The sequence below is a fragment of the Populus alba genome, chromosome 11, assembly GCF_005239225.2.
Source record: "Populus alba chromosome 11, ASM523922v2, whole genome shotgun sequence".
Lineage (NCBI taxonomy): Eukaryota > Viridiplantae > Streptophyta > Magnoliopsida > Malpighiales > Salicaceae > Populus > Populus alba.
Window position 1 is genome coordinate 4,932,071 of NC_133294.1, and position 51,028 is coordinate 4,983,098.

Genomic DNA, 51,028 nt, shown 5'->3' on the forward strand with positions numbered 1-51,028 from the left:
TACAATTTATATATTTGGATGTGTGTGTTATGTTCATCTTCTTACACACGAATGCATAAAAATTATAGATCAGTCTATCCAATATGCTATTCTAAGATATTCTAAACACCAAAAAGAAAAATTCTTCACCATGATCCAAATCCAGGTTGTATTCACATTTCTAGAAATGTATTTTTTTTTTCTAGAAAATCAATATTTCTTTCAAACTCATCATGATTCTATCTCCCTTATATTTTATGTTCTGCCATTATTTTTCTAATCATTTTGTAGATCCAATAACTCTTAAGCCTTCCTAGTATACTAGAGACGATCCCACTCCCCATCAACTTGGATTCCAACATCTCTTGATTCCCCTCCAGATTATCCCCTAACTGTTAATTCTATTCCAACAACTACACTTTCTCTTCTTAGACATGATACTTAGGTTCGTAAACCCCTAGATAGGTTTAGTTTCAAAACTCCTTTACCTTTAATATCCACTTTGTCTTCTATTCCTATTCCATTGAGTTATAAACAAGCAATGGTGCATAAGTGTTAGTAGAAAGCTATTGAAACTGAACTTTGAGCACTATAAGAAAACCACACTTAAATGTTATTATATGTCCTTCATCTATAAAACATATTGTGAGTAAATTTGTGTTTTCTATCAAGCTTCATTCTAATGGATCCATAGATCGTTACAAGGCTCGATTAGTGGTAGCAAATAAGAGTATAGCCTAGACTATGATGAGACATTTGCACTAGTCACCAAGATGACCATTATGTGTACAATCATAGCCCTTTCCACCTCTCTCTCCTAGCCTTTACATAAGATGGATGTTAAGAACGCATTTCTACATAGTGGTCTCAATGATGAAGTTTACTTGAAATCTTCCTCTAGTATGCCTACTTTCTTACCTTTTGATGTTTGCAAACTAAATTGTTTTTTGTATGGTTGAAATACGCACCAAGAGCATGGTTTGAAAAATTTTGCATCTTTCCTTAGGTTTTCATTCACTTAGAGTTTGTATAACTCTTTTTTTTTTTCTACAGAGAACATCTAATGGCATACTCATCCTTTTTGTTAATGTAAATGACATTATTTTCATTAGTTTTTATATGACAACTATCTTTGAGGTTAAAAAATTATTGAATTCTAGTTTTCATAGGAAAAACTTTTTAGGTAACTCACCTATTTCTTGGGGTTAAAGGTGCATTGTTGGCATAAAGGTATCTTTTTAAATTAGAACAAATATATTTAAAATCTAATTCATTTAACGTGTCTCACGAACTCTACTTTTGTTGACACATCCATGAAAATTAATGTGAAATATCAACGTCAAAGGGAAACTTCTTGAAGACCCCTCTCTATAAAGAAAGCTAACTGGTAGTCTCATCTAGTTCACCATCACTCAACTTGATATCTCTTATATTGTTCAACACCGTCAACAAGTCCATGCAAGCCCCCTAACATCTCAACCTTGTTGATGTTCGTCGCATCATTCAATACATCCTTGGTACACCTAGTTGTGGCTTATTCTTCTGCTGTTGATTGGGTTGACTATCTAAACACTAGAAAATCTATTACAAGATGGTGTTTATTTCTTGGTGATGCTATTATTTTTTGGAAATGCAAGAAGCAAGATTGCATCTCCAAGTTCTCCATTGAGGTAAAGTACTGCACCATGTCTATTACCTAATTCGAAATCATTTGACTACGTGGTCTCCTCAAAGAGCTTGGTTTCTTCCAAGTTCACCCTACTCCATTACATACTGACAATACTAACATCATTCAAATTGCTGATAACCCCATTTACCATAAATGTATGAAGCACATATAGGTTGACTTCCACTTAATTTGGGAGGCCTTTAACTACAAAATTATTACGCTTCCATATATTTTCACTACTCTACAAATCATGGATATCTTCACCAAAGCTATCACCAATGATATTATTTTCTTGTAATCAAATTGATATTAGATTTATCAGCTTGGGGATGTAAAAAAAAAAAGTTAGGTAGCCATTTATTAAATGTAAATTCCATACCTTGTATAGCTTTGACAACTAATTTCTTTGTTTGTAAATCTTCTCTTTATTAGTACCTTACTAGCATATACTAGTATTAAGCTAATTGTATATGATAGTTTTAATGTTCTAAAGGCTATAAATTTACTTGTATAGATTTTATGCTTTTATACTCTTTCGAGAGAGGAGTTTTTTTCTAAAACGCTCTCTAAGTTTAACAGCAATTCCATTGTATTCTTCATTTCCTGTTTAGATTTTCACTCCTCTGCTGTTTTTAATAAGTTAAATATGCAGCTGATCATTTTTTTTTGGGTCTGTAATATAATCAGTAAGAACATACCTTAGCCTAAAAAATAAAATGTTTGCTGTTGTTTTGCTACACAAGCGTCAGCTAGCATTTCTGGTTCCATTCTCTACAGTCGGACCAAAAGTTCAATTGAACCAGAAAATATACCATCAGTTCTGTGATAAATGACGAGGAATCATCGAGTTCCAGAAAATCAAACTCGCTGTATATTTGATTGAGCATGAGAAACGCACGAAGGAGAAAAATCCTATATCAACCAGAAGCATCTATTCTTAACATAAATGCGAAAAACTTGTCTCCAAAATCCAGCAGCAGCAGTATCATTTACAAAGTTAATCTCTGAAGACATGTCAGGTAAATAACCAAGTCCACCCATATTTCCCACTACTTTGAAGGGCAGGCCACTGTAACCAAACGTTACTATTCATCAGCCTATGTTTTCTGGGTATCTCATCGACCTTGGTGAAGCTCCTCTGCAGGTGGAGCAAAACGCACATTTGCTGGCCGTGCTACCACAACAGCGTCATCTGCAAATAGAGATTTAATAAATCCTGGGGTTCGTAGGGGCCGACGACCTGTCATTCGTGGATACACATCTTCAAGAAAATAGTAAGCATGACCCGCTATCATCCCCTGTATCAGAAAAGTTACAATTAAAATAAGGAAACCAAGAGTCACATGACAAAAAGGCAGTCAGATTAACAGGAAATTTGACATCAAAGTCAGGAGGATCTTTATATAACACAAATTAAACCTAGAGGAGCCACACATTCTAATGGCTCCAGCTTGATCGGAGTTCAAAGATACTTCTTGACTTCGTAAGTATAATGTGACTGGATAACGGTGGAAGTCCTTGATCTCTCACTACATCAAGCAATACATCAAAAACTGGAAGATGGCTCAGTTTATAGTAAAGCAACATGTCTTGTCTCAGCTTACAGCACAACATTTACAATCAGTATTAGTGTTTCTTTTTTCTTTTCATTTTTTTGGATAATGATAAGGACAAGTCATGGGAGGTACTCATCTATATTTAAGTTTCTTCAAAACTTGAATGCCAATGACAGAACATCCAGGGTTTGATTAAACAAGAACTACATTGAAGTTCATATCCAATCAGGCAAATATTTCCAAGTGAGCATGGTTAAGAATTTGCTAATGTATGTAACATAAAAGCACAAACATGGAATTAACGATGGCACATAAAACACACCAGCAGATCCACCCAAGCACTGGCACCAACAAGAACAGAGAATCCCAAGAGAACCTGGTGAAAAACAAGGGAGAAAACAGTGTTACTACTTGCCTCTACATTGACTTTCAAGATAATTCAACTTGAAACACATCACAGTTCGAACCCTAATTAGGACAGCTCATGTATCAGTTTGATTCTAAGTGAATGTTAGAGCAGCTACAAACAGATGGCAGGCAGAAGTACATGTTATCATTATGAGACAAACTTACATGATTAAGCTGAAAAACAGATCAAATGCTCATTAAAAGCTCACTCACCCATGGTAGGTAAGCTGCTGTGAAAGTGAAGAGGCCCAAGAAACTCATGTGGATAAAGGGGTTTTGCTTGCTCCAGACATAAACCTGTATAGATGAAAGAATTTAAAAAAAAAATTGTAGGAGTTTACTCAAAAAAGAGTTATCAAAATGATATTAGAATGTAAGAAAGTAACTAACCATCATGAAGGTCAATGAATTGCTCAGGAATATGATTTTTGAAAACGATTCTGACAGATAGGGTATGTTTCCTCCAATTATGACAATGCTAGTCAAAACACTAGCACCAAACAAGAGCATGTAAAAGAAATCTGCAGTCCTTCCCCTGAAAGAGTTCTCTTCGAGAAGTTTGCAATATCGAGCAAGAAAGAACATGTGGAACATAAAGTCCAAGTCTGGCATCATGAAGAAGAACATTAAGAAAGACAGTTGGTGATTAAAAAAAAAATTAACTGCAAGAACACAAGTATATCATAAGCAGTCAGAACACATAACCCTATCTTTATTGTGAATAAGGAATTTGACATAACAAAAAGATATAAGAAAACCAAACTTTCCAGTAAAAAGCACCCCTGGATGTAAGATGCTTTCATGGAAGGAAAAAAAAAAGCCATAAAGTGCAAGTTTAATCAGCTATCCGAACAGACTCCATCATCTGCAACATTTTGGTATGGTATATTAGAAGTGCCCGATTCAGTTTTAGGAATTAATTGTTGATTCCCAACACAGAACGCAGGTTCCCTCTGTAGAATGATAACATTCACAATTTGATAATCACTTTCCTTGGAACTGAAGTCTTAAGATTTAGACTTGAAAAAAAAAAAATTGCATTTCATTGAAGAATTTGCACTTGAATATTAATTTTTGCTTGAAGAAGATAGGCAGTTAAAAACTTGGATATCGCATGCTGTAATATATGCAAATGTCATAAAATTGACCAGGCAAAACACTGCAACGCTCACAATGAACTTGTTCAACCAAAGTTTACAATAACTCTTCTATTCATAGTATATCTACATCTTTGTTTATGGATATGCAGATATTAAAATCCAATTCAGGACCCTCTTATAATAGAGATGCAAAACGAATGTGAAATTCTCATTTCACTACACCTAGGAGCCTGTTCACAGGTCACCGAAGGAGCTAGACAAAGCTTGGAACCTTCTGATATTAAGATGCTAGAGGCTGTGCAGACGAAAGAATTGATACATATACCATAAAGTTGAAAGCTTTCGTACATTTCTGATATCGGTAATCACCACTAACACCCAGATGAAAACTTACCCATCTTACGGAAATAAAGGAAATTAGTGACTAGGCGCCAGAACTCATAATTCGTCATCACAAGTTTAGGGTTTAAGTACAGCTTAGAAGGAGATATTATCTGCCCAAAACAAACAAAACCAGAGCTAAATTAAATATAAAAGAAGTTCCTTCACCTTTATAAACCCATCAAAATCACAAATGCCAAGATAAATAAAAACCCAGAATGAATCAAATTTAACTCCTTAAGTCTAATACCAAAAGCAATAGCTAACTCAAGCTCCAAATATCCAAATTAATTATTTCAACATTCTTCAAAAAAATCAAGAAATAAAAACAAACACAAATTTCAAAGAAAATCAAAAGGGAAACTACAACTTACAGAACTGAACGAAACCCAGTTGAAATTATTCAATAACAGAATAACTCAAAACGTTGTCTTTTTTTCTCTTCAAAAACAACAAAACCCACAACGAAAATCAAAGAAAAAAACCTATCATTCACAAAATTAAATCAAACCCATTTGAATCATCAAAAAAACAACAAAGCCCATTTCATTAAAACCAAATTTACCATTCATTATCCCATCAAAACAAACAAAACCCACATATTAAAACACAGAAAAAAAAGAAGAAAACACAAATACAAAGTTTAAAAAGAGAAGAAAAAGTGAGAAAAGGCAAGCAGGCAGGCATACATCAAGAGAGCAACCAATGGTGGTAACAACTGCAGCTGTGACATAAGAGCGAGTAATTATTGGCATCTGCTTATACCAATCCTCCACTGCTTGAGCCATTAATTAAGAATTAATAATTGTACAAGTAACCTCTAAAAATATCTGATTTTTTATGTTTCAGCTGAAAACTCTTTAGACCCAGAATAGAAATAACGATTTTCTAATGAAGATGGTTTTCAGTAGAGAATTTTGGTGCTTTTTTAAGGAATCAAAGAAAGAGGTGAATGAAAAGTACGATCTTGGAAGGCTATAAGGTATGGTATCCAGCTAAAGTTCCTTGCTTGATCCTTGTGACTATGCTGGCCCAATCAGAAAGAGAGTGAGTTCCACGAACCAATTGAATTGTTATTAGTTTTTGGGTTTATGGAAATGTGGTACTTGTTTTCTTGTTTTTTTTTTTAAAAAATAAAATTAAAGGGTTATTACGAGGTTACTGTCCCGCGCTCCGCTCATACTAAAATTTAACAAAGGATAAAAATCTAAGTTGAGAAAAAAACCTAACCGCGTGGATTCATTATATAAAACTTTAAAATGATATTTTTTAATACAAATTATTAATTGTTTATTTGTTTACGATGGCTGGAAATTTGGATGAGATAATTTTTTGATTTAAAAATTTATTTTCAATTATTTTTACTTAAAAATAACTAAAACATATTATTAAAGCCTTTCTAAACCACATAATAACATTTAAACCTAAAAATGGGTTAAAAAATGAAATTCAACCCAAATTAAAAAAAAAAAAAACTTTGGTTTCTTTTCTTTTAAATTGATTTGTCCTTCAAATATTTTGACAAATTCACCAATAGTTTAGCCATTAGAGTCAGTTTGAAAAAAGAATTGAGGGCCAAAAAAAAAGAAGAAAATTGGTTGGTGAAGCTACATTAAAATCTCTCCTATTTGTTTTTTCATTTTGAAAATATTTTTTTAAAAAAATATTTTTTTATTTTAAATTAATTTTTTAATGTTTTTAGATCGTTTTGATACACTGATATCAAAAATAAATTTAAAAAAAAATATTATTTTAATATATTTCCAACTAAAAAACACTTTAAAAAACAATAACTAGAATATATTATCCTTATCCATATTTGGTTTTTTGAAATGAATATTAAGTAATCATTTTAAGTATCTTCTAATCTTCAATTCAATCATATGAGAATCCAAAATTAAGCATTATGGATATTTTACAAAAGAGAAAGGAAGCATATAAAATTTTAACTTTTGGCAAAATAATACAATTATAAAAAATATTAGTGAAATAATATAGTTTATGTTTGTCATTGTTCTAAACTGCAAAATACAAAGAAGTTGCAATTGAAAAATGGATATTAAATAAACATTGTGTTTAAAAAACATGACTCCTTTATATGTTGTGTTCTGGAGTTGAGACAACCACCAAAAGAGTTACACCCTACAATGAATTACTTTATTGAAGGGAATTGCTTACCATGTTTGTCTATTTTCAACTATTAATGAAGCATAGAAATTGAAGGTTCTAAACATTTGGATGGAGATCTGATATACCTATAGGTGGATTTGACCTAATAAGACTATGTAGATGATCTAATGAATGTTTTTATAGATTAGTTGAATAGATCTAGATCTTGGAAAAGATCTAGTTGCGCCATAATAGGTTGGCACCTCTAAACTGAGATAATATGATTAAATTTCTCGCTCGTTGCCATTCACAAACATGACATTTAAGGAAGTTGTGGTTCAGAACCATGAAAACTTATGATGTCGCAATTCTGAATCGCGATATATATAAACTATGCTATTTCAAAAAAATTCTTTCAAATTGTGCTATTTCCTCTATTTTTTTAATTTACAGTGCTAAATTTATATAAAAAAAACAAAGAAAAATTAGAATATAAAAAGCATTTAACAAGAAAATCTATTTTTTTCTTTGTTCTCTATAATCATATTATGAAACGTTCAAATCTTATTTTCTATAAAATATTTAAAAATGATTAAAAAAATGTATTTTTTTTTTAACTAGAAAGGGATATGTTATAAAATAAAAAAAATATTTTATTAACATTATAAACTATTTAAATTTAAATTTTAGAGGGAGTTGCACCCTTAGTTCTGCCTCTATTTCCCATGTCACTTATCTTATCTTCTGCATATAAGATTGATTGATTGATTCTTGAAAGGATGCTGTAAAATCCTTTTATGTCTATCACTTGGCTTTAACTAGATATCATTGGTTGTATATGAAGTTGATCATATAAACCTTATCCTTTTATGGAGAGAAGGAGTTGGAGTGTCATCTTACCTTGATAACATTTAAAGATGGATAAATATCCCCCATACATCATTAATGAGAGATAAATATCATTTATATGTCATTAATGAGAGATAAAGTAACAAATTATTTTGAAGACTTTTATACACTTAGGGATATAAAAAGATGAGTATCTTTGACCTTAACTATTTATGTTAAGGGTCATGACAAAAATGAATGGAGTCTCGTGACCCAATAGAAAACCTATAAAGATTATCAATTTTACATCCATCTAGGCTTAGTGAGATGCTAAGTTTAAGGATGTTAGGTTTGACAGCCTACTAGTCCTACATATACCTAGGCTTTGTGCATAGATGAGTCTAGGGATGCTGGGTCTGGCAAGCTGTCAGACCCACATATAAATGAGCTTAATGCGTAGCTAAGCTCAATGATTTTGGGTCATCACCTTGTCTTTGGTTCTTTTGTTGAATATGGATTCTATGAAAAAAATAACATAAAATATGATTTTCATCAGTAGCTCCCCAAGTCTTTGCATTTTATTATGCAAAGATTTTGAAAGGTTACTAGCTTTAAAAAAGTCATTTTACTTGAGAATTTTATATCCCATTAACGAGGGACTTTTTAACTTCCTCATGAGATTTGTCTTTATAAAATTTTTGGGATTCTTTATGGCAATGTGTCTCATTTTTATTTGAAAGGGATGATCAAGTGACCTATCTTTTTAAAAAAGAGGTATCCCTTAGGAAATAAAACGTTAATGTGCATTCAATACGATAACTGAATGGACTTTTGAAGATTTGAGATGACATGAAAGATTATTTATCTAACAGTGGGGGTGGAAAGATGTTTTCTTTATAACTGTAGTCATTGTTGCTTCTATCTTTTCTTTTACTTTCACTTTTTGTAATTTTTGAAAAACTACTCCATTTGAAAAAACCTCAAACCAATTTTGCTATAATCCAAGAAGAATCCCTCATTCTAGGTATTTCATGCCAAAAGCATTTTTTTTTTCATTCTCTACTTTAAACAGAAAATTAGACCAAAAAAAAGTAAGATGTATCTCTAGAAAAAAGAATGTTGTTGCCTCTGATGAGGAGTTTTGGTTTTGACCTAGGACTAGGGGAAACAACATGGGATATGGATCCATTAGATTAGGCCCCAAAACTAAAAGAGGTGGAGCCCTAACATCCATTTCTGGTAGGGGAAAGTAGTTCTCCTTAGAGGAGAAGTACTTCTTCCGTTGTTATTAATGAACCTTTGGGGAGAGGAAGGCTGCCTTAGGTCTTTGAGGATGATTCCCTTAGCATTTTAGGTGTGGATAATATTGAGTTCATTAATGTTTAACAAATAAAAGAGTACACAACTTAAATTTTTGCCAAGGCTGAGCATATCAACCAATTGACCTCAAGCTTTGTTTAAGGTCATTTGGAAATTACAACTCATTTTTACATGTATGCATTAAGGTACACCTTCCATCTCCAAGGATTTGTGAAGGAGTTTTTTAGATATTATCAATTGGATCTAAGTCAGTTGCACCACAACAAGTGGATAATCTTGTCCGCCTTTGATAAGTTTCTTAGGCTCATCATCATTGAGCCTATAATTAGTGTTTTTAAGACATGTTATCATTTGGTTGCTAGCACTAATGGTGACAATAACATGCATTGGTTCTTTAACTTTACCAATAGACCCATAAAAGCCATGAAAGGAACCCTACAGGGAAAACCTGTTTATGTAAAAAAATAAAGGAGGAGGTGGCTAATAGTGAGGTATAATAGGCTAGCCAGCCCTAGAGATGAGATGTAATATATTTAGGGTTGCTCCCACTATTAGAGGATACCTTCCCTTAAAGTCAACAATAAACCCTATCTGAGCTTGGATTAGGGGAAGACATATGCTATATTGACATCGGTCTTAACCGAGTATGAAGTCAATAGAATGGCCAGAGGGCACTACTAAGTTATGTTGTAAAGTATGCAGCTTTCTTACCCTTTTTATTTTTGTTACATCTATGTTCACTGTTGACTTTGTTTTTTTTGGAGGACTTGTCACACCCGGACATTGCGACGACCAATTAAAAAATTTTCATGAAAAAAAAAAGTTATTTGACATATTGTTATTTAAGGGAAAATGTCTAGTTTAAGGAGTCGCTACCTAGTATTATGATCATTAGGAATCCTAACTGGTCAACAAAGATTCTATGGTACAAGATTGATTACGCAAAATAGAAGATACTATTACCCCTTTAGAGTCCTACTTGAGGCAGTCTACATTGCTAGTTTGTCTTAAATTGCTAAGAGTTTTTTGTATTATACTTTTCATAGTTTGCCTAAGATATTTCTGACTCTAGCATTAGTGAATACTCGATTACAAATATTTTCAACCCTGATATAAATATTACGTAACCCAAAAAGTATAGTATTTTTAACTCTAGCGCTAATGAATAAACCCATAAAATTTGGATTAAAAGAAAAAGGAAACTATTTTTTTTTACTATAATTTATTTTTATTTTTTTAGAAGGGCTGGATCCAGCCTAGTTGTATGGACCGACTTAGTCATTAGCCCAAACCAGTGACCAAACCGTGTAGCAGCGAGCATTTGTGAATTAATTCACACTTGCTTTGCATAGTAGATGGTTAATTAAAAATGGCAAGACGAGGGAAATGAGAAGAACTTACTTGGGGATAAAGCAAGGCTAGGATTTGCTCTTTTTCTCCTGGCTTCTCCTCTCCTTTAATGTTTAGTCTTCTCTTCTTTTAGTTTTCTTCTCCTGCTATCTCCTGCATGTTCTCTCTGCATTTCTTTTCTCTGCCTTTTTCTCTATTTGTTCATCTTTTTTTTTTTTTTTCCTATCTCGTTTGTTCTCCTGTTCTCTTCTTGTCTTTCTTTATGTCCTTTACTCCCTCTTTATTGTGGGCTTTTTTTTTTTTTTTCTTCCTTGTTATGGCTGTTTACTTTTGACCTAAATCAGTTGTAAATTTTAATATTTTTTTAATTAAGCCTTTGATTTCATTAATTAAACTAATTCAAAGCTCAATTAAGTCCCCAAACTTATTAATTCTTTCAATTTCTAACAAAATTGAACCTTAAATTTATAGTTCCTCCCTAGTTGATCCTCAAAAACTTCCTGTTTGGTGTTGTCTTGACCCAAATCTTAATTTTTCTTTATTCATTCAAATTTTTCCATTTCTTTTTTATTTTATTTTATAAAAATAAAAATAGAAATAAAAAATAAAAAAATTAGGTTATGACATGACTAATAGCTGAAGGAGAAGGAGAAACTTCAATAAGATTTGCAAAGGAGATTTCACTGAAAGGGTCTTCGTCTCTTATCTTGAGTAAAGATAAGACTAAAGAAGAGATGAATGGTAACTCCATCATCATCATCGATGAAATCCCTATCCATGAGGATGCAATGGTAGGAGCCTAACCTCTCTCAGAAATAAAAGCTACAGGTAGTCACACTCTCTTGCCTGGGGGTCAAACAAATCTGACCCCTTTTAAAGTGATTGCATGCCTAAGGCACATTTTAAGAGAAGAAAGGTCTCCATTTTTATAGAAATTGGTGTTTTAGCCTTAAACATAAAGGTTCACATGGTGATATTTCCTTTACCTCAACTTCTAACTTTTTTTTGTAGAGGTTACAACAGTTAGGCTTTTTATTTAGGTTGTTCTTAAGGAAGTTGAATTTGAGGATACTTTTCCTAATCTCAGTATTTATTGAGCTTTCTTTAGTTTCCCCACCTTGACAGATGAGGAGAGGTGACTCATAAAGGTTATTGTAGGTAAGAGTTTAAGCCTTAAGGAGACTGGCCTAGAAATGATAAGACTATTAGAGAGGATCCTTACCATTACATCAAACTTCTCAATGATGTCTAATGAGAGCTATTATATCTATTTAGCCTTAACTGGACAAATAACCTTCAATGTGTTGAACTTTATCATTTCTCTTTGTCGTTTGGTTTTACAACCATTTTTCCCAACACTTATTTTTGGTAGACTTTTATAGTGTGCCTTTATTCCAAGAGGCATTAGATGGCAAAAAAAAATCACGGAAGAGAGGTCATTACCAAAAATAAGGCAAACTAGGTCGCCTTCAAGTGACTAAAGAAGGAGAAGACTATTGTGGAGGCCAAATTAAGGAGCATTAAGGTGGACTATTCATCACTAAAGGAATAGATACAAGACATTGTTCTTTAGTTAGGCTTCAATGATAAACTGCTTCAAGTTATTCATAATCAAATGGATATCCTAAAACGGGAGATTTTTTAGGCGTAGACCACTTAAGATGGTTTGAGAGTTGAGCTTCTTACTTTCTAAAAAGAAGTCTAGAGTTCTTGAGCTTTGTTAGAGGCTTTGAAGAATTCCTATAGGGAGTTCCAAGAATGTTTTTGGGGATTTACAGCTTTGTTCGGGATGATTAGTGATAAGATCTTTCTTACCATATCCAACTTGTATTTCTTCAATCAATTTAAAAGAATGCAAGTGGACTTCAGTGCTTTCTTCCATCCAATTCTAGTGCTTGATTTTGCAGATGTGTTTCCTGTTAGGGCTGCAATTGCCTATCATGGAGAATACCTAGCTGAAGATACTAGTATAAACATCTAAGCTTCCCCCCTATCCTTATGTACATAACCTCTTTATTGTAGGGTTTCTCCATGTAACATATATTTGGTTTCATTTTATAAATTTGATTCTTTTCATCCCAGATTTAACATCCATAGCAAAATTTCCACGTGGGGTTCAAGGCCCTAAAGAAAAGTTTTGAAATTTTATATGGGTCTAACACCCATACTTAGAAAAATACTAAGGGAATTCCCTAGGTAGTCTATATTGGTCCAACACTCATAATAAAAATTTCATATAAGGTCTAAAAACCTTGAGGAAATTATTGAAAATCTGTATGGGTCAATGCCCATACTTAGAAAAACATTTATCAAATTTTGGCAGGAATCAACCTTTTGAATTTTGTCTAATCTTAGTAGGATATGCCCCTTTCTTGGAACTAAAAATAAATTTAGGTTGTGATTATATCTTTATATTTCCAACATATCATTGAGATGATGCTAAGATCACGTGGAGATTGGTGTTATTGTATTATGGGGGACAAAGTCAAAACATTTGTTAGAGTTATGGGGTTGTTGCCTTAGAGAGATTGCTTTTATACCCATTGTTGAGGCAACATTCATCTCATCATTGGAGAATTGTGCAATTGCATTAGGGAGATCATGTCGATCCATTCCAAGGTAAATTGTGCAATCGCAATAAGGAGATTGGGTTCATCCTATCTCTAGAAGGTTATGAGGCCTATCTCATCCTTGGAGAGTTGCATTAGGATGACTAAATTAATCTCTTCCAAGGTAAATTGTGCAATCTCAATAGCAAGACTGTGATGATCTCTTCCAAAGTAAATAGTGCAATCACATTAAAAAGAGTAGGTCCATCCAATTTTTAGAAGGTTATGAGGCTTATCCCATCCTTAGATAGTTGTGAAATTGCACTAGGGTGACCAGGCCAATCACTTCTAAGATAAAATTATGCAATCATACTAGGGAGACTGGGTCTATCCCATCCTTTGAAGGTTGTAGGGCTATTTTTCAAGTCAAATCCTTCATTAACTAGTTGATAAGAGGTTCTCAAGCATCGCCCGAAGAAAATGAAAACATATTTTGAATCAGTCATTCATATACAAAATACTTACATTGTTATTGTCATTGGCTATTGATGAATTTTCATTTGATTATAGTGTCAAAGATGCTTAATTGTTTGAACCAACTTTCAATTTGTACTTGTTGAAAGCTTTTCAAAATCTCGAGGTTCTAACTATATTTGTGAAGTTGGAAAATGCATAGCCCAAGTTTCATTGTCTTACTAAGTCCATGGGCAAGTAGAAATCATACTTTGATTTAGAGTGAACAAATTACTGGATAGCCTTTCTTATTTATTGAAGAGTTGTTGAAGTTTTAATGGAGTAGATGTGCCAATAACTATAGGGAGGTTCGGGACACTTCTCATTCCATAAGTGTCTTGATCATATGCCTTTGATGATGATTGGGGATATAAAAAGCCAGTTACGGAAGAATAATTGATGGCTTTTTAATCTGTTTCCCACAGATGACACCAATTAATGAAGTCCCAAAATCCAAGTAGCTTAAAATCAAGGCTTATATATTGGATAATTGATTAATCTTTTGATTTAAGTAATCTATTATTTTCTTTTTATTAAGGTGGCTGATAGCGGATAACCCAAAGTGATTATAACGGGTACTTGTAAAATATCCTCTTTGATTCTTTTCTCGCTAATCCAACAATTATGATTATTTTCTTTTTATTAAGGTGGCTGATAGCGGATAACCCAAAGTGATTAGAACATGTATTTGTAAAATATCCTCTTTGATTCTTTTCTCGCTAATCCAACAATTATGAACATAAGTATTCTAACATAAGTGAAAGGTAATTATCGTAGCAGACAGCACTTCATTTCCACCCCTGTAGCAACCAGTTTCCTTCGAGCTTTCAAGAGCTTCACACATTTCCTACATTGCAACTACCTCTAGGTTTCTTAATACAGGACAACAGTATCACGAGACGTCATTCTTTACCATATCTTTTGTTACCATATCTTTTGCTTCAACCAAACCCTAAACCTTATGCTTTAAACCACATTCAGGTGCATGACTAATCAAATAGAAAAATTATGATCCATACCTTACATTTGAGGAGAGGTTCGACCTTCACTGGATGGGTCCCATCAAGATGGAATAAATCATACCAACTTTTTTTTTTGATAGTAAACGAGATAATTATATATTAAATAAGCAGCCCCATCAAGTAAGTGGGGCTGAACGAAAGATAGAATACAATGGGAATATGAAGAAAGAAAAGACCAAAGTGATGAGGGACTTAATTAGTTAGTCCAGTTCATAATACATTCAGGATTTCTAAAAAGATCTGAGCCTGTATAGCTGAAATTTGTAACTGAGGACTTCAACCAGAAAGCCAAACGGTGAAAAGTGAGATCAAAAATCATATCCCAATCAGGAGCCTTGGATTCGAAGATTAGGCGGTTGCGCGCTATCCAAATTGACCAATACAGACCTTTACAGAGGAGTGTAATAGCACGACGCTGAAATTTTCCATTAATCAATCCGGACCATTCCTGCAGATTTTGATACCAACTAGTCCACTGGAAGAAGACATTCGAAATATCAAGCAAATTTTTAGGCGGAGGAATAGACAACCTACAGATAAAAGCAAAAAACAATACAAATGGGGACAAATGCCAAGTCGGCCAGCAGACCTTCCAGCCCAAGCTACTAGCTCTATGATAAACTGCTCCACCGAAGAGGGCAACATCTTGCAATACAACCAGTCCGACAAGTCAGGCTTCACAAGGCAACATTATAACATAGTTTACCATTTATTGACCGCATATATTCATATATACTAACAACGCACTTGCATATGAATTCTAAGTGCTGCAAAATATGCTCAAAATCACGACAACATTACGGTGTAGAAGATCCTTATGTGCCATTTCCAATGCAACTGATCCGATAAGAACCTATATAAAATGAAAAGGTAAGTTGCACAAAATTATCCTCTAGCAGATTATAACAAACTCCAGCTACAAGTTATAAAAAATCAACACTAAAGCTTTGAAGAAGATGAAGCATTCACTCTTACCTTATCAGCAAGTGGATCAAGATAGGAACCCTCTACAGAATCAATTTTCATTTTCCTAGCGACATACACAATATTTCAAAATTAAATTGATTTGACAATATATTTCAAAATTGATTTGATATGAGTTGGTCATATAAATTCATCTTTTGCATTTTGGGTGAAGCCAATCATAAATATTGTTTAAATATATCCTTTTATTTGAAAATTTGAACATATATTGGGTTTGGTTTTGAATTTAATATAATCAAATATTTAAAAACAAATATGAATAATTAATGTCAAAATCAAACTAAAAAATAGTAAATATTTGAAAAAAATATTGTGAGTAAATAACTTAATTTTTAGGTAATTATCTCATAGCTAGGGTCTAAACAACAAGCAATTTTTTTTTTATTTATCTTTAAACAAACAGTAATCCTATTCCTTCTGCTTTCTGCATTATACATAGGGGTAACCAAGTATATCACAAGTCAACAGCTCAGGAAAGAAACTCTTGCACTAATGCTAGCAGTTTTGTTGAGATAGGAAAAGGTTTCCTAGATAGAAAGGATTTGTATTTAGAATCCTTATTTAACTAATTAATTCTAGCTGAAGGCATGAAAATCATAGTTCAATTCAATTACCCAAGGACTTATCCTCAGGTGGTTGCGTGATTAATAGCTGTAGTCAGTTTCTATTTAATATATAATCCCAGTGAGTAACGGTATGACGCCAAAAGCAGAGGCAGTGCGCTTAGAAACCTCTTCCAATTCGGATAGTTTAAGAATCCTATTCCTTGAATGACACGATTTTAAGAATGTGTGAATATATATAGAGAGAGAGCAAAACGGCGAAAGCCAAACTTAAAAGAAACAAATGGATGGAGAAATAAATACATCAGAATCCATAGCGGCAGAAGCAGTAGAAGCAGCAGCAAGAGGAGAAAACGATTTCTCTCTCGTCAATCTGAATGCCGATCTGTTGATCAACATTCTTGTTCGACTTCCACCAGCAAAATCAGTCTTTTGTTCCAAGTTGGTCTCCAAAGGTTGGTGTTCTATACTAGAGAATCCCTATTTTGTTTCCAGGTTTATATCGCACCATATCAATGACAAGCTGAGAAACCATTATTCTTCTTATGCCGCTACATACCACAAATACCCCCCTCTCTTCTTTATTAGTAGATACAACGATCGAAGGCTTTGTTTTTTCGCAACTGGTGCTGATCAGGAGGAATCCCCCAAGGAATTCACGTTAGAATTTCTTCCACGGGAAAACGACATTAATCGTATTGTTTCTGTAAAGGCTTCCTGCAACGATCTACTCTTCTGCTTAGCAAAAAACAGTGATTATGTTATCACTCATTACTATATCTGCAATCCCTTCACCAGGCAATGGAGTGTCCTCCCTCCTCCTCTCATAAGAACTACAACAAAAAGAATATATTTTGGGTTGGTTTGCCAGCCAAATTATCAGAGATGGATTCAAGGACAACAATATGAATCTCGTTTTCGGCTTGTACGCTTTATCGAGGTAGCAAAGCACCATGTCGCGGTGGACTTATATTGTTCTGAGACTGGACAATGGAATGAGTCTTTTCTGGTAGGTGCCCAGTATGACTTCATCTTTACCAATGTTTTAGCACATGATGGGAAGTTACATTGGTACAATGGTAGAGATGTTGTTGCTTACGATCCCTTTAAAGATGGTCAAACCATTTTCATCGATGGATCCCAATTTAAAGGACGAACCCCATTGCCCGACGTCATTCTTAACAATCCTGACCGCCTCATTTTACGGGTGGTTAACTTCCGCCTCGGGGAATGCCGAGGATTGTTGCGGTTCATGCAGATCATCACTAATTCCTACCGTTCAGATTCTAATGATCATCTGAGTGTTTGGGAGCTCAAGGACAATGAGACTAGAGGATTCAGTATGGTACACGTGATTTCCTTCGACAATATGTTCTCCAAAGAAGCCTGGGTTAGAGATTTTGTAAAGAGCGAGAATAGGGTCACTGCACGGGCACTAGCTTTCCACCCAGAGAATAAGGATGTGGTATACTTGGGCTTCCTTTACCACATCATCTCGTGCAACATCCGAACCGGAGAGTTGGAAGTCATTGGTGGGATTCCGTATGAACATAAATTCTGTGCTTTGGAAAATGTCTTCGGAATCAAGCAACCATGGTGGCCAACACCAGTTTCGAATTAAGTCCTCGCACCCACTGAATGCCCTTCTCCACTAGTGATTCAATTGTTAGTTTGTTTGTCTTTTATCCTTTTCCCCTTGAACTATAATATATATCATCCCGGAAAGTCTCTCGCCATCCTTTTTTTACTCTCAAGTTTATAAATTTTCCTATGGAGCGTGGTAGAAATTGAATATGAGAAGGTCTCTCTTAATTATCTTTCATTATACTCATCAAATGTCGAAATAATTGAGTATCTCCGATGTTTTGAATAAATTTCTCGGATTAAAATAATAAATTATTTGTTATTAGATTAAAATTTAATTATAAATTGTTAAATTAGTCATCCAAAATTTTGTAATTGTTTTCTACAAAGTACTTAACAGATAACACTAATATGTTATAATATTTTCATTTATATATATGGAATTTATCTCAAAATCATAGAAAAAACCTCAATTTCTATATTCCAGGAAATTACTAACAATCCTAAAAGAAAACCCCATTCCACAAACTTGACATAGTTTCGTTGATTGGGGTTTTTAAGGTATTTAAAGATAAGTTAATAATATTAAGTGAAGGACAATGCACAATTGCCCGATGTCGTGTAGACTATACTAGCTTTGGTACCCGTGCAATGCCGCAGGTCATTTTTTTTGTATAAAAATATTAAAAAAAAACAAAAATTTAAAAATCTTGGGTTTTTTTGCAAGGCCATACCCAAGAATCTTGGGTTTGGCTATAACGCTTGACTTAAAAGTAATATTTATAATATTAATAATAAAATTAAACTTGCATGACCCAAGTTTAAGTGAGCCTGATTGCAACACCGGATTCAAGAATATTGGATGTGGCTCTAGCTATAAGGTCATGTCATAAAAATATGATAATTAAATAGACTAATTAAAAAAAAAACAAAGAAAAAAAATCAATAGAAAGGAAAAAACTAATGAAGAAAAAAAAATGAATTAATTGGGTTAACCCTTTAAATCAGGTTATCCCGTAAAACCTGGGATTCGTGTAATGAAAGTTTGATAATTAAATAGAAAAAAAATGACGGGTTTACTCAGAATTAACTAGGTTAACCCATCAAACCAAGTTAACCTGTCAAGCCCAGGATACGTATCATGAAAGTATGAAAGTCTGATAATTCAATAGAAAGAAAATTAACTTTAACAAACTAAACTAAATAAAAAAAATAACTCATCAAACCCGAGATCCGTATCATGAAAATCTGATAACTAAATAAAAAAATTTAACATTAACAAACTAAATCAAACAAAAAAAATTCATTAAAAAAATTAAAAAGAAAAAAAAAAGCTAATATTGTAGTAATCCATGGTGTTTTTTTTTTTTTTTGAAAAAAGCTACAAAGCTAAGTTTTCAACCAGATCAATATAAAAAAAAACGACAAACACTATATATATTTTTTTTAAAGTCAATTTTGGGTAAAATAAATGAAAAAAAAACATGTAAAAAAAAAGGAAACAAAAGCGGAAAAAAAAACACGTGGGGAAAGCTACAGTGTTTTAAAGAAATAAACAAAAAAACTAAATTTTCAACCAGTTCAATAGTAAAAAAATAAAATCAACAAAAATAATTCTGAAAAAAAAATGTAAAAATTGACAATTTTTTTAAAAAAGAAAAACAAATAAAAAAAATAAAAAAAAAAACATGTGGGGAAAGCTAAAGCTAGATTATCATTCAGCTCAATATTAAAAAAATAAATTCGATAAATATAATTTTTTTAAAAAATATATGGGGAAACACTATAGCAAAACAAAAACTATGTAGGGGAAATACTGTAGTTATCCATATTATTTTAAAAAAAAACTACAAAGCTAAATTCTCAACCAACTTAATATAAAGAAAAATAAAATCTACAATGATCATTTTGGAAAAAAAGAATAAATAAATCATAAAAAAAAAAAAAAACAATGTATGAGAATATTATAGCAATCCACAATGTTTTAAAGAAAAAAACTACATAGTTAAATTTTTAACCAGTTTAATATTTAAAAAAAATTAGTAAAGATAATTTTGAAAAAAAAATGAAAAAAAAAAGAAAGAAGTCAATTTTGGGTAAAAAAAAAATGAAAAAAAACATGTAACAAAAAAAAAGAAACAAAAGTAAAAAAAAAAAAAAAGCTACAGTGAAAAAAACTGCAACAGGAAAAAAAAAAGAAAAAAAAGAAAAAAAAACATGTAACAAAAATAAAAAGAAAAAAAAAACTGTTACGGTGAAAAAAAAAAAAACCAAAGGTGCTACAGTAAATTCCCCACGCGTTTTAGAGTTCTTAATATATCTATAATAAAAGCACTAAGCACACAAACTTGACATGCCCAAACACACCTCAAACTTGTCATCGCCCCAACTTCTTTGATTCAAATCATTTTTTTTTTCTTTTTTTATGTATTTACTTAGGGTAAAATTAATTTAGTTGTTTTCTAGTAAAAAATGCAACGTTATTTTAAAGTCAAAACGTACATAAAGATTTAATTTTTATTATAAAAAGAAACTCATGATAAAAGTAAAAACATAAGTTAACCATAAAAATTTATAAAATATTAAGAAATTGGATTAACAAAGTAATTTATTTCCATGATTGTTTCTTCTAAAGTCATACAGTGAAGGCCTTAAGATTGAGCAATCCATTAATAATTTATAAAATATTATGAAACATAAGTTATTTAATAAACTCATGCAATTATATGTACTTATATATTTAGATTCATTAATCATTGGCAATCCATTGCACAACAATTTCAATATGTGATTGTTATTTCCTAAAATGATAAATTGCATAACATAATAAATGAAGAAATTTTGTTCATAATATTAATTTTTTTTTAAAGGTAAGAAATCAAATTGATTTGACAATATATTTCAAAATTTATTTGATATAATTTGGTCATATAAATTCATCTATGACATAACTTTTTCATTTGGGGTGAAGCCAATGAAAAAGATGTCATAAATTTCCTTTGAACATGCAGTTGGGTTTGGGCCATGCCACTTCGGGGGACCAACTTTGATGGTAAATTGCCATGGTGAATCAGTACTAATCTCAAGTCCTTGATTAGTTGCATGTTTTCTAGAATTATCCCTTCATTGCTTGCAAATCTCCATTTCGTGGACTGATAGTTTGCAGAAGTTGCTAAGCATTCACACCTTTACACCTTTACTTGTCTGGTAAGCTTTCACATCATTTCAAAGGGATTTATGGAATTCCTAAGCTTTCACACCTTTACTTGTCTGGTATGCAGCCTGGTAGAATTCTATATTCTTCTCTATTTAGTCTTCCAATATCCTTGCAGCATTTATCTCTCCGCTTGAACCAGTTCAGCAGGGAATTAACTAGATGAGTTCCCGATTTATTGATTCTTCTTCCTCTTTATGAACACTGGACTCGGGATTTTGAAGGGATTAATAAGGCCAAGGTCAATCTTTGAACTCCCCTTCAGGTTTGTTCATTCTCTAAATCCGTTATGATTAATATTATTTATAGAATTAACGTATAAGTTACATAAACATCCAAATATATCCTTTATCGGTAAATATATCCAAATATATATCAGTAATTAAAAAAGAAAAAAAAATATCCAAAAACAGTTAGAAGTACCATTATTTTCTTATGATTATAACTTGAAATTGTATTCCATAAATTAAAGAAATAAGTGCATAGAATTCCATCTTTTTTTAGTGATTAAATGAATAATAAAAAAAAAACTTAACAATCCCCATCTATTTTTTCTAGCATGGTTACACATTTATTTTATTTTTGAAGTCACAATTACCCCTCAAGCAAGGCTGATCTTCAAACGAAACATTTTAATTAATTTTCTGTGAATTAAAACTATGTAGAATCAGAACTACATAAAACAATTTTGTTTCAAGAAATAAAATTACAAAGAATAAAAATATCCAAAACTCCACGCAAATATTAAAATTTGATAAAAAAATAATTATTCATATTTTCAGCTTAAATTTATCTTCACAAATATATTTTATTGATTCATGGCTACTTAAAAGATATTCCCCAATAGATTCTATATTATCTAGAAAATATTTTCAATTTATATACGAACACACTTTTGAATGGAATAATAATAATAATAATAATAATAGTTTTGAGGATCTAAAAACTTTCTAGTCAACTTAGAAAAGAAACAATTAGGCAATAGGTCTTCTACTGCAGCAGGAGACCCGTTGCTTGTTATTAAAAAAAAAAAAAAAATTGTCTGCAGGCAACGGACTAGTAATCAGCGCTAAGTCAAATAGACCATGATCATGGTCGTAGTGATGGCCTGGTCAGAATTTTTCTTAGACGTGGATATTACTAATTATAGGAACTAGGAGGTAATTGTTTAAAAGACAGTTAATTAAGCAGCTGTTTTTACTAAACAAAGATGGAAGCAAAAGGAAAGAAAACTAGATTTCAGGAGACCAACAATTTTCAGGGTCCAAATAAGCTTTTTGTGATGGAATTCAAGTAAATCCTGTCTTCAACAAGGGAATTTAGCACACACAAAAAAAACTTGAATTGTAGAGTTTATGCAGAAGGGTTTTGCAAATTAGTATGAGGAGAGGGAAGAAAATGAATCTTTTCTCGTGCTGTGGATCGCACATCAGGCAGCAACAAGACATCTGACAAACAAAGAAGAACGATTTCCTTCTGGAAGAACATATAATGGAAAATAGGTTTGACATTAATGCAATAAAAAATTTTCAAATTTGTGATTTTGGTAACACACACTTAAACGCTTATCATTATAGTGCTGTGATCAATCAATGTTGTTGCAGGCAGCAGTAAAAGGAAGAATAATCTTAGAGTTTTCACATATCAGGAACTAGCTGTTACGACTGACAACTTCAATCCTTCTTGTTCGGTTGGAGAAGGTGGATTTGGAAAGGTTTTAAAAGGATGATACATTGAGAGCATCGATCAGGTGAGTCTTGTGCTATGTGTGCATGCCCACAGCGTCATATTCGTCATCCCAGATCATCTTGTAATGCAATTGGTTTGCTTCATTCTCTCTTTTTCAGCATGTTGGTGTTAAGCAACTTGACAGTAATGGAAGGCAAGGAAACAAAGAATTCTTTTCAGAGATCATTACATTAAGTATTGTTCAACATCCAAATCTTGTCAAATTGATTGGCTACTGTGTAGAAGATGATATCAAAGACTCTTAGTTTATGAATTCATGCCCAACGAAGCTTGGAAACTCACCTTCTTGGTATGCCCACATAATTCTTGTTTTTGTACCCTAGGCAACAAGTTTACGAATTTTGTTTGTTTACTTGTCATGCCTTGATTTAGCTTTAGGTCCGAAGGTTTACCACTACATCGTCTCTTTACAGATTTTTTGTTCAGTGTGCTAACATTTTCTGATTTCCAGCGTTATCTCCAGAAAGAAAACCTTTGGACTGGACTACTAGGATGAAAATAGCATCAGGAGCAGCAAAAGGATTGGAATATTTGCACGATACTGCCGATCCTCAAATCATCTATCGAGATTTCAAAGCTTCAAACATATTATTAGATGAATGTTTCCATCCGAAGCTCTCTGATTTCGGGCTTGCTATGTTAGGTCCAACTGAAGGAAAGGATCATGTATCTACAAGGGTGATGGGTACGTATGGCTACTGTGCTCCCTGAATATCAACGAACAGGTCAGCTGACAACAAAGTCTGATGTCTACAGTTTCGGTGTTGTTAATTTTCCTGGAGATAATTTCAGGAAGGAGAGTTGTTGACCCGTCAAGACCAAAAGAGGAGCAGAACCTACTTCATTGGGTATGCCGATGTTTTTTCTCCTTCAATGAAGTTGTTAGGATTATATCCTTAATTCCAGAGTAATTAGAAGTGTATACCTTAATATCGATTCTGATTTCTATATTGCAGGCAGGGCCACTGTTTAAGGATAGAATTCAATTTACAAAGATGGCAGATCCAGTGCTTGAAGGAAACTACCCACAAAAGTGTATATACCAAGCTCTTGCAATTGCAGCAATGTGTCTCCAAGAATAAGCTGATACCAGACCTTTTATGGCTGATGTTGTAACTGCACTTGAGTTTCTTGCCACTCCACTTGAGGAGAAAAAACCTACAGTAATATCAACAGAAAACATCCATTATGTCGACTCTGTGACAGGAGGAAATGTGAAGGAAGTGTGAGAGGCTAAATTATACTCCAATTATGCAGAAAAAAGAAGAGAGAATATGGAGTTTTTTTCAAATGTGGAATTTTTTTATTTGGAACACGTGTTTTCTAGTTTTCCAAATTAAGCTGTTCTTTAGTTTGGAAAACATTAGAAAAGATGTTCTCCACATTTTCTCCTTCAAACACTGTAAGAGCCATATTCTTGACCCAATTTAAACTCTAGATTCGGTCCAAAACCAAATTAACTAACCTAGGTATTTAGAAAAACTTGTTAAGAGCATTATTTTCTCTCTTTCCTCAATTTCTCCCCCTTACCGTGACTTTCCACTCATATTTATAAGGGATTTTAGTTTTGAATTTAAGTTTTTGGTTCAAGAATTAAACAAGTAGATAATTTTTTTCTTTTTTGTTATTTTCGATTAAGGATTGATTATGACAGATTTTAAGATGTTCTTACGGTTTTTATATTGTTTTAATGATAGAATCATTTAAAGGATTGAATTGATGTTTTAAGGTGTTAGTTGACTTTAAACAAACTAATTTGATGTATGAGATTATGGGTTGTTGAAGAACAGATTATATTATTGTGAAATTTACAAATTTGAAGATTTACAGATCACGATTTTGGAAATCCTGATCAACCGGTTGGTTGAACCAATCGCCCAGTTGGCTAGTTGTTGTCGGCCAACTTTTCTCTATGGATGCGTCAATTTAAGCTTTTGCTACATGCCATCTGCATTTTCGTCTCTGACTTTATTGCTCCTCTCATTGCATCTGCTTCAACTTCAAAAGATGCGTGGGACAAGCTTACTCGTCTCTATGTTGGCTGATCTCACGCATCATGAGTCTTAAGGAACATCTTGTTCATCCTCATGACTCCTCCTCTCTCAGTGGATATCTTTGTTCTATTAAAACCATTGTTGATGAATTAGCATTCATCAACACTTGTGTTTTTGACAATGATATCACTATTGTCATTCTTAATAGTGTTGGTCACGACTTTAAGGAACTTACTGCAGGCATCCTTGCTTGGGACCTCCCAAGCTCTTATGAAGAACTTCATGATAAGCTGATTAAATACAAGACATATCAGAAATGAGAGGATTCTCGCACAACTCCATTAGTCCTCTATACCAACACTACTCAGTGCCACTCCTATAATTCTAATCGTGGACATCAATCCACTTGGTCGTCTACTCGCAAGGTTGTTTCTCAACATCAATATTTTCCCCAATCCCCATGGTCATCTTCTTGTCAGCCCTTTTCTCCCCATCAAAATTCCCATTGGTCCTTACTTCGTGGAAACTCTCAACGGTGTGGTTATAGAGGTTTTTGTTAGTTCTGTGTCCAGCAAGGCCATAGTGCCAAACAATGCCCACATGCCAAAGGTCTCCATGATCCATCACCCACTGCTTACTACACCACCACTGTTACTGCCCTTGGGCAGCCTTGGCTTATGGATTCAGCTGCCACAAATCATGTCACCTCCAATCTTTACAACCTTTCACTTCACTCCTCCTATGATGGACCTGATTCTATACTCATTGGTGATGATACATGTTTGTGTATTTCTCATTTTCGTTCCACTACCCTCTCTCCTTTCACTCTATCCAATGTCCTCTATGTTCCTTCAATTAAAAAAAATCTTATATTTATCTCTTAGTTTTGCAAACAACATCTAACCTCCATTGAATTTTTCCCCTCTTATTTTTTTGTAAAGGACTTATACATGAGGCATACATTTCTTTGCGGCTTGAATATAAATGACATTTATGAATGGCCACATACTATTCATGTTTAACTCTTTGCTATGGTTGGTGTTAAAGATTCAGTACATAAATGGAATAAATGTCTCGGTCATCCTTCTTCTTGCACTCTTTAGTCACTTCTCAAGACTTTTTCTTTACCTATCTCGTCTACACCTGTGTGTTCAATGTTGTGCTCATCTTCTCAATGCAATAAAATTTATAAGCTTCCATTTATAGTGTCATCCTTTAAGAGTCATAGTCCTCTTGAACTCATTACACTGATGCTTGAGGCCCTGCTCCTGTTGACTTCATTGATCAAAATAAATACTTTGTTATTTTTATGGATCATTTCACTAAATATATTTGGCTCTATCCTATTAAATACAAATATGATGTGTTCACTATTTTTCCCACCTTCAAGATTCTTGTGGAAAACTAATTCAAAACAACAATCATTTCCATTTATTCGGATGGTGGGGGCGAGTTTCAAAAACTCAAACCTTTTTTTGCCACCTTTGGCATCTTTCATCTAATGATGCCACCTCATACCCCTATAATGGCACTGTCGAATGTCGTTATCGCCATATAGTTGAAATCAGTCTCACACTTCTTCATTAATTCGGTCTCCCTCTTAAGTTTTGGTCCCATGCTTTTTCAAACTGCCACCTACCTCATCAATCATCTTCCCACACCTATTCTCAGCCATCGTTTCCCCTTTCAAGCCCTTTATGGTGATGTTCTAAACTCTATTTTTTTTGTTGTCTTTGCTTCCCTTGGTTACGTTTGTACAATCATCACAAGTTTGAACCTTGCACTCGCCCCTGTATCTTTCTTGGCTACTTTCTAAACCAAAGTGCCTACAAGTGTGTTTTGATCCCTCCACAAAGCTTCTTTTTATATCCCGTCGTGTGGTCTTCCATGAATCAGTCTTTCCATTTCTCTCAACTGAACAAAAATCCACTTTCATCCTCATACCTTCCTTTTCATTTGATGACCTATCTTCCATCACCATTGTAATATTTTGGTTGGAAAATACAATAAAGCCCTTGGAGGCTTAAAGAGTGAGTAAATTTGAATAAGGGGTATTATGGTAATTGGATAAATAGTTGATAAATATAAATAGAAAAAGAAAGAGGGATCTGAAAATTTGAAGAACAAAACGTAAGAGAGAAGGGAGGAAGAAGAAGAAGAAGAGAAAAGAAGGGAAAATAAGGGGAAAAGGAAGAGAAGTAGAGGAAATAAGTTTAAAAGGTAAGATTTATGGTTTGAAGTGTTTATATGTTTAATTTCGGTTTTGATTAATTTTTAGAGTTTTGAAGTTTGTATTTTGAGTTAATTGATGAATTAATTTGAAGTTAGGAGTTGATTATTATGGGTATTTGATTAATTAGTTGATTTTGAGAGATTGAATTGAAGGATAATGATTTTGAGTTATGATTTTGTTTAAATGGTGAAATTGTGTTAGAAATCAGGGATAACAGTAGGTGATCTGTTGAAATTCTGAGTTTGAGGTTGAAGATGACGAAAATTCAGTTTGGTCCCTCAATTTGTGGAAATTGCAGTTTAGTCCCCGAACTTTGGAACTTTTACAGATTGGTCCCTGGGGCATAAATTGAGGTTCTGAACAGAACTGAGGATGATTTAAGGACAAAATTCCAGTATAATTAATATTTTTCAGTTTGGTCCTCCAATTTGACAAATTACGATTTGACCCCTAATATTTTGATAAAATCACATTTTGACCTTGGGGCATAATTCAAGATTCTGGACAAAGATAAGGACGAATTATGGATAATTTCAGTATGGATATATATATTTACAATTCGGTCCTCAAATTTGGTAAAATTACGTTTTGGTCCCTGTTTTGGAAAATTGTCGTTTTAGTCCCTAAACTCGAGAGATTAAGCCCAGTTTATTTTATGCATTTGTATCTTTTGTTTGATTTGTTTTTGAGTACATTTCATATATTTATTGTAGGTTCTCTTAACGATCCTTAATCGGATTTTCGGGTCTTTTGCCTGACATTCCTTTAGTTCAGTATTTTCCGGGTGAGTGGAATAATCTTTAATATGCATATAATATAAATAAATATGTATGTTGATTATACAATGAGTACGACTAGTAAGTTTCTTGAATATTTATATATGTTGCTTTATTTTCCGAGTACTCATTTATTCTTGAATTTGCATTCGCAATCTATCAAAGTAAATTCTATTTGATATGATATACGCTTCTTTGATGATTATGTGAATATCTATTATGCCTTGATATGGGACTTGTCAGTAACTCCATGCTAACGGAGAATAGTTAGCCTGTGTGCACATAGTATTCTGTTACCTAGCTGGTGAGAGAGGCATCAGCCTGTGGTGATTGATCATCCCACAGTGGTCACCGGCGGGTGTCATCTGGTCACCTTCGGGTGTCATCTGGTCACCTTCGGGTGTCATCTGGTCACCTTCGGGTGTCATCTGTTCTCTGACATGTAATCCACTACGTTATGATAATATGTTTAGTAAGTATATGTATATGTATATGTATATGTATATGCATATCAAGATAAATCATCTTGCAAATAATATCTGAAATATATGAAATGTGTATTAAATGTTATTCCCCTCACTGAGTTGGTTGAACTCACCCTCATTTTTAATATTATTTCAGGTTCTTAGTTTCTGGAACTTTGTTGAGTGTTTCCGCTTCTTCAGTTCTGGTCGGTATGCCTTGCTTGTTCGCAAGGCTTTCCTTTCAGTTTTGATTTGATGTCTTAGACGCTCCATTGTTACCTTGTTTTAATTACATTTGGATTTTGACAATGTAATGAGTATTATGAATTATTATTTTTGTTTTAATAATTATCTTTCGGTTTCATCAGTATTTGAATAATATAATATTTCTGAATATTATGAGCCGCTGCGTATTTTTAATTGTTCTTTGATATGTCTGTTCTGAGGCTTAGCGTAGGTGAGGTGTCCTTTCGACACCGCTCCTACGTTGCCGGTCACGGATCCGGGATTCGGGTCGTGACAACCATGCCACTCATCCCTGGCTCTATGCACCACCCACCATCTCGATGCCCTCCATAGCCCCATGCCCAACTCCACGGTCATCGTCCATGTCATCTTATTTGGGCTTTGAAGTTGCTACAACTGTGGCTCTTTCTACCATCCTTCTAACTTCCTCTTCTCCAAATACATCGGCCCCAATCACTAGTTCATCTCTAGCCCCTTGGACAAACCCCATGCTTACTCGCTCCCAACATGGTATTGTTAAACCAAACAGTCAACTGCATGCCACCTCCAAACATGGCCTCCCTGCCTCTCTAGAACCCACATGTGCTTCGCAGACCCTTTATGACCCAAATTGGTGAGTTACCATGTCAGATGAGTTCAATGCCTTACTTTTTAATGGAATATGGGACCTTGTACCTCTAATTTCATCTCCAAACTTGGTTAGCTATAAATGGGTTTTTCAGATCAAGTGAAACTCAAATGGCATAATTGATCATTACAAAGCACGTTTGGTTGCGAAAGGTTTTCACTAATGACTAGGCATTGATTACAAAGAAACTTTCAGTCCGGTTGTCAAGCCCACAACATTAGCATTGCCCTTCGCCTTGTTGTTACAAATGGCTAGCCATTTCGTCAACTTGATGTCAATAACGCATTTCTTCATGATACACTCTCTAAAGCAGTTTTTATGCTTCAACATCCAAGATTTATTAATTCATAATTTCCCACCCATGTCTACTAGCTTTGTAAAGCTCTTTACGGTTTCAAACAAGCCCCTAGGCATGGTATTATGAGCTTCGCTCCTTTTTGCTCTCTTATGGTTTTACAAATGCAGTCTCTGATCCTTTTTCAATCTTTAGATTCATCGATGTCATCTTAACTAAATTCTCAGTCAAAGATCTCGGCTCTTTCCATTACTTCCTTAGTGTTGAAGTGCCTTTAACATCATTAGGTCTATTTCTTTCTTAACACAAGTATATTTGTGATCTCTTGGTCCGCACTCGCATGGATGGTGCTAAGGAGGTTAGAACTCCTCTCCTTACCATGGGCTCCTTTGTTCTCAATGATGGTTCACCTGCTACCAATGCCACTAAATATTGTAATGTCATTGGGGCATTACAATACCTTAATCTTACTTACTCAAATATCTTTTTTGATGTCAACAAGTTATCTCAATTCATGCACCGCCCCTCCAAATCCCACTAGATTGCAACTAAATGTTTGTTGTGTTATCTTAAGGGCATAATTTTTCATGGTCTTCATCTTTACTGACACCGCAATCCCTCTTTATATATATGCATTCTCTGACGCCAATTGGGCTGGAAATCTAAATAACTGTACTTCCACCATTGTTTATATGATTTTTCTTGGTGGTAATCTTGTCTCGTGGAGTTCCTGGAAACAATAGTTTGTTGCAAGATCTTTAACAGAAGTTGAGTATCGAGCCATTGCAACCACAATGGCAGAACTTGCATGGGTTCAATCCCTTCTTGCTGAACTCAATTTTTCTCTCCCTTGCACCCCGGTTATATATTGTGATAACATTGGTGCCAACTATGTTTGTGCCAACCTAGTATTCCACTCTTGCAAGAAACATATTGTTATTGGTTTTCATTTTGTTCGTAACAAAATGGCTCACGTCTCTCTTTATGTCTCTCATGTTGCTACTGCTGACTAGTTTGCTAATGCCCTCACAAAGCCTTTATCCAGACAACGTCTCTCTCTTCTTCTTTCCAAGATTGATATCTCCAATGGAAACACCATCTTTCCGGGGGTGTGAAGGATATCATTAATTCACTCAAAACAAGTTGATTGTTGCAGCTTATAACCAACCAATACGCACAAATCCTCCTATTATCAAGCAACAAGAATTTAAAATAGCTTTTTATCTTTTTATCCTTATCTGATATAACAAATTATTTGCACTCATTTGTATTTAAACAGTGAAAGAATATTGAATAAAAATGAAGTAGAAATTATCACCACTCTCATATTTCTATAGAGAATTCTTTTGAAGTGTTATTTAATTTTAATGGTTTTGAAGAATATAATGTTTTGAAGGATATTTAAATGTTGTGAAATATTTATATAATTTGTTTCATGATATGTATGAGACTTAGCATAGATTAGGTGTTCTTACGACACCGTTCTTGCTTGCCGATCATGTACCCAGGATTTGGGTCGTGATCGTAGTGTCAATTGCTCTCGCATTCTCTCCATCTGGCCATTCTTAAGAAAAATATCATGTCTACTCGTTAGTATGGAGAGGAACGAAGACGGCCGAGTCTTTTGGTGGAAAAAACATTTGATAATGTAGCTGCTGATGGAAGAAAAACTGAAATGGGTTTAATTTAAAGCTCATGATATGGTTTGTAACACATCCTTAAGATTACCTGCAGAAATGAAAAGCTCCATCTAGATTTCCAGGTGTCTGAGACGTGTAAATTACCCCTTAACTATATTTTACAGCCCACATTGTTTCTGTATTTCTCAGATTTGTCAAGCTATATTCCATCTACTTATTGCTTTTCTTGCCTTTTAAGATCCAAATTATCTGCAAGCAATGTTTTCACTGCAAGTAGTCGAAATCATAGGAGTGTTTTTTGTTCCGAAAATCAGAATATCTATGTTCATTCAATTCCCCTTAAGATGTACGTGTTGGCTATTCTTCATCGATCTCATTCTATTCCTTCAATTTAAAACAGATGCTCCAAGATGTGCGTAAAAAACGGGCTCTTTATGAGTCAACACTTGCGAAATGGTGAGTCATACAATCACTCTATTGTGGATCCTATATATAATTAGTGTGAGCGGCTACACGATCAGCCAGACTTATCTATATCTTCTTGTGTGTTTTTGTTAATGGAATCCAATCCTGTGGAAAAAGGATTACGATCGTGGTTATAGTGGAGACCTCCCTGTCAGCATTTATCTTAAGCCATGGAAAATGCTAATTATAGGAGGGAATATATTAAAAGTGAGTTAACCAGAACAAGTCTTTGCCCCTGTTTTTGCTAAACAGAGAAAGCTAATTACTAGTTGGAAGCAAGACGCTGACAGCTAGACTAGCTAACAATTTCAAATCCAATGGTTCTGCTGCTAAAGTTTACAGAAAAAGCTAACAATGCTGTTACCAGAAGAACTCAATTCCTATATAGTTAATGGATACGTAAATACCATTTCATCGTGAGATAGAATCATCTTAGCTCCAACAAGGTACCTAAAAAGAAACTTTGTATTTGTATAGATACATAAATACACAACAGGGTTTGCAAATTAGCAGGAGGAGAGGAAGGAAATGAGTCTTTTCTCGTGTTTTAGATTGAAAAAGAAGAGTTCTTTTAAGGGAAGTAGATCATCATGGACCAACAAGGGATTTGGCAAACAAGGCAAAACATTATCTTTCATAAGAAACATGTCTCGTATAATAGGTGAGGTGTGTCCATGGAATAAATTTAAATTTTGTGATTTTGGTAATGGATAATTGCCAACGATTTTGGTCATGTTATCAATGTTGCAGACAGAAGCAAAAGGAGGAACATTTCTCAAGTTTTCGCTTTTCGCGAACTAGCTGTTGCAACCAAAAAATTCAATCCTCATTGCCTGGTGGGAGAAGGTGGATTTGGAAGGGTGTACAAAGGATACATTGGGAGCATCGATCAAGTCAGACATGTATTTTAAGAACATGCAAACCTATATATTATCCTAGATCATATTGTAATGCAATTCCTTTGTTTCATTCCTTGGTTTTTTTTCAGATTGTTGCTGTTAAGCAGCTTGACAGGAATGGATTGCAAGGAAACAGAGAATTCTTTTCTGAGGTCCTTACATTAAGTTTGGTTCAACACTCCAATCTTGTCAAACTGATTGGCTACTGCGCTGATGGTGATCAAAGACTCCTAGTTTATGAATTCATGGCCAGTGGATCTTTGGAAAATCACCTTCTTGGTATGCCCATATAATTTTGTTTTTAATCCTAGGCAAGAAGTTCTGTATACGTGTCATGTTGCAGCTCAAGCACGGGCTTGATTTAGCCTTTGGTCCAAAGTTTTTCCATCTGCGTTGTCTGTATAAACATTTTGTGCTTAGTGTGCAAACATTTTCTGCTTTCCAGATTTACGTCCAGGAAAAGAGCCTTTGGACTGGACAACTAGGATGAAAATAGCATCAGGAGCAGCAAAAGGGCTGGAGTATTTGCATGATGTTGCGGATCCTCAAATCATCTACAGGGATTTCAAAGCTTCAAATATTTTATTAGATGAAGATTTCAATCCGAAGCTGTCTGATTTTGGACTTGCCAAGTTGGGTCCAACAGGAGGAAAAGAACATGTGTCTACCAGGGTGATGGGTACATATGGCTACTGCGCTCCTGAATATCAAATGACAGGTCAGCTGACAAAAATGTCTGATGTGTACAGTTTCGGTGTTGTTTTTCTGGAGATAATTTCAGGAAGGAGAGTTATTGACATGTCAAGACCAACTGAAGAGCAGAACCTAATTCATTGGGTATGTTGATGATTTTCTTTCCCAGTTAACTTGTTAGGATTACATCTTTCATTTCTGGCAAGGTTATAGCATAGAGCATAAGCTGCAAACATTGAGGTTTAATGACTGATTGGAAATGCAGACCATGATTCTTATTCTCATTTTCATATTGCAGGCAGCGCCGCTATTGAAGGACAGAAGTCAATTTACAGCAATTGCAGATCCGTTGCTTGGAGGAAAATACCCAAAAAAGAGTCTATATCAAGCTCTTGTAATTGCAGCCATGTGTATCCAAGAGGAAGCTGATAGACGACCTTTGATCGCTGATGTTGTAATGGCACTTGAGTATCTTGCCACGCCAATTGATGAGAAAAAAGTCACAATGACATCAACCGAAAGCATTCACCATGTTGACTCTGTGAAAGGAGGAAATGCAAAGGAAGAGCTGGGAGTTTAGATGTCCTGCAGAAACCAAAAGCTACTTCTAGGACTTCAATATTGTGGTGTTTGATGCATTTTTATATGATCCTAAACATTGATACTGTATTTCTGTTGGTGTTAATTTTGAAGCTCAGAAAAATGTAGAAGTGAGTTTTGTGAAGAGTCCTTTTATGTCTTCTAGGTGCAAGTGTGCCATAGATTACTGATGTGATTATCTTCTAGTCTTAGACTAGTATAAGTATGTCTTGAAAGAATTGTATTCTAAGTCTACAAGTCAATGGGACTACCACGATAGAAGAGAGATGTATTCCACCATGCTTCCCTCCTCTTACCAATTTTTCCTAACAATTTCACAAATGCGTATGCGTAAATGGACTGTTTTTGCTGCAGGAAAAAAAATGCAGGCCATGGAATTTCAGGAGTTTACGTTTAATTTACAATATCAATGTTTGCTATTCTTTATCAGTCTCATTCAATTAAAAACTACATGCTCCAATTTCTTCTATGCAAAAACAACAACAAACCTTAACTCTACATAGATATACACTTCACACTGCAAGTTTTGAGCCAGCATTCCATTTGCAGTCCTTCGCGATATTTTAATCGGAACTTTCAAGGTATGAGCTAGGCCCGTTAACATATGATATAATGGCATGGCGATCAACAAAGAAGGAGTGATGATTGTTAACCTCCCAATCCGGTACACACAATATCTGATTTCTTTTAGAAGTCAGCCTGTGGGTGTCATTTTGCAGATATAATTATCACCTCTGAGATGCTAATCCATGAAGGTGATATCTGGATGAGGCAAAGTTGTGAAAGCATGAAAAACCATAATTCTAACCAGGTACATGCTAGGAAATTTACCAACTTGTTGTTCCCGTGTTCTTCTCCTAGTCTTATCAAAAGTAAGCCTGATAGATAGTTTAATTCTGACAAGGAGAATCAAGTGCTATTGAAGTTGTGGACCTGAAGTTATAGGATCAGCAAAAGCATGGCCCATTGGCTTGACATACCAGCTTAGAGAAGTCAGAGAGCATGGCAGCTCTTTGTACGATTGTCTAAACCTGCATATCCTTCAAATCATCTTTCAGGATTATATAACCGAACCCAGGAATACCACTGAGACTATTGCTGTCAGCAACTTCCACAGCAGAACAGATACTCGGAAAGAATCTACTGCTGCCTCTTCGCTTCTTCCTTTGCCAGCTCATCGTCAAGGACCAGAAACTAGGCCTTGACTTACCATTACTGGAAGCTATGTCAACCACCAGCCCTTGAGGTTTCCTTGAACTCGTAGTTTTCTCTATCTCAAACTTTGAGAAATACTCAATTTCTTTCCTCACAAGTGATCCTACGGTGCCTTGTGTGCCTATCGCAACTGGAGCCGTTGCAGCCATTTTCTCAGGGAGCTTGGTGGTAGTGGTGCTGGCTTTATATTGCATAATATGTAGTCTGATGGAGGCTTCTGGTTGAAGTAAGTGGTGGCCCTATTTCCTTGTCAAAGTATTAAAATGAGAGGGTGTGATTGGGGAATCTCTCTCTCATCTTTGGTGTTTGTTTATAAAGCTCTCATTGAACCTCTCAATTAAAGTGGACAGCGTGAGATTTTGCATAATTGGCGCCTTTGATAGGGATATTAGTCATCGCATTCATCCTGTGATTGCATTGAAAGTATCTGCATGCTTTACTTGATATTTTTTTAAACCCCTTTGATTACTTGTTGGATGTAAGCACCTAGTATTATGATGGCCAGTAAAAATTAGTCAAGCATTCTTTATCTACTTATTCTGTACTAAAACCTCATTGGCAGGGCAAACCATGCCATACTATGTGGTTTCTTGGCCATATTTGTTAGGTTAATCCTCCTTTTCTCGTTCCTTGGCCAGATAGAAGAGAAGAGGAAAGGAGTCATGTATCACAAACTTGCTAGTAAATCACTTGAAGTGGAATTTAGGTATGGGGTCATAGGTGGTGTTGATTACCCTCCTTTCTTTTGATTTTGTGCCTTCTGTGTAATGGCAGAAATCATTTCTTTTTGTAAAGGAACAGGATACCCTGGCACAACATTTCATAATAGGATGGTTATTAAAAGAAGCTATAGGAAAACACCGTCTATGCCGATTCAAAAACACTCGATGACAATTTTGCCTTTCACACCACAAAACATCAAACTAATTATTGGTGACAGGAAGTTTTTTTACATTTTAAAAACACAGCAAGAAAATCAAAATGTCCTTTAAAAAAAATACAATACTGGTATTAAAGAACAATTTGGTAATTTTAAAAAGGTTTTTTTGGTCAAATTTAAAAATTATAAAAAAAATCAAAATATAAATAAAATGACCACAATATCTTTGAAAGTTCAAATTTTAAAATTAATATCAAAGAGCTTTTTAGTCTTCTTACAAACAATTTTTTTTCATTATTACCATATTAGTAACTCAAGAGCATTTTGGTACGTGGCTAAAAAAAAATTAGACACATGGGAGGCACGCACACTTTGGACAGCATTTGCAATGCCTTCCAGTGTCTAAAAATACCCTTTCACCAAGATGTTGGAAATACCATCATGTCTTCTTACTAATGAAGCTGAGCCTAAAAGCATTGGGTGGTTGGTTTGTCACTAGTGGGTTGTTTTTTTCTTTTCTTTTCTCTCCCCCTCCTAAAATGACATATTGGTTCTCTTTATTCTTGGTAGTTGATAAAGGAATTTTTAACATGTATATTTTCTGCTATTCATGCTTGATTTTTAAATATTTTGGATATGTTGCACAAGACAATTAGAATTTTGAATCTATTTTTAAACTATTGACCTCGTGGGAAATTAATGTATTTTCTTATCTTAGGTTACTGAACAGGCAGAGCCGGACAGTGAAACTAAACAGTGATTCATTATGTGCTACTAATAAGCTATACAATTTAGTTCCAGATGTTCGTAACCATTTTCAAATAGCTGAGATGAAGGTCTACAAAACATATGATGGGCATATAACTCTATTTTGTTGTTTCGAAGCCCAAAAAGCGAGTTGAAAAACAAGGATTGAACCAGCCCGAAATTCCTGCACTGCAAAGACTGTTTCGGTTTATGACCTTTATCTCAACACTCAGACATCCAAAAATTGCAAGATCAGTTTTTTTGGAAAGAAAATTTGATTCTCTACAATTCCTCCAGAAATAGAGATCTTTGAATTCGCACGTTTTCTATCTCAAATCGGGCCCGCAATGTCTGAGTAGGAAAGAATTTAATGCAGAAAAGGAAACCTTCCTCATTACTACAGGGGTAGAAAAGCCACAATATAAAAGAAGAAAAAGGAGGAGAGAAGACAGACAGAAACCCTACAACATAGAAAAGAAAAAGAGAGGAGGCGGCACCAAAGGGAACAAAAGAGTGGCAGAGGCAAAACTATTGAAAACCGGGAGGACACCTATCTTTTCGACTGAAATTCTCTGCTTTTGAGTGATGTTCATCATATCAAGTTTGTTTATCTTTAATTTAACTATGGAGTAGACTTTTATTCGGGGATTTTTGATGTAACCTTACTATGATTATGTGAACAATTTCTTCGATTGAATTATTATATTAAGATGTTGAGTATTTCATTCTATGAGTAATGCTTGCGTGTGTTTGGCCAACATCTGCATGATGAAGAATTCAATTTGAAGCTGAGAAGTGATAATTGTTTTAGCCATTGTTTGAAATACCGTAAGAAATTTATAGGATAGAGATATCCTAAGAACTTTTGTAATCGTTACAGGTTTTACAGTACTTAATAAATTTCGACAAGTTCAGAACTTTCGTAGAATATATGAAATTTATTTGTCGAAATAATTTATTGATGCTCGAGAGAGATTAATATTTACATAAGGAAAACCTAATTATCAACATTAGGAGTAATTAATTTAATCGAGAAAGTTCACATAGGCATAGTTACGGTAAGTCAGAAATCCTAGAACCAGTACAATTGAATTCATTAATATTTAATCAATTGGTTGTTTGTTTTTAATTATTAATTTTTGTTTCATAAACTATCTTCTTCGATTCCTCAAATAGATCATAATTTAAAAGACTTTGGTAATTAGTAGTAATTTTTACAAATCTTCGTGGGATGATACTCTACTCATCATTTTATTACTTGTTACGATTTGTGCACTTGCAAATTTAACCAACAGTAGTTCAAATTCAATCTTTATTTTTTTTATTTCTAATTTTTGTTTTTATTAATTTTCTAAAATTTTTATTTGTTTTCAATTTTATCTATCAATTCTAATTTGACATGTATTTTTTTAATTTGGTCCTTATTCTTTTGATTTCTATTATTTTTCATTGTCCTTTTGTAAAAAAATTTATTGGTTTTAATTTCATCCTACAATCTAAATATATGGTATTATATTTTTGAATTTGGTCTTCATTGTCTTGGTTCTGTTTTTTTCTTGATCCTTTTGTAGAAGCTTTATTTACTTGCAATTTCATACTTCAATCTAAATTCATGGTATATTATTTTTATCAATTTCAACCTCATTCTTTTTTTTTTTGGCTTTTGCTAAAGTTATTTTTCTTTTCAATTTCACCATTTAATCAAAAATTTATTTTTATTTTTATGTTAGTTTTGTTCCTCATTCTTTTGATTTTTTTTTTGCTAAATTGATTTTTCTTTTTAGTTTCACCTTACAATAAAAAAATAAAATTTATTTTGTATTTTCTTTTTTATCTTTATTCTCCTAATTGCTATTTTTTTTTTTATATCTTTAGTGTCATGAAAAAACCTACAACAATTATTAATGAATATTGCAACTGGAGAGAAACTAGAAAGAAAAGATTTAACGTGGTTCGGCAATGGACCAACATCTATAAAAATAGGGAGCTTTTATTTTTACTATATCGAAATATGGTTACATGATATGTATTTATAGTAAACCCTAAACCACCCAAGAAATCCTCGTTATCCAAGGAGTATAAATTAATTTTTTATAATAGTTCTTTAACATACCACGGGTGCATTGCCCCTGCACCCCCAACCTATTAATCGTCCTTGATAGAAAAACAAGGAATAAATCCTAGAGAGGTAGATATCATCGTTTCACTCCACTTCGACATTTGCCTATAAGCCACAAGTTACAACAATATCCACCTTGAAAAATATCCACCTCTTAAAAGTTCACTTGGAATAATAGGTTGAGACATCTCATATCTGAAGACATTAATCAATTTCAAGCACTAGTCTACTATAATAACAATAGTCTTCATCTGTGTGTTTGGTTCTTGTATGATACACTTGATTCTTTGCCAAGTAAATAACACTACGACTATCACATTGTAGTTGAACTCTACCTTGTTAAATACCCAGTTCTTTGACCAAACCTATAAGCCACGAGGCTTTCTTAGTAACCTTAACCACTTTATATATTATAACTCAGTAGTAGACAGTGAAACCAAAGACTAAATAAGAGACTTCCAACAAATAAACCTCTATATTAGAGTAAATACATAACTTGTTGTAGATCCCTTGTCATCCAAGTCCTTTGTGATGCAACCATATTATTCAATAGTTTTACTCATATTTACCTAGTATTTTGCTCATGTTTTATATATAAAATGTCTTGATATTTTTTGTTTTACGTTTTGAAGATGCTTTTGAATGTAAGATTCAAAAGGTAGTAATTTGGAGATAAAATTTAGACCATGTTCCAACCCGTGTCGAATATTGATAGATTTGACATTCGATCAATATTTTATGCAAAACATGAGTTGTAGAGGTCAAAATGAAGTGATTCTAGAGGCATTAGAATGCTAATATCCATATATTTCTATACATATATGATGAGAAAAAAAATCATGGAAATCACAGCCTTCAAAGACAAGTCTTGTATTATATCAATTTTGATATTTGACTATTTCGACTTGAATATCTTGAGTTAGAGAAGTCTATTTGATGCAAACTCAACTTGTTTTGGATTTCTGACTTAAAAACCTATTAACTTACCAAATTCCAGTAGAAAAAGATTTTATATAAGAGATATATGATTTTTCTAAGATAATTTATAAGCTCTGCCATCAAACAAGTTTTATGAAGAAACAAGTTCAACTTACTTTCCAAACATCCATACCAACATGGCAATTATTTATTTTTTATGGAAAAGGTCTTTATTTGGAATTAACTTCACTAAGTCCAAAGTCAAAGATTGAAGATTTTATGCAAGACTACCTTATATATATATATAGGAAAGAGTTATTGTACTACATAAATATAAATGATCTACTTTGAAAAAGACTCCTATATTATTATTTTTTAGGATACAAATAGACTAGTATGAATGTGAGGAGTAGGCTTTTACATCATATAAAAGGAAAGAGAGCGAGGAAAAGAGAGTGGCAACCATAAAGAAGAAAGAAACTCTCATCTTTTTTCCTACACCCAAAATTATGTTTTTATCTTTTATCTTCCTTAGTTTTTTTTATAATCATGCAAAGCTAAGTTATTTTTCTTGGTTGAAAGGATATAGAAGCCTTTGAATTTTAAAAACTGTGAAATCTATTTTATCTTTTCTTTTCAGTTTATATTATGAGTATGAATATTTTCATATGTTTATTTTCTATGAATGTTAAAGAAGACTAAGTTTTTTTTCTAACCAATTTATTGCTAAGTTTTCTATCAAAATCAGAGTTGTGATATTTAACTTGTAAATCAGAGTTATGATATTTAACTTGTAAATCTATTAAGTTTAATAAACATGGTAGATCTATATTATTAATCTTAGGGAAAACATTCAATTAAATCAAATATAGACTGTAGACAGTTATGTTATCTAGATTTATTAACTTATCTAGTTCTTAAGACTGCCATTAAATTGTTAGTGTGAATGATGTGGCTGTTTAATGGCTAGAGTTAGTTATATTATAGATTGGTTAACTGACTACTATTAAGAAAAGATAAATATTTAGAATTATATTGACATATCGTTTTAATAATCAGTTTTGATTTTTGTCAATAGATATTTACTTGACTAAGGTTTTTCTTTTAATAAGGACTAAGGTTTTTCTTTTAATAAGTTTCAGTTTATTTATTTTAGTTTGATTACTTTATTTCATTTACCTTAGTATAGCTTAGATAATCTCGAAACCCCCCTTAAATTTTGAATCATTTAGCATAAACACCTAGATTAGATCTTCCTCATGAAATCAATTCTTACTTGCTCTATACTATTTTATAATTAATTTGTGTGACCATAATATCTCAACACTCCATAGTTTGCATCTATCCTTAAGTATATAAAAATCCACTTTACTACATCATTGTCATCCCGAATTTGATTGGAAACTTCCTCACCACACTGATATCAAATTTAGTCTTGTACAAACCATAAGACACATTACACACCTTACTGCACACTAGATAATCTTGGCAAGTTTATGATCCAAGTTAATTTTTTTTTTAAACACACTTGGTAACTAAATATTATTTTTTTACAAAAAAAACAAGGAGTCCAGCTCCACGGCAAAGTACGGGTTACGAGGCTTCTAGGCTAGTTAAATCTAATTCCGGAGGCCAAGATTAAACAGAGCCCTAATTGAGTGTCTTTCAATGTCATTAAGGAGTTTCTTTCTGGCCCCATTATATTCCACTTTGGCATTTGTCTTTCAATCAAATTCAACATCTACAAGGGGACCATTAAGAATAAAGTCCAATTCCATATTTCATAATCCATCCTTTTCTCAGATGGAAGGTCTTTCATCTTCAGTTAATTAAGTGCAAGTGCCTGTGCTAATGTATAGAGAAAACACAGCATATAAAATCTCTCAGTGGTATATTCAAATCTATTACAAGAATAGAATTATGTCCCATCATCCTGAGACCGAACAACCAATCGAGGATGATGTTTCTTGACCGTGACCTGGTGAGTCCAGATCATAGGGGTGGATGGTAGTGAAATCATCCAGAATGTGTGCAACTCCACGATGCATACCTCTTTTCTACATGTAATGATTAATTACAAGCACCATTATGACGACTTGCATCATATGTAACCTGTAATGCAGCATTCATCATCTCAAATCTCCCCATGATTCTCTCTGTTATAGAAACACTCCAAAATATTCTATTATCATAACTTAAAGGGACAAGCAACAAGACAAACTACATCATTCCCTCGTCTTCTTTTTCCTTTCTGAAGAACTTTCTTCTCTTTCCAGCTTTTGAGTTAGTCATTCTCGTCTTTGTTTTCTCGCATAGCATTTTGCATTCAGGCAAAGACCAGTCACTTCAGCTAGCTATCAATTCTAGTCACTATTGAAAATGAAACCCGGGATCACAATGTCCGTCTGGGAAAAAAATATACCTTTCTAGCATGATGACAACAGTTTCAGTGGCCACTAGATTATGGTTTTCTATATTCTATCCTCGGTTATTGACCACAGTTATTATGAGTATCCATTGGAATGCCTCGGATGTTAAGGCTCCAGTTAGCAAATCCAAGGTGCTGGTTTGTGTCTCCGACACCAAGCTAACAACAATCATAGCAAGCGATCACTAATTCCAGCAATGCCATAAAAGTAAACATGACACCACCACAAAGCTCATGGGGCTACCCAGTACATCATAGCCCTGGTCTTAAAGTCTAAAAAGGACTGTACATTAATAGAGCAATCATCCAAGCAACAACTAAAGTAACTGCCCATGCAACTCAAAATTGGGGCCTTATAAGGCTGAAATAGGTTGGAGAGAGAGTAAAAGTTCAGTACAAATGACAAATTTACATGTTTGCGATTGAAAAAATGGTATCGTGTGCTATTTACTTGTGTTCATGCAATGAATAGCTGACAACAATTTTTTTTCCCTTTTTTATAGGCCTCAAAATTGGATATTCCCTCTCACTTCTGTACTTAAATTCAATCATCTATATTCTTATTCTCAGGTAATTTTATTTTATTTTTACTTTCTCCCGTTTTTTTTTTTCACTTGTTATTTGGTTTGATTTTTATTTTCTTGTATCAGTATCTAGCTAACTATTGTATACTAGGAAGATGGCACGAATACCTTAGCCTCTGATGTACAGCAAGAGCATTTTGAAGAGCAACATCTACTCTTGCCCCTACCCGAAATAACAAATCATACAACTTACAAACAAACTGGGATAGTTCCTCTTCATCATCATCCCAAAAACCGATAGAATGGTCACCATTCTTCTCGGGGTCACTATCTTCCCAATCACTCACTGGACTGGTAGGCTCGGCCTCTTCCTCTCCGATCTCAAACCTCCCATTTTCCAGAACATTGTACTCCCCTGATCCATGGACTAATGTCACCGGGATTTCTAAGGGCTCTACTGAAGGGCATATTACAGCTTTTGCACCAGAATCCAGAAAGGCCTTGATTAAAGTTGGCATAGGCCCATGTGCTCCTGTGCAAATTATAATCCTGTCCCTCCAAGCTCCGACCTAGGTTTTACAAGACAAAAGGCAACTGCATAAATCACTAGCAGAACAAAACAACATTGAATTAACATTAATTCATGTCCCATTTGCAAGGCACAATACTAACAAAATGGAAGCAGCAGTTTCTGCATTAGCCCTTAAGAGTTCCGTGATTTTCTTCCTTCTTGAGAAAGTCAGGAAGAATAATTATGCTAGAAGAAAAATAAGCCAATGGATAAAAATCTAACTATGTTTTTATGACTTGACAATTTGGAAAAACAATATGGAAAAAGAAGACTTTAGAGCTGAATTATTCTAGGAAGAAAATACTGAAGGGCAGGGTTTGTTTATATCACCCCTCATAGAACCATGATTCAGTAGTGCCACTGGTGGGTAATGATCTTATGAATAGACCAACATTACAGGAGAACCACAGAAGGTGAGTAGTGGATTAAAAAATAAAAATAATTAGAGGCCAAAGCAAGACACAGAAAAATCAAGGGCCAAAAGCATACCATCCAGCGAACATCTTCAGGTGTCAAGTGCATAGAAGGAACTGTTCTACGGAACATATATGCCCCTATTTCTTGGTCATCCTCCATGACCTTCAGAAATTAGTAATGTACATTAAAATGGAGACAAATAATTTAGTAACTCTTCAATAACAAGTATTTTAGAATCAAATAAAATAAATTTTTTTATCTTATCAAATTTGTGCAATAAAAAATAAAAAATAGCTCGTGACACGGGCCAGAACGCGGAAATAAAAAAAGATTTTTCAGACAAAATGAAAATAAAATAAAAATAAAGAATAGATTTAAAAAAATATATATAATTCTAATTTCTAATATTAAAATTATAGTATTCTATTAAAATTCAAATATTTTACCACATACTTGCGTCTGTCGTCCTATATAACGATGGATGACATTTTCAACTAGGAAGCATGGTTTACAATGAACTAAATCAGCAACAGTTGAGATATTGCCAACCAGTGAAGGAATCTTCCTATGGCGGTTCCGGTTCATTGACAACAAACTAAATTTAACGCTTTGCAGAAACTTATCAGCAAGATCTCCAGGTTCAGCAACAACGAATACATCATTCTGCCAGCTGGAAAAACATGCATTTGGCACTTTAGGACAGTGCCTGAAACTAAATATCAATTAAAAAATAGCATGTTAAACAACAGAGAAGCATGCTCACCTTAATATTGAGCCTGATGAGTCATTTTGAAGGGCTAAATGTATAATCCCCACTTGTGGTGAATTCTGTAGCTTTTCATGCAATGATCGAACAGGTAAAGAGAGCTGTCTGTGTTTTGAAGGGGACATTGGCGGTGATAAAGCTATCTTTCCAGACTGAACTCCATCCAAGCTTAAAGGTGGGACCGAGTCTATAAGGCCAATCCTCTGTGAGCCCAAATCAGGACTGAATAGAAGCGGGCTTGAGGGGAAGCTTCCAGTAATTAGAGGTGATGAAAAAGGGGATGGGAATGTTCCTGGTGGCACTGTCCTAGCAATTCCAGATGTGGCATGCATGAGAGATAGTCTTATTGCATTGCGGGAACAAAATGTCTCAAGTGCCCGGGAATGTTGCACAGCCCTTCCTGAACCAGGACTGTGCAAAGCTTCAACAAGTAGCACATTACGCCTCCAACCTAAAGAGGGACTAGTCTCATCTAAAATAGCAAAATACCAAAAGATTTCAGGTTCAGAAAAAGGAGCATGCCAAATGATGGAAGCGTGAAAAAAGCAAATTAAGAGAGTGTGAGCATCAATACCTGCATTTGATACCTTTGCCTTGGAAAATTGCTGAGATTTCATAATCTCTGACAGTTTATCATCATGTTGGTAGGGAAAAGTTAGTCTCTCACAGACATTCTTGAAGGCTTCAGAATTGTTCTGGACATAGTCATCAACTGCAGCTTTCAACTTTAGCCAGATAGCTGGGTCAGTCTCATCCAGCTCCATACCACAGCGGTCATCAACTACAAGATCAAGCCATAGAGGATGCTGTCTTAGAACAAGATATTCTTTGACTAAAGCTAGTCTTTAAAGATAATTTCTGGAAAAATAGAAAGGCCCATTAAGATATGAAAAAAAGAAAAAGAAAAAGGAAACTATCTAAATGTCTTTAAAGACTATCTGCAGAGAAGAAAACATTAGTCTCATACTCTTATAAGCACTAAACTCCAAACAGTCAACTTAGAGTGTACCTGGATAAAATCGAAAATATTGTATCTCAGGAAGCATGGTTTAGGGTTTAGGGTTCAGGGTTCGGGGTTCGGGTTCGGGTTCGGGGTTCGGGGTTCGGGGTTCCGGGTTCGGGTTCCGGGTTCCGGGTTCGGGTTCGGGGTTCGGGGTTCGGGGTTCGGGGTTCGGGGTTCCGGGTTGAGGGTTCAGGGTTTCGGTTTCAGGGTTTCGGTTGAGTGTTTAGGGTTTAGGGTTTAGGGTTTTAGAGTTTAGGGTTTAGGGTTTAGGGTTTTAGGGGTTAGGGTTTAGGGTTTAGGGTTTTAGGGTTTAGGGTTTAGGGTTTAGGGGGTTAGGGTTTTCGGTGTTAGGGTTTTAGGGTTTTAGGGGTTAGGGTTTTAGGGTTTAGGGTTTAGGGTTTTAGGGTTTTGGGTTTAGGGTTTTAGGGTTTTGGGTTTTAGGTTTTGGGGTTTTGGGTTTAGGTTTTAGGGTTTAGGGTTTTAGGGGTTAAGGTTTAGGGGTTAGGGTTTAGGGTTTAGGGTTTGGGGTTTGGGGTTTAGGGTTTCGGGTTTCTGGTTTAGGGTTTCGATTTTGGGTTTAGGGGTTAGGGTTTAGGGTTTGGGGTTTGGGTTTAGGGTTTGGGGTTTGGGTTTAGGGTTTAGGGTTTTCAGGTTTCGGGTTACGGGTTCAGGGTTTAGGGTTTCGGGTTTCGGGTTTCGGTTTTAGGGTTTAGGGTTTAGAGTTTAGAGTTTCGGGTTTCGGGTTTAGGGTTTAGGGTTTCGGGTTTGGGGTTTAGGGTTTAGGGTTTAGGGTTTAGGATTTTGGGTTTAGGGGTTAGGGGTTAGGGTTTAGGGTTTAGGGGTTAGGGTTTAGGGTTTTGGGTTTAGGGTTTAGGGTTTAGGGGTTTAGGGTTTAGGGTTTTAGGGTTTAGGGTTTAGGGTTTTAGGGTTTAGGGTTTAGGGTTTTAGGGTTTTAGGGTTTAGGGTTTAGGGTTTAGGGTTTAGGGTTTTAGGGTTTAGGGTTTAGGTTTAGGGTTTAGGGTTTAGGTTTTAAGGGTTTAGGGAGGAAGGGTTTAGGGAGGGAAAAAATGGAGAGAGAGCAGCTGCTGTTGGCGACTTGGTGGCTCCCGACTTGCTGGTCCTGTAATGGCCGCCGGTGATATCCTCCTTCTCTTTTTCACCCACCATCTTCTTCCCCAACATCTCTTCCCTATTCTGACCGCACAAAATCTTGAACCTGTACCTGGAACCCAATCTTCACCGTCCCTGCTTCTCCATCCTCAAAAGTTCCTTACTGAGCCATACAAACACCTTACCTTCCTCATCACATCATGACGAAAACAAAGCCTCCTGTTCCCAAGCCCCACCCTGTTGCTAGTCAAAACTCTTGGGCAGATCGAGTAAGAGTCTCTGACTCTAGTACCCGTTTTACTCTAGAGCCTCTACCAAGACAACCATTAGGTCACAACCTTAAAATAACAGAAGATATGCTAACGGAGAATTCTGCTCAATGGAATCGATGCATGATCGGCTTCTTTCCAGGATTTCGAATGCCATTCCATGCTGTTAATTCTATTGCATCCAGGGCGTGGCGCCAATATGGACTAGAAACTGTGATGACAACTGGCAATGGCTTCATGATCTTCCGCTTCAACACTGAAGAAGAAATGCATTCTGTACTCGAGAAGGGGCCATGGATGTTTGGAGGCAAAAATATCATCCTTCAACAATGGCATCCACGGTTTCAGTTTGATAAAAACAAAATTGCCACTCTTCCAGTGTGGGTTCGGTTACATGGTTTGCCCTTCCCCTTATGGTCAAAGCAAGGACTCAGTTTAGCAGCCAGTATGGTTGGCAGACCGCTATCCTGTGATGAGCTTACATACAGTTGCACTCGCTTAGAGTATGCCAGACTCTGTGTTGAAGTTGATGCTGCCTTACCTTTTATTCACAGTTTTGAGATTGACAGTCCTCTCTCAACTACACCAATTACGGTTACAGTTGATTATGAATGGAAACCTCCCAGCTGTGACAAATGTAAAGTCTTCGGGCATTCTTGTTCCACTCAACAACCACCTGCTATGGCAAAAGGCAAAGCCCATGCTCCTCCGGTCGTGCCAGTTTCTCCACAATCAGATGCTCATTCTCCAGTCTTAACACCTACTGCTTTGGATAAAGGCAAAGCACATATTGAATTGCAGCATATTGTTAAGCGACATTTTGCCCCCCCTGACCAATCAGATGCACTTCTACCATCAACAAGTGCCACAATTGCACTTCTACCACCAGTTGAGGCAGCACAACCTTTACTCATCCAACACACTAAGCCGATCCCTACTCTACCTATGCCTATCACAGAGCCGGTAGACCAACAACTTCTTGATGATAGTGATTCCAGTCAAGATTCAGGTAATGACTTTCTTGGTTTTCTTGGACTTAAGCAACATCAACTTGATGACCAGCATGCTAATATTTGTTTAGAAAGCAAAATGGACTCCTTACGGACTATAAGTGATACTTCCTCTGCTGCTCAAGAGGTATCAGCTGAGGTTTCAGTTGCGGCCTCTACACCATCCCCACAAAATGTCCCTATTCAGTCCCCAACCCCCTCTCCAACCACTGTCAGGAAAAAGAAAGGGGGCAGGAAAAAAAAGGAGGCCCGTGGCCACTAGTCTTCTCTTTAGTCATTTTACCACATTTTAATAAATGTTCATTGTTGGCAGCTGGAACATATGGGGTCTTAATGGCCTCCAAAAACAAAAAACCGTCTATGCATGGACACAAAAAAACAATCTAGATATCTTTGGACTCTTGGAAACGAAAATCAGTGCTGCTAATCTAACAGCAGTACAAAACTCCCTTGCCCCTTCTCATTGGCAATTCCACTCTAACATTACCACATCCTCCACTTGCCGTATACTCATTGGATGGAACTCCAAAAAACTTCATCTCACATGTGTCCAATCTTCCCCTCAATGGTTAACATGTGATATAAACCATCTGCACTCCACAGAAACCACCCGCATCACCTTTGTATATGGCTTCAATACTCCAGCTGAAAGAATAGCCCTCTGGCATTATATTACCCAGGAATCATCATCTGGTATTCCATGGATTGTGATGGGGGATTTTAATGCAATTCTGCAAGCCGAAGACAGGATAGGGGGGGATACAAGATGGCCTCGTCATCTTGATGCTTTCAATAATTGTATCAGACAAGCTGAACTTATTCACATTCCATACAATGGCCTAAAATATTCGTGGCACAATGGTCAACATGGATGCAATACTATTCAGAAAAAACTTGACTGGATCTTTGGTAATCAACACTTACTCTCAAAATGGCCTGCAGCTCATGCCACTTTTCAGCCACGTTGCATTTCTGATCATAGTGCCATGATATTGCAACTCTGCAATCCAAACCGGAGGAGGAGTGTCCCATTTAAATTCCTGAATATTTGGGCAGCCAGGGATGATTTTATGGATGTTGTTGGTTCCTCTTGGCAAATACCAGTAAGTGGTAACCCCATGTATCAGTTCACCACTAAACTTCATCGGCTGAAGTCAGTGTTTAAGACTCTCCATCATCATCATACAAGTAACATTACAGGTAGAGTAGCCAGAGCTAGAGAGGCATGGTTTGCAGCTCAAATTTTTCTTGATGAACACCCTGCATCTGTGGAAGCTCAACAAAGTGAAAGATTACTTGCCAATCATTACATGCAGCTCTGTAAGGATGAGGAATCCTATTTCAAGCAAAAGTCACGGATCCAATGGTTACACCTTGGAGATAAGAACACATCATTCTTTTATAAATCCTTGCTTCATCGGCAAACAAGAAACAGAATCCATATGCTGCAGGATGAGTCGGGAAATAACATCATTGATGAACAGGAAATTGGGCAATTAGCAACATCATACTATGAGCAACTTCTTTCAGCTACTACTTCTCCTCTGCCAGAAGACATCACGAGTCTATATCCAACTCCGATTTCGGACACATCAACATGCATGGCAAACCTCCCTATCACCAATGATGATATTCAAAATGCTTTATTTTCTATTCCTGATAGCAAGTCTCCTGGTCCGGATGGATATAATGCTCTATTCTTTAAGAAGAGCTGGCTTATCATTCGGGTTGATTTCATGGCTGCGGTCAGGTATTTCTTCTCACACAACTCATTGCCTCGTTGTGTCAATGCCACCCGAGTAGCGCTGGTTCCAAAGATAGAGAATCCTTCCTGTCTAAATGATTATAGGCCCATTTCATGTTGTAACGTGCTGTACAAATGTATCTCCAAGCTCATTGTTCATCGGCTGAAAACAACTTTGGCAGATGTCATTAATCCATCCCAAACAGCTTTTCTCCCAGGCCGACATATCTCAGATGCCATCCTCCTTGCACAAGAGCTATTACACAATTATCACCTCAAGAATGGTCCTGCACGGTGTGCTTTAAAAATTGACCTAAAGAAGGCGTTTGATACAGTCAGTTGGGACTTTATATTAGCAGGACTTGCAGCTATTGCTATCCCTCCAGCCATGATCACTTGGATTAAAACTTGTATCACCACTGCTCATTACTCTATTAGTATCAATGGGGAGTCTCATGGCTTCTTCAAAGCATCTAGAGGCATTCGGCAGGGAGACCCTCTTTCTCCATATCTATTTGTTCTGGCCATGGCTGGCCTAGGAGGGATTATTCAACAAACAATTCAGCAATCCACATTCAAGTATCACTGGCGATGTAAGCCAACTGGTATAACTCATATTTGTTTTGCAGATGACCTCATGCTCTTCTGTCATGCTGATCCAGTCTCCATCGGTGTGCTCAAGTTCAGCTTAGACAAATTCTCTATGCTATCAGGTCTCTCCATTAATTTTGCCAAAAGTTCCATGTATCTGTCTGGCATTGATGATACCATGCAACGCACCATTCAACGCCAAATAGGAATACAACAGCAGCACCTTCCAGTACGGTATCTTGGAGTGCCTCTTATCTCTACACGCCTAACTCACACGGATTGCATACCACTTGTAGAGCGAATCACTTCACGGATCAAACTTTGGACCTCCTCTTCACTCACATATGCTGGTCGTCTCCAACTTATAAAAGCTGTCCTATTCTCTATCCAGGTGTACTGGTCTTCCACCTTCATCTTGCCATGCTCAATCATGAAGACAATTGAAAGGACTCTATCTGCATTCTTATGGAAGGGTACATCTCTATCTACTTCGGGTGCAAAGGTGGCCTGGACATCCATATGTTACCCTGTGCAAGAAGGTGGGCTCGGCATCAAAAGACTTGCAACTTGGAACAGAGCTGCTACATTAAAGCATATTTGGCATTTGCTTACCAGCAAAACTTCTATATGGACAACGTGGGTTCATGCAGTCCTGATCCGCAATCGCTCATTTTGGCATATCAATACTTCTAACCCATCATGGTCATGGAGGAAGATCTTACAAAGTCGGGATTGGTGTAGGGGTTGGTTCATAGCAGGAATTGGCAATGGTTCCTTAACATCACTATGGTATGATTACTGGTTGCCTCACGGAAAAAGATTAATTGATGACTTTTCATTAAGGACTCTCACGGCAACAGGCTTGCCTTGGACAGCTAGAGTTTCTGATATCATCACCAATGGAC

General features: G+C 35.1%; 5 protein-coding genes and 2 pseudogenes across 5 annotated transcripts; 3 read left to right on the forward strand and 4 right to left on the reverse strand.

The window, feature by feature from the left end:
* Nucleotides 1-2,496: 2,496 nt before the first annotated feature.
* On the reverse strand, nt 2,497-6,064 carry LOC118031255 (derlin-2.2). The gene is made up of 6 exons (XM_035035607.2): nt 5,783-6,064; nt 5,107-5,206; nt 4,003-4,217; nt 3,826-3,909; nt 3,527-3,580; nt 2,497-2,946 (listed from the first exon to the last, which is right to left on the reverse strand). Exons 1-6 carry the CDS (start codon nt 5,879-5,881, stop codon nt 2,764-2,766), a joined length of 735 nt encoding a protein of 244 aa, XP_034891498.1. The 5' UTR covers nt 5,882-6,064; the 3' UTR covers nt 2,497-2,763.
* Nucleotides 6,065-14,010: 7,946 nt separating this feature from the next.
* On the reverse strand, nt 14,011-15,810 carry LOC118031256 (cardiolipin synthase (CMP-forming)-like; annotated as a pseudogene).
* Nucleotides 15,811-16,614: 804 nt separating this feature from the next.
* Nucleotides 16,615-17,952, forward strand: LOC118031244 (F-box protein At5g07610). Its single transcript, XM_035035597.1, has one exon. It carries the CDS (start codon nt 16,615-16,617, stop codon nt 17,950-17,952), a length of 1,338 nt encoding a protein of 445 aa, XP_034891488.1.
* A 4,387-nt stretch (nt 17,953-22,339) lies between these two features.
* Nucleotides 22,340-24,107, forward strand: LOC118031243 (probable serine/threonine-protein kinase PBL23; annotated as a pseudogene).
* Nucleotides 24,108-32,264: 8,157 nt separating this feature from the next.
* LOC118031242 (probable serine/threonine-protein kinase PBL23) lies at nt 32,265-33,791 on the forward strand. Its single transcript, XM_073412223.1, has 5 exons — nt 32,265-32,280; nt 32,370-32,512; nt 32,608-32,797; nt 32,964-33,355; nt 33,510-33,791. The coding sequence occupies exons 1-5, from the start codon at nt 32,265-32,267 to the stop codon at nt 33,789-33,791; spliced, it is 1,023 nt and encodes a 340-aa protein (XP_073268324.1).
* Nucleotides 33,792-34,836: 1,045 nt separating this feature from the next.
* Nucleotides 34,837-35,175, reverse strand: LOC118031262 (uncharacterized). Its single transcript, XM_073412224.1, has one exon. The coding sequence runs from the start codon at nt 35,173-35,175 to the stop codon at nt 34,837-34,839; it is 339 nt and encodes a 112-aa protein (XP_073268325.1).
* Nucleotides 35,176-42,384: 7,209 nt separating this feature from the next.
* Nucleotides 42,385-45,301, reverse strand: LOC118031253 (phospholipase A I). Its single transcript, XM_035035605.2, has 5 exons — nt 44,971-45,301; nt 44,394-44,868; nt 44,084-44,300; nt 43,703-43,792; nt 42,385-43,211 (listed from the first exon to the last, which is right to left on the reverse strand). The coding sequence occupies exons 1-5, from the start codon at nt 45,158-45,160 to the stop codon at nt 42,780-42,782; spliced, it is 1,404 nt and encodes a 467-aa protein (XP_034891496.1). The 5' UTR covers nt 45,161-45,301; the 3' UTR covers nt 42,385-42,779.
* Between the last annotated feature and the right edge of the window lie 5,727 nt (nt 45,302-51,028).

Bases quoted from the DNA above. Each gene is read 5' to 3' on its own strand.
- LOC118031244 (XM_035035597.1), top strand. From the start codon at position 16,615: ATGGATGGAGAAATAAATACATCAGAATCCATAGCGGCAGAAGCAGTA.
- LOC118031255 (XM_035035607.2), bottom strand. From the start codon at position 5,881: ATGGCTCAAGCAGTGGAGGATTGGTATAAGCAGATGCCAATAATTACT. The intron at 4,218-5,106 runs GTAAGTTTTCAT...TCATGATGCCAG, and splicing joins CCTTTATTTCCGTAAGATGG to ACTTGGACTTTATGTTCCAC. The intron at 2,947-3,526 runs GTGTGTTTTATG...TTTCTGATACAG, and splicing joins GTGCTTGGGTGGATCTGCTG to GGGATGATAGCGGGTCATGC.
- LOC118031262 (XM_073412224.1), bottom strand. From the start codon at position 35,175: ATGGCTGCAACGGCTCCAGTTGCGATAGGCACACAAGGCACCGTAGGA.
- LOC118031253 (XM_035035605.2), bottom strand. From the start codon at position 45,160: ATGGAGCTGGATGAGACTGACCCAGCTATCTGGCTAAAGTTGAAAGCT. The intron at 43,793-44,083 runs GTATGTGGTAAA...TAATTTCTGAAG, and splicing joins ATATAGGACGACAGACGCAA to GTCATGGAGGATGACCAAGA. The intron at 43,212-43,702 runs GTATGCTTTTGG...TGTAAAACCTAG, and splicing joins CTGAAGATGTTCGCTGGATG to GTCGGAGCTTGGAGGGACAG.
- LOC118031242 (XM_073412223.1), top strand. The intron at 32,513-32,607 runs GTCAGACATGTA...GTTTTTTTTCAG, and splicing joins ACATTGGGAGCATCGATCAA to ATTGTTGCTGTTAAGCAGCT. The intron at 33,356-33,509 runs GTATGTTGATGA...TTCATATTGCAG, and splicing joins AGCAGAACCTAATTCATTGG to GCAGCGCCGCTATTGAAGGA.